The sequence below is a fragment of the Oryza glaberrima genome, chromosome 5 (genome assembly GCF_000147395.1).
Source record: "Oryza glaberrima chromosome 5, OglaRS2, whole genome shotgun sequence".
In the NCBI taxonomy this organism is placed as follows: domain Eukaryota; kingdom Viridiplantae; phylum Streptophyta; class Magnoliopsida; order Poales; family Poaceae; genus Oryza; species Oryza glaberrima.
The window spans coordinates 4,392,766-4,451,135 of NC_068330.1; the positions used below are offsets into that span (position 1 = coordinate 4,392,766).

At 40.7% G+C, this 58,370-nt stretch overlaps 6 protein-coding genes across 15 annotated transcripts; 1 reads left to right on the forward strand and 5 right to left on the reverse strand.

Annotated features, from left to right (window-relative positions):
• Window positions 1–3,165: 3,165 nt before the first annotated feature.
• Window positions 3,166–10,992, reverse strand: LOC127773856 (pseudouridine kinase). 5 transcript variants are annotated; one of them, XM_052300061.1, is made up of 11 exons: window positions 10,837–10,992; window positions 8,536–8,678; window positions 7,814–7,990; window positions 7,563–7,679; window positions 6,872–6,974; window positions 6,695–6,742; window positions 5,935–6,032; window positions 5,724–5,838; window positions 4,262–4,344; window positions 3,621–4,179; window positions 3,166–3,495 (listed from the first exon to the last, which is right to left on the reverse strand). In XM_052300061.1, exons 3-11 carry the CDS (start codon window positions 7,904–7,906, stop codon window positions 3,446–3,448), a joined length of 1,266 nt encoding a protein of 421 aa, XP_052156021.1. In that variant the 5' UTR covers window positions 7,907–7,990; window positions 8,536–8,678; window positions 10,837–10,992; the 3' UTR covers window positions 3,166–3,445. The 5 variants fall into 5 exon arrangements, with proteins under 5 accessions (XP_052156021.1, XP_052156023.1, XP_052156024.1 ...); XM_052300063.1 differs by lacking the exon at window positions 8,536–8,678 and having other exon boundaries at window positions 7,814–7,957; XM_052300064.1 differs by lacking the exon at window positions 8,536–8,678 and having other exon boundaries at window positions 4,262–4,341.
• Window positions 9,775–10,597, reverse strand: LOC127773408 (uncharacterized). Its single transcript, XM_052299470.1, has 4 exons — window positions 10,304–10,597; window positions 10,053–10,165; window positions 9,865–9,976; window positions 9,775–9,783 (listed from the first exon to the last, which is right to left on the reverse strand). Exons 1-4 carry the CDS (start codon window positions 10,595–10,597, stop codon window positions 9,775–9,777), a joined length of 528 nt encoding a protein of 175 aa, XP_052155430.1.
• Window positions 10,993–15,345: 4,353 nt separating the features above from the next.
• LOC127773652 (30S ribosomal protein S31, chloroplastic) lies at window positions 15,346–26,164 on the reverse strand. Of its 4 annotated transcripts, XR_008017607.1 has the most exons (5): window positions 25,938–26,164; window positions 25,655–25,719; window positions 25,405–25,536; window positions 23,214–23,309; window positions 22,714–22,992 (listed from the first exon to the last, which is right to left on the reverse strand). XR_008017607.1 is itself a non-coding variant. In XM_052299789.1 (4 exons), the coding sequence occupies exons 1-3, from the start codon at window positions 26,122–26,124 to the stop codon at window positions 25,405–25,407; spliced, it is 384 nt and encodes a 127-aa protein (XP_052155749.1). In that variant the 5' UTR covers window positions 26,125–26,164; the 3' UTR covers window positions 15,346–15,703. The 4 variants fall into 4 exon arrangements, 3 of the variants coding, with proteins under 3 accessions (XP_052155749.1, XP_052155748.1, XP_052155747.1); XM_052299789.1 differs by lacking the exons at window positions 22,714–22,992; window positions 23,214–23,309 and adding an exon at window positions 15,346–15,703; XM_052299788.1 differs by lacking the exon at window positions 23,214–23,309 and having other exon boundaries at window positions 22,716–22,992.
• On the forward strand, window positions 15,813–19,590 carry LOC127773650 (protein CHUP1, chloroplastic). Its single transcript, XM_052299786.1, has 5 exons — window positions 15,813–16,348; window positions 16,452–16,726; window positions 17,022–17,080; window positions 17,439–18,224; window positions 18,454–19,590. The coding sequence occupies exons 2-5, from the start codon at window positions 16,558–16,560 to the stop codon at window positions 19,291–19,293; spliced, it is 1,854 nt and encodes a 617-aa protein (XP_052155746.1). The 5' UTR covers window positions 15,813–16,348; window positions 16,452–16,557; the 3' UTR covers window positions 19,294–19,590.
• A 279-nt stretch (window positions 26,165–26,443) lies between the features above and the next one.
• Window positions 26,444–36,298, reverse strand: LOC127774745 (pseudo histidine-containing phosphotransfer protein 2). 3 transcript variants are annotated; one of them, XM_052301034.1, is made up of 9 exons: window positions 36,128–36,298; window positions 35,048–35,223; window positions 33,538–33,599; window positions 28,930–33,420; window positions 27,810–27,940; window positions 27,627–27,695; window positions 27,312–27,383; window positions 27,141–27,213; window positions 26,444–27,033 (listed from the first exon to the last, which is right to left on the reverse strand). In XM_052301034.1, the coding sequence occupies exons 4-9, from the start codon at window positions 28,987–28,989 to the stop codon at window positions 26,983–26,985; spliced, it is 456 nt and encodes a 151-aa protein (XP_052156994.1). In that variant the 5' UTR covers window positions 28,990–33,420; window positions 33,538–33,599; window positions 35,048–35,223; window positions 36,128–36,298; the 3' UTR covers window positions 26,444–26,982. The 3 variants fall into 3 exon arrangements, with proteins under 3 accessions (XP_052156994.1, XP_052156993.1, XP_052156992.1); XM_052301033.1 differs by having other exon boundaries at window positions 33,534–33,599; XM_052301032.1 differs by having other exon boundaries at window positions 28,930–33,599.
• Window positions 36,299–41,710: 5,412 nt separating this feature from the next.
• On the reverse strand, window positions 41,711–45,493 carry LOC127774987 (NADP-dependent malic enzyme, chloroplastic-like). Its single transcript, XM_052301285.1, has 12 exons — window positions 45,241–45,493; window positions 44,695–44,890; window positions 44,214–44,365; window positions 44,002–44,107; window positions 43,810–43,875; window positions 43,618–43,713; window positions 43,434–43,505; window positions 43,245–43,328; window positions 42,980–43,126; window positions 42,628–42,870; window positions 42,461–42,538; window positions 41,711–42,396 (listed from the first exon to the last, which is right to left on the reverse strand). Exons 1-12 carry the CDS (start codon window positions 45,327–45,329, stop codon window positions 42,013–42,015), a joined length of 1,713 nt encoding a protein of 570 aa, XP_052157245.1. The 5' UTR covers window positions 45,330–45,493; the 3' UTR covers window positions 41,711–42,012.
• Window positions 45,494–58,370: the final 12,877 nt, after the last annotated feature.

Here is a 58,370-nt window from a genome sequence, read left to right on the forward strand (position 1 = left end):
ACGACCGTCATAACTCCCTAGGCACAATCTGGATTAGGCACATTATAGAAGTTTTTCTATGGGATAGTCGATCAGAAGATCGAAGTCAGGGACTTTGAACACGTGGAAGTCTAGGGTGGCTTCGACATTCTCGTTCCTCATAGGCACTCCACGTAGAATCCCATAAACTTCTATGATAGGACTTGAGGAACTCCGAAAGGTTTTGTCGGTTCGTACTAACGGCTCGTGATGGCAACACGAGCTGACTTCGTTGATCTGAACTCTGCAATCGTAGCACCACATCTCCTCTAGTATCAATCATGTCGAAACCCGATAGACCTTGCTAACAAGACTAATCCCTGCGTGCGTATTGAAGAACACCGAACTCTGCAATCGCAGCACCACTTCTCCTCTAGTATCAACCATGTCGAAACCCGATAGATCTTGCCAAGAAGACTAATCCCTACGTGCGTATTGAAGAACACAAGCAAGAACACGAAAGATAGCAACTCAATTGTAGATAAATGATTAATCAAGAACTTGAATTTGGGGCTTGTCACCTAAGCAAGTTAATACAAAGGTTGTGGACATGATGTTAGCACCGGCAGTGGGATTATCGAGAACATCCACTGTAACCTCCATCACGAGACATTGGATAGTTAGGGACGATAGGGAGCTAGTCCGAATTACTTCGGAAGAAACCTCTACATCTCTTAACCATTCATCGCTCATGATGATAGTTAATTCCCTCGCAATTTCCTTGAGAAAATTATCTTCTAGAGGTTCATAGGGAGTACCCAGAGCAGGAGATGTTTCGTTGCAGATGAACAAGATGTTCCATGGACAAGATCCAAGAGTTTCCTTCCATTTGTTGTGGTTTTGTGTGCAAACGGAGGATATGAGGCAGAGTCCTTGTTTAGACCCAAACCGAAATATTGTAACAACATGGTCGAGTATAGACAAATCTGGGTCAAATTGAGTTAACAATGAAATCCTAGCCTAAGCTACTTCAATAGATTCCTTCTTGCACTATTGAAAACCGAGGACTTCCATCCGTAGGGAGACAACATAGGTTAACAAGACAAAAGCAAGATAGAACCTACTTTTGAGTTCTTCCCATTCACCGTTTGTTTTCCTAATGGTATGAGAGTATCATTGTTCCGCCCTCTCCATGAGAGAGAACGGAAACAACTTCCACTTCAAAGTTTCTTGCGTCATGCCTGAGATTGTCAGGCATGAACACAATTGCTAACTCTCGTAGATGATGGTAGGGGTTTTCACTATCGCACCCCAAGAAGGATTTTGCCCCTGAACCATGGTTATAAAGCCAGTCAAATGTGAGAATGAGTTTTGAATAGATAGCTACTCCATGGCAGGAAAGAAAAGAAAAGAAGAAATAAAAAGAAAAGATACCAGGGAGAACTAGGTTCAAAGTTAATATAACAACTATTCCCAAGCAACGACACCAGAAATGCTTATTGGTATTTGTTACGATCACAAATAAATCCGCAAGCGCACGGATAACGCTGTAACACTTCACCTCAGAGTATTCCAAGGGTATCGAATCACAAGGAACATGTGTATAACATCAAGAAATCAAGTTCATCCAACAACAACAAAATGGTAGGCGGAGAGTAGGGAGGGTTTCTATGGGTTAAAATTCTTCAATTAAGTTAAGGTAAAACTCTATCACTTGCTTCAGGCACCGACTTTCCCCTGGTCTGCCAAGCGAATCCAGCCTACAGCCCAATGACGTACCTGAATGTGGAGGACTACAAAAGACGATCAAGGCTGTTACCATTTGTCGCCTACCTCTATAGCCCATGAAACACACAACAAATAAATGTAACCTATAACCTAAACACTACGTTTGCATTATCAATTACTACTCTAGCCTTGGCCAAGAACTTCATTTTTTATCCAAAGTATTAGTACTAGAGTACTTAACATAAATATTAAACGATGAACCCGCAATGATAAGCATATATTTTACTTATACAAGAAGAGTAAATACCAAAAGAAAGCATGAACACTTGCTTTTATAAAAGAAACATCCATCGAGGTACAAGAGTAGAAAGAGTGTCGGCAACTCCAGCACTCCTCTAGAGCTTCCCCTTATTCTCTCTCACAAGAGCGAGGTGATGGACTCTGCTCTACATTGAGAGGGACACCTCGCTAGCTGGGCTTTGGAGATGAGGCCTTTTGGCGAAGTCAATTTAAAGCCATCAAACCCTTCCGCTAAGGAAAATGTCGTATAGAGTAAAGGGATACCCACAACTTCGTGGATGATGGCCACCTTCCCGCAGGCGGTGCTGATACGCGGTCATCCATGTGCCGCGCATGACGCACGAGCTACACGACAACCCTCCTCCCTCTAGTCTTTCCTCTCTTTATACGTATATATACATACATATAAAAATATATATTTTAATGTGTATACGTTTTTTTTATGTATAAAAATTTATACATAAAGTGTGTATACATACGTATACAAACTTTATATACGTACGTATTAAAAAATATGGAAAAACCTAGAAATAATATCACGTATACAAACTTTGTATACATATATACAAACTTTGTATCCCGTATGTATAAAAAAAAGAAAAACCAAAAAAAAAGAAGGAAAAAACCAAAGAAAAAAAGATATCAGAAACCGGGGGGACACATGTCCACTCCCACGCGCGCGTCCCCCCGCCCCTCCCCTCTGCACGTGCCAACGTGCCACGCAGGGGAGCGGGCACGCGGATGACCGCTTATTAGCATTTTCGCCTTCCCGCTCCTAACTCCTTGAAACTCATCTATCTCAACATAGCTCAAGGATAAGATTAAAAAGGTAGTATGATGTTCCATTTTAAATCAAATTTGGGAAATGCTTATGCTTAAAGTGCTAAGGGTGTCTTGCTATGAGCACACACATACATGCGAGTCCTCTGGCACCAATCCTTTATTTTCCTCATATTTAGCTTTTTCGTATCAAATGACTTCCCAAGCTACTTTACCAACTTGATGAACTAATCATCACAAGCAAAGAAAAGAAAATAATGCATCTTTTCCCTACTCCCTAAGAGAATTGTCTTTTTAGTTTTAAGATTTGTCTCACAGAGATTGTTTTTATATAGTGATATCCACCAGAACTCCTAGTACCACAAAATATATCATTCTGGTTCAAGATTGCCACGACCATTTTCGAGATCCTACGTGACGCTGATGTGGCATTATCATACAGATGCAAACGTGGCATCATCACTAGCCTACAGAAACTGACGAAGTATAAAGGCATAGGTACATGCAAACAAATTTAGAAACCTGCCGTGCTCCTTAATCTACTACATTAAACTTGCTAAGTTGTCACCAGCCCACGACCTGAATCCACACTCAGCCTTATATATATATATAGCCTAATCAACAAACGGTATTAGGAAATTACATGCCCACCAAGACTTTCACGAGATAACACCAATGGTTATTTGCACCACATCATTTTAGCTGATAGCAATGTTCTTCTTGCATCATCTGCATGAGAAATGGAAATGCAAGGAGTTATACCTGTGCAATAAAATAAATTTGACAGCACTAAGATCTAATCTGAAATTTCAGAAGTACACTATACAAGATGAAAACAAATTACTATAGCAGACCTGCGATAGTTGCAGCAGAAAACTTATCAGGTATATTAGCTTCAGATTCCACTGATGATTTTGCTATAGCAATCCCAACCGCAACAGATTGCATCATACCCAAACCTCCACATAGAGCTGAAATGACTCCACCAACAAAACAATCACCAGCACCTGTGAGGCTAACCACTGAGGCAGATACTGCAGGAAAATGAAAAACACATGTTCTGGAAGAGCCTTCTCTAGGCAAATCTACAAGCATGTTAGATGGAAAACATCGCTCCAATTTTTGAAGTAGTGGAGTTGAGAAAGACATCATTTCAGACTTTCGCTGGTCCATCAAACTTGTGCTCTCTTTGCAACAAACAAAAACACCATTTGAGCCAAGCGTCACCAGAAGAAACTTTATGCCCTTTTCGAGGAGGAAAAACATTGCTGGGCTGAGCATTTCAAACAAATACTCTACAGCTTTGGCTTTGTTCTTGGACTGCTCCATTTTGACAAAAGTATATTTCTCAGGAGGAGATAATGAATTTGCCATTGCCACAAGCTCAATCTCATTTGGGGAAGTGTAAGTAATCTGAATCACCAGGAAATTATTAAGTGACAAGACCTTAACATGATACATAGTAATAAGTACCAATTCAATCCTTTGCACTCACATATTTTGCAATTGGTGCAATCCTTGAACCCTTCGCAAGTGAGACAGGCTCAAAAAACACAGGCACTCCTGATTCATGTGCTACTGGGGAAAAAAAAGAAGAAAATAGCATGCATGTCATCAACTTTTTGATGCAATGTAGAGATTAGGACAAAAACATAATGGTGTAATAATTGACAGGACTGTCTTTCTCATTTTTGTCAAGGAAGCTCCTCAAAACGATGGTCAGGAGGGACATGAGTAGTGCACCAGTATACTCAGAGTCAGAGATAATGCAGTTCAATAATAATACAATTCTATAAAATTAGGGAGTGTTTACAATTAGAATTGCATACATTAGTACCCCGTCCAGTTAAATTTATGTGGTACTGGGAACCGCAAATATTTTTGAGTTTTGACTAGAGGAAGTATAATAGGGTAGATGTTAAGAATATTGACACCTAATCAGATAAGAAACTCAAAACTGCTGTATTCCAAGCTTGTTGCGAGGCACTCATTCGTACCCTGCTGATCAGCCACACTGATGTCGAGCGCTGCGGGGCAGTTGTTCCATTGACAGGTTCAACATAAAGGCACCTATTTTTCAAATCTCTTTAGGAACACCAATAGTGCATGACAAGAACATTCTTCTCACTCATTTCGCCTTTTGATAGAATTACAGATTTCTGCTATTATCAGGTTCGAAAGTTATAAAATTAAATTAGTTAAGGTGAAAGTTTGAAAGTTTATTTCCAGGTAAAAGTTTCAGAGTTAAGGTGAAAGTTTGAAATTTTTAGGTTTCACGTTTCCACAGTGTTGCAGAGATTGTCCTGATTTTCTTACTTCAAAATTTTCATTCTAGCCTTCAAAGATGCTTAGAATTCCTGATATTGAGTTAAAACCTCCAAATTACTCAAATTGAGTTGAAAGTTTCCAAATGGATATAGAAAGCTGCTGGTTTCTCGAGTTGAAAGTTTTTCAAGGTGAAGTCGAAAGCTCATGTTTTCTTGAGCTAAAAGGTTTTGGAATCAAGCTGAAAGCTCATGATTTTCTTGAGATGAAAAATTTCAAATCGTAAGGTCGTGATTTCTTGTTTTTTTTGTAAGATTATATCATAGAGCTAAAAATAAAAAGCCTGCAAACAGCATATCTCTAAAAATGTTTCTTGTATACATTATTACTTTTTCATTTCTTCTGGCAGAAGACTTTCTCATCGGTTGGCACAAGACAACAAAAGATCCTTGTTTGCAGGCAAGGGAAGGTTAGGTGCAGCCACACAGATGCTATTATATTGAAAAAGTGGTGTCGGCTGCAATCCTTGTTGGAAAGGTAACACAAAGATCCAGCACCGCATGCATGCAAATTAGGTAACCCCTTTATTTATTCTACCTGGTTCAAATGCATACTAGTATCAGCTATATCAGCCTATCACATAAGCTTAGGAGCTCACTGCCTAAGTAAAGAAATAAGGTGGAATAACCTACTTTTGCAGGCGGCATCAAGTGAATCAGGAGATAAATTTGCATCAAGCATTAGTAGAGGTGCAGTGGAGATATGAAGACGGAACTGACATATCCAGCTAGGAGAGAGAAATTTTTCCTGCCCAAAAAGAAATGGAGATAAGTACAGTGATTACTTGTCAACATTAGCGTTGATACAGATCGAACACTACACAATGTGCTGCAAAATTCTTACAACTGCCCCAACACTTGCGACGCCAGCAATTAATTCACCGCTCCCATCAAACACATTTGATACTATTGGGGTTGTTACGTCATCAATCTGCAGTATTCCTATGTAATTATTAGCAACAGTGTTAGCTAACAGAAGGAAAACTATGTACTCCCTCCGGTCATAATATTTGATATTTAGGAAAAGATTTGGCCAAACTTCTAAAATTTTGACCATCAATCTTATATGAAAATATTATAAAATCTAAAAAGTTTTTGACATTATGATAGTAATTTTCAAGGACAAGCTGTGCTTACCATTTTCCATTTTTGCCATTTGAGAAATTATTGATGGTCAAAGTTTCAAAAGTTTGACTGAATCTTAACCTAAACATAAAAATTTATGACCAAAGTGAGTATATATTTATAAGAAATAAGTTCATTTTATCTGAACCCCTAGAATACCAAACAGAACTACAAAAGCAATAGTGGGGTGGCAGATTCACTGCCACCACCACTAGAGGCTTTTAAAGGAGTACATATTTTGTAGAGAACAAAAAAATACCCTTTAAATATGTTGCTGTTGTAATTTCAGCATTGGTTGTTGCATCAAAAGTAGGCCCATATCTATAGATATTCAACCAGTAACGCAATGCAAATAAAATAAATAATGAGCCTATTATCTCACTACACATGAAAAACTACAGCCTTTCCTAACAAACATAACAAGGATTAGACTGTAATTTCAAGGATGTATACAACAATATGAATATCTTCACACTTACCATCTGTACATAGTCCAGCCGACCTCCAGTATTTCAAAAGGAAATCCCCTGCAGTAGAAAAAATGGAAAGTATTGAAGCAAATATCTACCCAGAGAGCAGAAAAGGACAGAGTAATTCAAAATGAGTAAACCAATTTAGAAAAAAACTATATCTTCACAAATAGATAAAAGAAATACCTGCCATATCATTTCCAACAACACTAATCATGAATGGTCGAGTCTCAAGCTTACAAATGCACTCGGCAATATTTCTTGCTACTCCCCCACTGACGTACTTAACCTAGGAAATTCAAATGCATTATTACTTGATTTTTTAATTTTTTTTAACTTTTTGAATTTTTAATTTTAAAAGTAGACCCTCCCAAAACATTTTTCCATCTGAAGCTTTTGGCCACGCCAGCCCGCCTGGCATGACAAAACAACACTAACACACCACCCGTAGCAGGCGTGACAGTATTGTTTTGCCACGCCAGCCTGGTTGGCATGGCCAAAAGGTTCAGATCTTGAAAATAAGTTTTGGAAGGGTTTATTTTTAAAATTAAAAATTAAAAAGGTTTAAAAAAAACATCCTACTTCAACTTCTCATAAATGATTGAAATGGAAGAAGTTAAAGCTCACAAGATTTATGGCCTAAACCTCTGTATGAATAAGATGCATACAGTACCAAGCTTATGGATATCACAACCCAAACATCATCCTGCAGAACCTTCTTCCTCATATAATGAATTCAACACTAGTTTACATTGAATAGTATTATTGGTCATGCTGATCCATTCAATCACACGCATATGCCATCCTTCTTGCATACCAGCAAATAAGCAGTTTGCTCAAGCTAAGAAGTTAATAAAGAGCTGGATGGGTGGTTTACCATCCCAGGCACAGTCGTTCCAGGATGCGGCTGCATGGATGGCTTGGCATGGATGTCCAGCACCATCCCCCCAATAATCACTGGAGATGACTCCAGCCTGATGGCACCTAACGGATTCTGTGCAGAAAACAACATAAAAATTAGAACACAAGAAAACTGAAGCCCAAGAAACACTAGTTAGAAAGGTACTCGATGGGACTGCAGGCTATAGAGAGGATAAGTTGCAGTAGTTCCTCTTAAGGTAGCCGTACCTGGTAAAGGATAGGCGGTGATGCTGGGAGGAGGTGGCGGCAGACAGACTCCATCCTCCGCAGGGGAGAGGAGGTGGTGGTGGCCCCAGCCATGGAGAAGGACAGGTTCAGGGGGCCAAAGATTGCAAAGCCACCTATCAAGATCTGCTAGTTTGGGCAGTGGCACACGAGTGAGGCCTACGAGAAAGAGGATTTCATTTAGTTTATGCCACAGATGCAGCATCCATACCCAGAACATCAGCAATTGAAAGATGGAAATAAGCTAAAAATCTAAGTGTTTGTTTCTTCTCAACCATTGCTAGCCTTGCCAATTTTTTGCTATAGCAAGATTTGGTAAGCCAAAAATTTTGGTAGAGTTGGTTGTTTGGATTGCTACCAAACTTAACCAATCCAAAATAATTGGCATTGCCAAATTTGTGGCTACAAACCAAATAAGGGACATAATTTTTGGCAACGCACCAAACAGCCCCTAAATGCTTAACATCATCCTGACATATTCCTGATACGACATTAACACCACCTCCTTATCACGCGTAATAGTTAATTTCATGCCACTAAAACATGATACCAACTTTCGCATTCTTCAGTTGCAATAACTGAATACCAATGATAGAAAACCATGTGATAGTATTATTCTAGTTTTAGCTTTGTCACATGGAGTATTTTTTTCTCTATTTCTAGTGAGGCAGTATAGTACTTAGCAGTAGCAGTAGCAACATTACCAATGGATTAGCACAAGAGGGCAGGCAATGCCCTTTTTGCTAAGTTCTTGCTATTGGTTTGTTCTCAGAATTTAGAGGCAGAGCAGCTCATCGCAGCGCAATTGCCTCTCTCAATGAAGTTAATAATATTTACAGGCTTGAACCTATCATCAATTCACATGTTATCAGTGAAGTTATTAAGATGAAATTGGAAGTCTCATAATGCTCATACTTGAGACTTATTGAGAAAAGCATGGCAAGAATAAAGCTGGTTGGGCTCAAAGCTGACATACAAACAAGCAACTACATATTTACTTTGCTAAAGACAGACAGAATGCCTATGTTCCCCTTCATATTTGATTGATTCAAGTTAATCTAAATCATAAAACCAGGCCATCTTTGAACTCATTGATTTCATATTTCACATTTCAATCAAATACCAATCATCCAGGAAAAGAAAAAACAGAGATCAGAGAAAGAAAAATATTGTAAAAAGATGAAAAACTACCTGTTCAGTTACTAGCTGACCTGCACTAGACTTTTGTTTCTGGTCCTGGTTGGCGTTGATCCAATGCCCATATGTGCCTGAGTGCTGAGCGCTAACTCACTTTCAATTTATGATAGTTCAAAATGGTGTTCCTAGTATATCAACATTTCCACCAACAGAGTCATGGTAGGCATTGCATAATGCCAAAGACCTAGGAACGATGCACAAGGCATGGTGGCCAGTGGCAGCGGCTGAGTGGCATAATGCTGAGGAGCTGGGACACTCGCTCTTTCTAGTTATTTTGTTGCTCTTTGCATGATGCAAAAGTTCAATAACCAGGTTGACATGTTATAGTTAAAACCCATATGACTTGAACAATATGTCAAGAACTTTTCTTGTGTGTTGAGCAGGCGCTCACGAGTGCAGATTTTACATCATCTTCTACTAAAGTGAGCAACACAAACCAAACAAATTGCTCTGCAAGCTCAGTTTTGAAGATGCTGTCTGACTAAATCATGAGACATTATAAATGTTTTAACAACAAAGGACCCAAACCATGGGACTTCTATTTAGAGTAATGGAGTGCACTGAGAGTTACTAGCCAGTGCTACCATCAGTGATGTACCCTTTTTTTTTTATAACGGGATTTACCCCAGGTTCTATTGGAAACGGAATAAAGGTTTGATGAAGTACAAAAGGCTGGGAATTCCAGCTTAACAAGGGAGCCAGCTACTACCGAGAACAGCAAAACAACATATAGCCTTCCTATCTTGTCAAAGCATCTACAGACCCAAAAGAACATAAATCACATATTATCCCACTCCTGACGATGCTTCCAGTCTTTAATCAACGATGGGAGGCACTTGGTTCAGTTGTTGTCTGAGGTAAAGCGAGGGGAGCACAGCCATAGCTTCACCATCGACAGCTAGGAGGTCATCACTGTCACTCGTGAAGCACTTGGTTCCGAATTTGACACTGTCAGAAAGAAGATGATTCACTCCAAACAATCTAGTCTTGATGACTAGGAAATGAAAAGATGAATTGAGCATACATGTGTTTTGTGGAGGCCCTGATGTGCAGCGCCTGAACCTGCACAAGAACCTTGTCGCCGACATACACCGGTGCCGCAAACTTGAGCGACTGCCTCGCATACACGGCTCCAGGCTGCATTAGCATCAGCATCAGATACTAGAAGGGCCAGGCCAGCATGTCATGCCGATGCAGTGCTCGACGAAATGCCGGTGCACCATCTGGCAGGCATGATAGCGAGCGAGAGAGAGAGAGACGAGAGGGGCGGCGTACGAAGTGGGCGGCGATGAGGGCGGGGAAGAGTGAGGCGACAAGCATGCCGTGCACGACGCGGCCGCGGCCGAACCCTCCCACCTGGCGGGCAAAGGCGTCGTCGAGGTGCACCGGGTTGCGGTCGCCGCTCACCGCGGCGTACGCTTCCACCTCCCCATCCGTGAAGCGCCGCCGCTCGCGCAGCGTGTCGCCGACCTTGAGGACGAGGGAGGACGGCGCCGCCGCGGTCGTCGCCGTCGCATTGCAGCGCGCGAGAGGGATGATGGCCGCCAGATTTCGCGCGAACGCTCGCATCGATCCACCCACCGATTCCTTTCCCTTCCTTCCCCCACTAAAAAATGTTGTGCTAGCCAAGCCCAGGGGCGGATCTAAAATGGGGGGAATCCGCAAACTTTTACTATATTTTTTAACAAACAAACTGTTGTTTGAGGCAAATTTCTAGAACAGAAGCTAGGGTTTACGCAAATTCGAGAAGAATAAGAAGTAAAGTGCGTGGTTCTAGAGATGAGAAAGAGGATGGGCTGGGCGCTCACCAGGATGCCTGCGCCCTTGCTTGCTCGCGGGATGGATGGGGATCGGCGGCGGCGGCGGCGGCGGTGGCGGCGGCCGAACTCGCGAGTCGACGACGAGCGGACGCCGCACGACGATTTCCTCTTTAGTCTTCTTTTATTTATTTTTTTTCTTCTTTCTTGAGAGGATCCACTTTCTTCTGGGACTGTAGTACCTACGTACTCTAAAAAAAAAGACAAACCCTGGTTTCCGTGTCCGACCGTCCGTTTTATTTAAAATAAATTAAAAAGAAAAGTCACACATAAAATGTTAATCATGTTTTATCATCTAACAATAATGAAAATATGAATTATAAAAAAATTTCATATAAAACGGACAGTCAAAGTTGGACACGGAAACCCATGGTTTATCTTTTTTTTGGGACGGAAGGAGTAGGCGGCAGCGTGAGTGATGATGCTCCAAGATGCAAACCAATTTCACAATCCACAACGGCTTTTTTTTAGCCCCTTTGAAATGGAGGATTAGCAAATGAATTTTGGAGAATTTATTTTCTATAAAGCCCTTTGATTCATAAGAAGAGGTTTTCCATAGGATTGCATTTCTACCGTCAATTTCATAGGAAAATAAATAAGCAGTTAGACCTCTTGTGAAACTTTTCTTTGTTGAGTGTCTCTTGTGGTGTAATCAAAGAATTTTTCTCTCTGTTTACCATATTTTCAATTTCTATAATCTACTTTAATTCCTACGTTTTTCCTGTTCCTTTTTATAGAGGATCTAAAAGAGAGAGTTGGTGAAGGAATTGGTTATGGGAGTTTCATTTTTATCTTTTGTTCGGTAATAAAGATGAGTATCATGTAAAGAATGGATGGGAATTGAATTTTAAGTCATGATATAGGACTCAGATTTATCTCATCGTACTTATGAGAAAATTCTCTCCCAATTACTTGTCCCTACCCAGTTATTGAAAAGGTAAGGGTTTGCTCTTAAACCCCTCTTCCCAATCTATCCTAAAACTTCCATGCCCTCCAACCAAACAATAGATTTAATAATTCTCATTCCCCCTAACAATTCCCCCAACCAAACGCGTTGCAAGTGCTCTAGACCCTGTTTGATTCCGCTTAAGATTATTAGGAGTAAGCTGAAACAAATAATAGCTTATTATGATATATTATTACAATCTACAAGCCAGATTTCTATAATCTAATAATCCACTCTAAAGGTGCTTTTTAGATTATTGGGTGGCTAACAACTAACAAACATCTAATAATACTGAGAAACAAGCAGCTTATAGCTTATTCTATGCCGGCTTATTATAATCCAGTTTATAGTAATCTAACTTAATATTTTAATATTTTAGATTACAATAATCTTAAGCTGAGCTGAAAGAAACATGGCCTTGGTTAGTGGGTTGATGTGAAGCAAACTACAAAGAAACTTCCAACAGTTCTTATGTAAAGCGCGATTTTGGTCGGTTAAAGAATATGAGAACATTATATGTAAGTCCAATCGCTTTGACTACAACTGATAAGTCGTAATGCCAACTCAAAATAATTTGTTATTTATGAGTAAAAATTTTATACGTGTGCCATAGAGCTTAAAAACTGGTGTTGAAAAATTATTTATGACGAAATAACAATCAAAATTAACTCTAAAATAAGTTTTAAAATTTAAGCTTTGGTTGTGGCTAAAAAGCAAAGGATGGAGCTGCCACAAAATCAAGGGAAAATTGCAGAAAACAAAAGGACAACAAAAAAAACACACATCAGAAGTCACTTGAAATTTAACATTTCACCGCATAAATCATTTTGTTGCAAATATCAACCTCCCTACCAGTTTTGTTGTAAAAAAACACTTTAATGCACTCATGCTTAATTGAATCGATCCCTTATAGCTGAATAGCGAATCTCAACATGATAACATTTAAGCTCTCATCACCATTTCTATTTGTGGAATCTCCGAAAAAGTATCTAGATTATACTTTAAAAGTATTTAATTTGGTAAACACCACATTGATGGCTCATAATTTATGAAAACATATTGATTCAGTTAAACACATACGCACTAAGGTGGATTTTGCAACGGAACTGAGTAGAGGTGGGTAATTACAACAAAATAACTTATGGGATGGAATATCAACTTTAAGTGACTTATGGATGGTTTTTAAAAAATTTTCCTCCAAATCAATATTGCTAAGCCATCCGCAACATACAATAATATAATATAGTAAAGGCAAACTGATTCTACAGCATCGTAATTTTGCGATTTTAGTTTTGTACCACAAACAAAATCCAGTTTACTTTACTGGCACCAGAAGTTCCCATCACTCGATCGGTGATCTGTACCACCTAACAGTCAAACTTAGATGATCTCTCAAGGTCAGTGTTCACAATTCCAGTTTCACGAAATCCGTGTTTGGAAACGATAGGAAAATAAATGATAAAAAATAATAGATCAATCACAGAAGACACTGGATTTTGGAAAACCCTCCTAAAACAGAAGAAAAAACTACGGTGCCAGCCAGCAAAATATCTTCACTATATCGAGGTGAGATTACAACGTCGAACGGCGTCTTACAAGAGATATATATGAAGGTGAAACCCTAAAAGGATAATGATCCGGCCCAAGCCTCCGCTTCGTTTTGGCATAAGCTAGTCTTTATTATGTGCAAATGAATTTAAATCACAACTCAACAATCCGGACTTTCTAGATCAGTCAAAAATGTAAAATCAAAGGTGTTTTTAATTGTTATTCTGTGATGAATAATTGGCATTGGAGATTATTGGTTTTGTTATTTGGAATTTATTTGCGAAGTGGTTTTGGAGATGATTGGATTTCACATGTGAGTACTGCTGTTTGTTGGACCGGTCAGACCGGGCATGTGCTGCCGATCAGACCGGTGCAGCCCACGGTCTGACCGGCCGACTCTATGTCGGTTTCGGTTTCGGGTTATTTGTTTGAATATCCGTGATTGTTTCATGATTATGGCTTCTAGATGGATACTATACATATGTAATACTGTCATTAGCTACTAATGAGTCAAGTTGGGGATAGTTTGGTCTCGAAATATGGTTTCTTTGTTTGTTCTATGTGTAGGTGACTCGGGATGCTGGGAGAGTATTTACGGTGATGGACCGGGAGTCGGCTTGGGGATAAGACGACGTCCGTGGTGGTCAGAGATCATGCGGGATACTAAGACTAGAGTTCAATACACGTGGTTGGTGAAGATTCCATATGGTATGATGGAGGTATTGTGTGCGTATGGGATGCGGAGTCGAATTTGGAAGGAGTCCAAATTTGGTATGATTGGTTATGTAAAGTTTATTTTTTGTACTAGAGGGTTTCCTAGGGTGATTAGGATTTCTAGTATGATTTTGGTTCGTGGCTTTAGGCTGCTTGCCTCGGGTATAAATAGAGGGGGAGCGTAAGGCTTCCCGGTATCGCTTTTGAAAGCAATTGAAAGCAGTTGAGTTGATAGTTGAGTTAGGGTTTCGAGTTTAGTCGAGATTTTTGTAAGGAGTGCTGTTGGTGCACTTTGTAAACACAGAGAGAATCAATAAAGTCGTCATCCACTTTAAGAGTTCTTCGATCTGTGTTTTACCGAGTTTCGGTGGCATACCGGCGGTCAGACCAGCGGCAAGCACCGGTCAGACCTGCGGGCGCAAGGCGGTCAGACCGGCGACGTCGACAAGCATGGCAGGCGATCTCAGGGCGGTCGGACCGATCGATCTACACCGGTCAGACAGACGGCACAGGCGCGGTCAAACCAGCAGGACAACTTCGGTCAGACTGATCTCCGTCGAATTTGAGGGTAACTTTTATTTCCGCTAAAAGTTTTGGTTTTTGAGCATACCAACCATTCACCTCCTCTCTGATTGGCTTAGTTCTTGTAATTCGATCCTAAAAAAAACACAATTCACTTGGTTTTTTGGTCAAACAAAAAGTATTCAAACTGAATTTTAAATTTTGACACAATTTATTCGGATTACATCGGTTTTTCAGCTTTTCGATGGATTTCACAGTATCTGATGATACTGCTCGTGAGCGGATTTCGATTCAGGGTCGTGATTGTGAACCCTGCTGGAGGGAGTCTTTTACCCCTATGCCATTAAGAAAGTTGGAGGTTACGCGTGTGCCACAAAAAAGTTTTGAGTCACCTGTATGCCATGACACAAACTTTCGTTTACCTGTGTGCCATTCCATCTACTTTATGTTAGCGAATGAGCTCTGACATGTGGAACCCACGTATGAAAATGACTAAATTGCCCCTGAAGCATTTTCATCTCTACTAATCCTCTCCCGTGCAATTTCTCCAGTGTGCCTCGGACCCTAGCCTAGCCGCCGCCGCCTCGCCTCGCCTATCCGGCGACGCGCCTCGTCTATCCACCGCCGCTGGGCGTTGCCGCCGCCGCTGATTTCTCTTCTAAATGTTCCATCCAAAATGGCTGAAATAGAGCAAGGGCAAAATAGATCTTTCAAACCTCCGTTAGTCTCCGTTAGTGCTGATTCCATCCAAAGTGACGCACAGGTAAATGAAAGTTTATGTCATGGCATACAGGTCACTCAAAACTTTTTTATGGCATACACGTAACCTTCAACTTTTTTAATGGCATAGGGGTAAAAGACTCTACTGGAGGCACGACTTACATGCAAAATGCGCAATTATTCTCTGAAAGAGGATGAACCACGTGATTAACACAACCAGCCACTAATAACAAAACACGCCTTCATCAATTCGTAGGCCGTAGCCAGCTCGAGCATGCTGGCAAATTCTCGCACGGTCTGACGAAATCACATGAAAGATACGTCAAACGCCCACAGCAACAATCCACGTCTCATCCACCCATCAATTCCACCCTCCTCCCAACGGCAGCAATTCCTCAAAAAACTGAGCTGAAATGGACATGGCCAAGTAAACAACAACACTGGTCAGAGTTAATAACCTATAATCAATTGTCGAAGCAGCAAGAAAGGGATGGAAGAGAGAGAGAGAGAGAGAGAGAGAGAGAGAGAGAGAGAGAGAGAGGAGTCCATGTCCAACACTCCAATTGTCCATCCAGTTAAGAAAAGCAGCAGCACAAGCTGCACGAGTAGAGAGCACTATCTTGGCTAGAGAACAAAGCCAGATTCCTTGGAGTTGTCCTGCCTTCTTAACAAGAACAGGCCAAGACAGAAAGGAAACAAGCTCAAACAGAAATAGGAGAGAGAGATTGAGAGAGATTGGAGGGTTCTTGCTAGCTTTGGGGTGCTTTCTTTCTTGCTTTTTTGCTTTTCTTGGCGTTTTCGATGGCCGTGAGCTGAATCCGGAGCCTTGCCTGACACCCCCAATTTTAGCTGCTGCTTAGGCAGCCTAATTTGGGGATTTTGTCTCAGGCAGTACAAATCCCAAAACCAAATTCAGAGACTTTGTTGGCTAGGCTGGGTTAATCTCCTCCCCGGTCTGGTCGATTCGAAGCCATGGAGATATAGCCTGCAAGCTTCATGGGGCTGGAGCGAGCTCGTATTTCTTGATGCAAGTTTCAGCCCCTCCAAGAACAGGTTCAGGTTCTTGGCCATAATCTTCTTGCAGTCAAAAAGAAAGTCTCAATTTCTTGCTCAAATGTTTGGATTTTTTTTATTATCTTTTTTTTTTGGTGATCAGGGTAGGAGAGATTATTTGTGTTCCTTCCATTGCTGGTTGGTTGCTGCAGTCTGCATGTGGTGGATTCTTGGGAAGAAGGTGGTGGTGAGGTGAGGTGAAGAGGGAGATGCCCAAGGTGGCCGGAGATGGCGGCGGCGGTGGCCGGAGGAGCGAGGACTTGCGCGTTGTTTTCCTCAGGGTCGGCGCCGCCGTCGCGCTCTCCGTCGCCGGGCTGCTCGTCTCGCGGCGGCGGCCACGGCAGCAACTCCGGTTACCTCCTCCTCCTCCTCGCTCAGGTATCAACAGCAGAGGCGTCTTGTTCAACGTTTTTTTTTCATTTCGGGAAGAAATTCCAGATTTTCAGATGGAAAACAAAATGAAATTTCAACGAAAAATTGGAATATGAACAATATTTTGGCTCAATTTCAAATAAATTTGATTCGTTTTGGGCCGGAGGAACATTCGGACCCACCGGTCAATCTGAATTTTTGGGAATTTCGTTCCGGAATTGCGAACCCGTTGTTTGTTGCTGATTGCTACTCCTAGTTAGAAAATTTTGGTGATGAATCGTTTCTTGATGTTTTTTTGCAGATTCGGATGGTATGAAGGGTGGTGGAGGGCTCAAGGATGAGCTGAGGATCCTCAAGAATGTAAGAATCTTGTTTGCACATAATTATTATAAATTGTATATATTAATGTACTTTTCATATTTCCATTTATATTTAGAATGGTTCAGTTTTGGATGTATGGTCTTGAACTGTTCATAATCCAGCTATATTTTCCTCATTATATTATAAATTCTCTAAGTCTGTCCATATCACATGCATTTGGGGTGTGGACTTTGCTTTTGTTTTTTAATTTCAACCTTTTTTCTTCTCTATTTTTTTAGTCTCATACTGCTTGTTTCTATTCCAGCAGTTTGACAAAATACAACTTGTCCTCAAATGTTACCATTGTATTCCATTTTTCTTCTCCTTATGTTGACCCTCTTTTGTTTTGATTGTGAAGGAGGATACCAAGGCCAAAATCATCAATGGAAACTCTGTCCACACTACCACTACCACTACAACGATGACCACCACCGCGTTAGTACCACTGCCCCCAAAATGTAGAACTCTTGATGATGATGAAGAATTCCTCCTCCCAGAATTCAACGAAATAGTTCTCAAAGAATTCGGCCGAGACATGGGCAACATTGCAACCTCACCTGCACCAAGGGTAAGCGAAGAAGATGCAACGAAGAACCGGGAAATTTTTGAGCTTAGAGAAATGGTCAGATCACTTCAAGAAAGGGAGAAGACCCTGGAGCTACAGCTTCTAGAGAGCTATGGTTTGCAGGAGCAAGATGTCGCGGTGCGGGAGCTCGAGAATCAGCTGAAGATCAACACCGTCGAATCGAAGCTATACACGCTGAAGATCGAATCCTTGCAGTCTGAAAATGAGAGGCTGCAGGCTCAGTTAACTGAAAGCTCAAAGCTGGCTTCAGAGCTTGAGGCAGCTAGAATGAAATGCAAGCTGTTGAAGAAGAAGCTGAGACAGGATGCAGAACAAGCAAAGGAGAGAATTGCCTCACTTCAGGAAATGGCCGATTCTTGGCAGTGTAAGGAGATTATTACTGAGGGGAAATTCAGTGCTGAGGTTGAGGAAAAATTGAGTAAGCTAGAGGAGTTGGAAAATGAGGCAAGAGAGCTTAGGGTTGTCAATTCAAGGCTGCGGCAGGAGAATGCACATCTTGCCAGGCGATTGGAGCTCACACGCCTGCCCCCTGTACCCAAGCCCATCAATAACATGGAGGTGAATATTTACTGTTCTTGAACTGTATTGTAGCTGGCACTTACTAATCAATCTTAATCTTCAGATAGAGGTTGTTACTCGTCAGAAGGAAACGCTGTTCTTGATATTTGGTTTGAAAGAGCAATCAATTGTTTCTCATAAGCGCTACTGATTTTTCAAACTCATTTTTCAGTGTTTACTTCAGCTTGTGTTGCTCTGTCAGGAACTGAACAAGTAAAATTGGTTGCAGGTAAAAGCATTGCAGGAAGCTGATCATTTGAGGCAAGAAAATGACAAGCTGGCAAAAGAGGTTGAACAGCTCAAGACTGACAGGTTTTCAGATGTTGAGGAATTGGTATATCTGAAATGGATCAACGCTTGCCTGCGTTACGAGCTCAGGAACCAGGATGCTCCATCAGGGAAAAATGTTGCAAGGGATCTTAGCAAGACACTAAGCCCCCAATCTGAAGAGAAGGCCAAGCAACTGATAATGGAGTACGCAAATGCTGGTCCGGATGAGAAAAACTTTGATCATATAGAGTTCTGTTCAGAGTACTCTTCCTCAAGAGCATCATCATTAGGCGAACCCGATGACGCGTCGATCGATGTCTCACTGATGAACAAGCACAAGAACCCTAAGAAGAAAAAGTTCTTTTCGAAGCTTCGGAAATTGGTACTGGGAAAAGAAAAGGAGAACAAAACCATTCCTACTCTGGAGAGGAGGATATCGATTTCGAGCTGTTCATTCGACGAGTTCAATGGAAGAGAGTCAATTGATAGCTATTCTTCATTCATGACAGAACCTGGTAATTCTGGCAATCAACAGCATGATAATCACGGCTCCCGTTGGCATTCTATGGACAGCCAAAGTGCTCGACATCTCAGCAAGGAAATCGCAGATGCAAGAAACCTCCATCTTGGGGTCAAGAGTGTGTCTTTTGGGGAGGGGAGAGTGAGTAATTTTGGGCATAGTTCTCACCTTGGCAATGGTGAAGCCACGGTTCCTGAAGATGCCAAGAAGATTCACAAATTTGCAGAGGCACTGAAGACATCTAGACCAGGTTCTAGGTCATCAAGGAAGGACCACTGATAAACAAATAGCATAGGAACAATCTGCTGCAGAGTGCAGTAGGCCCATCTTCCTGGATGTATATATTTCTCCAGTTCTTGATGGGAGATTACTTATAGAAGATGCTACTGGAATAAAGCACACATGCTTTATTCTGTGTAAAATGTACAATACAGTACATAGTAGTGTAGTGTACTAACCTTTAATCCCAGCCCTCAAACTATTCATTTGGGGTTGGCTTGTACTTATTCAGTGTATTGTTCATGTATTGCTCTATGCATACTTCACTCCAGCTACAAACATACAGCTCTTTGACAAGTTATTTATGTGTGCAAAGTTATGTATTTTACAATCTTTATAGCCTAGATTAGTTAAGACCATTTGTATATTTGAGTATCCACCTTACTAGTATGTCCTGCTCTTCCCCTGTACAGTGATAGCTTTCCAGGGGGAGGGAGAAGAGCTAGCGATAGAGGCCCTCGTGGTTTGCCTAAAATTTGGATTTTAAAAGTTAATTTTGAAAAAAAAAATCATCTAAGTTTATTTTCAACATCTATTATATACTAAAAGTCCATTAAACATCCTACAAACGCTTTCAAGCCGTCACAAAAAAATTCCTACAAACGCTCCTAAGCTGCCACATGGCACTCTAATAAATTAGATTTTTTTTTCTTTAAATATGGTGGACCTATTATTTTTTACCATAAAAAATAAAAAAATTGAAAGGCCCACGTTCCTCTCCTTCCGACCTGTACGTGTAGTACGCACGCCATGCTACCGTACGTACGTACGTAGATGTATTGGCCCCTCCTTCCTTTCTGTTCCTCTCTCTCTCTTATTTTTGATGACCCTTCTGTTCCTATCTCTCCTATTTTGATGATGTGGTAGATTGAAAACATATTATATGACTATACGATCTAAAATCATATAACTATTCTTTTATGCACTGCACGTACGTTTGTTGCATAATTCAAGACCCAAATTAACTATATTTAACAAGTCAAAGAAATATGTTACTTTGGACTAGCTATTGGACACTCGAGACATTTTTTAGGGAAATCATATAGAGTTTAAAACACTTGATTAATAGCACGTAGCTTATATTAGAACAACATGAAACACAGAGAATTAATTAATAAGATTTAAATAATAAGTAGTAGAACAAATATATCATTTTGGTTCACGAAGATTATATTTATGTTTAAATATAGATAACTCAAAACGGTAAATCCATTAATTGGACCTATCTCAATCTATCCGTAGCCTTATATCCCATATAATTTATCTGTTAATAAACAATGATAGTCTACATCAATCTTACTGCTTGAAGATAAAAGATTATTGGATTTATTTCTAAAAAATGACACATAAGGTGTAACACTATCACTATTTATCACATGTCTATATAAGTTTTTATATTGTGTTACATTTGTACAAAATAAAATAGAAAATAGAAAAATCTCCATAAAGTATGAATTGAACCAATCTATCTATTATATAGTAAAAGCCCATTAAATATACTACAAACATTCTCAAACCACCACGTGACATTCTACAAACGCTCTAAACTCGCCATGTGTCATGTCCTAAAAATCAGAAATAATCTTATAAATTCTGAACAACATGAAACCTATCATCATCAGTTTTAAGTTCCATTATTTATAAAAGTTAGAAAAATAAATCGCATGCACCTCCTCTCCTACTCATATGCACATACCACTACCTGTCCCCTCCCTATTTTTAGCTATTAAACAATAAATATATAATCAATAATTTATATAATAGAAAAACCATAATATTTAAGATGCACGTCTGATTTTTGCTCTATTTATAATTAAACCAAGAATTTAAGATCCGTATGCTTATATTTTCTTATATACAAAGTATGCCATTCGCCCATATTCAACCCACATGCCTTGTACATCATACAAATAGAATTGAAATACCTTAAACAAATTGGTTGCATATATTACGTCATTATACACCAGTCTGCAAACAAGCTAAATTAAATCAATAGTATAACTATAAAACTACTTTTTTAGGGTGAACACCCTTGCCCTTTTACATGTCATTGGAATTGCCGTAAAAGAATTATGAAATAATCCAACACCACATGTTGCATCATCATATGTTGTTTTTGCAAACTTGCATAGCTAAATTAGATAGACACTATATAAGTAAATAGAACTAACTAAAATATGAATAGTCCGAGCTACCAATGCATAGCAAATCCAATGCCCATAGTTAGAGAAAACAAACTCCAATTATTTCGTGAATTTTTTTAAATGTGCTGAAATAATGCGAGCAAGCTAAATGATCTTTCGTGTATTTGCTCTAAACTATGTTACCATCAAATTAACATTAGATGGTTCTTAATGCAAATTTAGTATATCATAGATATATATATATATATATATATATATATATATATATATATATATATATATATATATATATATATATATATATATATATATACACTCATATGGGGCACCATGGTGCCCGGGCACCATGGTATCTAATGCACAAAATCACTCAAATTTTTCAAAATTTTCAAATTGTGAGTATATACCTAGTTATAATAATTCGATTCATACCTATACCTATCAACAAAACAACTCAAATTTAACTTTATTTCACAATCCATGATTACATACCTAACTAATTATATGTATAGATGCTATATACCTAGAATCAAAATCTAACAAAAACAAGTTCAAATTCAGTTCAAACTTGCTTTGAACTAGTTAGTAAAGTAGTTAATATTAATACCTAAGTAATTGAAAAAGATTCATACACATTTGAATTGGGTATATACTCAATTTCAACAATGGAGCCCGGGCACCATGGAACACCAAACAAATTTACTATATATATATATATATATTTATATTCAAGCGTGTGGTTGTGGCTTTCTACACCTTCCCGGTAACTCTATTTATTTTCTTTGTGCATAGACCATTCAAAAGGTGAATCAACTATATGAGCATTAATCGTCTATGAATATACACTTGAAGCATTAACTTTGGAGTCCATTTAGATTTTAGGCTATACCAAAAACATGGAAAGTGGACTAACTAAGTTTGACAAAAATGAGATCACCACTACGATGAATCACGAGGAAACCTCCATAGGTGCAACGACCACATCTCAGTTGTAGGACACAATGACTAGGAGCTGTGAGAAAACCGTATGGTAGGGGAAAAGGAACAATGAGTTTAGCTAGGTCTTACTTTTTCACCAACCCCCAAAAACTAATGAAAATAAAAACCACCTTGATTTTAATATGCACTTAATTTGTTAAACATGTTCTAAACAAACTAAGTCTACTATTTTTTATATAATGATAAAGATTATAGATATTTGGTTATACTGATGAATTAAATATTATATAGTATATAACTTAGAGAAATTATCAAAGTGATGTTGATGTTGATGAAGAATATTTGTCGAGGAAACGTACTTCCGAAAGATGGCAGAGGCTATCTGATTAATATGATCCGTTCTCAACGCAGCCCACGATACATGCCCACGTGAATGCGCGGGCTACCTTTCTAGTTGGCTTTAAAATCGCTACCCACAAATTATCATTGTTCTGCTAATACACCATACGGCTTATTAGTCCTTGATTCAACCGTGCAGGGTCGGCACCACTTAAGTCTAGGGCAGCTGCCATCTGATAACTGTTGTTGACCACCTTCCTTAGCTCAATTAGATGATCTGAAAGATAGTTCAAACCGAAATTGACCACATCAAGGTTTAATAGTTTCTCCCTCCTTAACAATAATAACTCATATGTCTGCTCAAGTTGATTCCACCAAAGCATAAGCTCAGATTTACATGGCAATTGATGAAGTTCTATCTAAATCCCATCCATCAATGATTGAATTCCTAAAAAAACCTGAGCATCTTTTGTCCATGAGAAAACACCATTGACTAACCTTATCATCCATCAGTCCTAATATCATGCATGTATTGCACCCATTATATATTGAGATCTCAAGTATTGCCGTGGGCCAAAAATCCCCAATTTGTAACTGAAAAATATAGCATTAATAAATCCTCCTCGGTATCATGCTCATCAATTAAAATTATTCCACTAACTCTAGCAAATAGATAGCAATGTGAAAACCAAATCACACTGAATTCCTTTTCTCCACTACACGATGCCTTGCTGCACTTGCGATAACCCATGGTCTCATGATTTTGTTGGAATGAGCACAACAAAGAGCAGTTAAGTGAATCTATACTGTTGGATGCTCCAGCAACTTAGCAAAAGGCAGTGTAGCAGAGCACCTTTTTACACCAAAATGTACGCTGTACGCAATCTGAACAATTCAGCAACTGACCATAATACAATTTCTTGGTTGGGTTTTATAACTTATGCTTTGAGCGGAACTCATAGTAGGAATTGCAACTCGGAACCCCAAGCTTTTGGAGCTTTGGGCTCATGAGGTGGTCTAAAGATGAGATTTTTAGGGCTCAACTTTTGTGTAGTGCAGATGTGCATCTGGCATATCCAAAAAACTTCATGTTCTTTTTCCTTAAGTTCTCTGAGTATTGATTTGAGGAGACATTTTTTGGTGGCTAGATTGATGAAATTTTAACTGCTGTCTCAAAAAAGATACCGCATTGCCAAAATGTATATGGAGGATCAGAATTATTCAGAACCACCTCTGCATTGCGAAAATAGCTGAGATCTGTTTTCCTTTAATATGCAATGTTTGCTTAAGGTACATATAAGTAGTACTAGAAACTTGCACGGCAACATCGAGTATGTATTGTTACTATTTTTCCTTTTTCAAGAATATATGTTTTGTGCATTGTTTGTCTCATCTTGTCAAGTTACCACTATGGATGTTGTCCTGTTGATTGAAAAAAATGAGAATGAACCCTAGTATTTCTTAATATAAAAATCTAGTGCATTGGTTGCAAACTCTGTAATCCAAATGATGGTTTCATTAACAGAATCAGGGTAAAACCTTATTCTTCAAATCAAAATGCATCAAATGAAAAGCAAAATGTCTTGTTTCATGAGGTTCAGTTGTTGTAATAGGTTGCAGCCTTGCAGCAGGTTGGCATCACACTGGACCCTGGTTTCAGTCCAGTGGAAGACAAGTGATGTTGCCTCTAGGTTCGGAGAGATAACAGTAACAGAAGTTGAGTAAAAGTGACAACTGACAACTGCTCTATTTATCCCCCTCTATTTTTTATATGCTGTAGATGTGTGAACTTATCAAATGTTAGGACTATGGGAAAATGTTTGGTTTGTTACTTCACCAAATTTTTGAACAGATGGCGGGTTTGTTTTGTACGTTACTAAATTTTGGTAAGGTAGGGATACTCGAACATATTTGGTTCGTTATCTTACCAAAATTTGTGATGGCTTGAAATGGTAGCAAACAAAACATGCTTCAGGGTTTAGGGTTCTTAAAGCCATTGCGTAGCAGGGTTTACACTTCCAGTTTGGGCCAAAATTTCAGTATATTTCGGGCGAGATAGTTGCTTACCCTTGTGGGCGGGGGGAGCAGCTCACAACAAACTTGCAGACGAAACAACAAAAAATGACAGAATTTTAACCTACAATTACCACCAAGCTGACCAGTTGAACTGGTTTGTTGTCCAGCTTTAAAGGAATATGTTTTGCAGATCATCAAAACAATTTCTTGTGTCAAAACTCAAGCGCATAACAGAGTCAACAGACAAAACAACAAAAAAGGGGGCAGATTTCTGACCCGATCTGATGGACTGGTTTATTAGTCGATTCTTAAGAACTGCTTCCCAGATCATCACAACAAATTCGAAGCATGTCAAAAGGTGCTTGAATTCAGGGACACAGCTAGAAAAGAAAAAAAAAAGAGATACTGCATCTTCCCTGGTTTCTAGCAAGAACATGAAAGTTTGGTGATTGTATCTGCACTTATGTTCTGCTTCAGCTGGTAATGCATAAAAAATGACTCTAAGCAGCACCATTCGTATATATTACAAGGAAAGAAATCATAGGCATCTACATTATGTAGAATGAGACCATGTAATGTACTGTAATTAATTTCAAGAAACAGTGTTTGGTACAGACTAGACAAAAGGTAAGCTCAAGGTAAACCATAATTCAAGGGGGGAAATTCAGACAACCTATTCCAGGATGTCATCGTCGATGTCGATCGGGGTGACCTCGCCGTCGTCGAACTGGTCCTTCCTCGGAGGCGCAGGCGGCGCGAACAGCCGTGCAGGGCCAGTTCCCTTCTTCTTGTTGCGCGGCCTCGCCTGAGATGAGCAAACAGCAGTCAGCAGATGGCAAGTCTGAAGAATTGCAGCAAACAGCAGCACAGGAAGCAATAAGCATATGATTTTTTATTAATTTATTTTTGTGCTAGAGACTCACATTTCCGTACGAGTGGTTGAACCTTTTTCCCCTCTTGGTCTTCTTGTCCCCTCTCCCGCAGTAAACTAGTCACACCAAATGGAGTAATTTGAGTTGGAATCGTAATTGGTTCAAACTACGAGGTTTTTGTTTCAATCTATGTTTTGGTGCTGTATCAATTGAATTCGTGCAATACGATTTGAAAAGCAGTTTCATATAAGATCATCGAGCCAATTTCACACCAGACTAATCCAAATTGACGAACAAAACAGAGACAGGGAGGTTAGGTAGGCATGTCAGTTACCTTCAAGAACTGGAGTGAGCGGGGCCGAGAGGGTGGCGGCGGCGGCGGCGGCGACGCGAGAGCGGGAGCGGGAGAATGCGGCGGCGGCGACGCGAGAGCGGGAGCGGGAGAATGCGGCGGCGTGGTGTTGGGAGGAGGGGAAGGTGGCCGGGGACGCGGCCATGGCGTGGACGGCGAGGAGCGCCATGGAAGCGAGAGAGGAGTGAGAGCTTGAGGAATGGATGGAATCGGATAAGCTGTGCGTGCATCGGAGTAGATAAAACGGAGGGAAAGGGAAGCCCAGGCCCATGGATTGGGCTTTGTCTCTTGGGCCTATGGACCAAGCCCATGATTGGCTTGGCCCTCTGCAATTCTGATGTTTCTCTTTCTTTTTTTTTTTTTGTCCTCTCATTTCTTTTTCTATAGATAATCATCTTTTTATGATTAAATTATTACTACTAGTATAAAACTTATGAAGAATATAGCAAAGTTATGATATTTTTAGGACTTCTGAAGACAAATCTAGCCATAACGTTTTTAAGATTTTAGAAATCGAAACGTTCAAAATGATATTGATGGTTAAAGCTCAAACACTGTTATGAATATTAGTGGAAGAGATGAAAAACCAGTGTTTTTTAAGTGTCGTTGGTTCTGGGAATGTGACTATAGCGTTTGTTGAGTATACAAAGTACAAACAAATAGTTTTCCATGATGGCACCTGGGCAATTAATTAACCCAAAAAACTAGTTTACATATTACTAGTTTCAAACATTAAAAGCTCATATTAGTACCATGACACTTTCTGCTACAATTACTGACTAATAACACAAGTTCATGGCACTTTGTAGACAGGCAAGGAGAGTGTGCATAAGCAGGGCTTTACATAACTTCATACAGTATATATGGATCATGGAGCTACAGATGCAATCCAAACACAACAAAAAGGCACCATTAAGCATTATGAGTATCTGATTGGCACAAAAACTTTTCAGCGACAGAATTTTCAAGAGACTGATAGCTGCTATGTATATGTTCTTTATTTTCCTTGGAACTCATACTGTTCTTCTTACTTCCTTGAGCTCACTGCATAATCACGGGGACCAACTTGCCTCAGTAACTGCATCAGCAGAAGGAACAGGAGATAACCAAGTTGTTTAGCCATGTAGCAATGCTGAAAATAAGGTAAACAGAAAGAGAGAGAGACAAGGATGTAGTACAACATACCTGAAAATATGATTCCAGCTTCTGCTTCAGAGTGGCATGCTCCCTCTTCATCTTCTGAAGAGACCTGCGGCATCTGAAAGAGAACATGGCCTCATCACATCATGTGAGGAAATTGCATGATGATTGGATAGTATGTGAAGAACAAGTTGGACGAGTCAATGAAATGCATACCCTTCCAGATTCCTGTCATTGCAGTTTGCTTTGAACACAGAGCACTCATTCTTCATCCTCAGTGCACCAATGCTGCGCCAAACACAGGCCAACTTTAGCGAATTTTGAACACATAAAGCAGGCAAAGATGACAAGCTTTCGGTGAGAACATTCATATTAACAAATAATATTTGTTCATTTCACATCAATAAGCATTCTTAAGTTTGAATGTTTTTATATTGGTTATTTAAGACCTAAGACATGATTTTACACTGATGAGACCTGTAAAAGAATATTGTTCACTCTGTGTTCTGGGCATATGCCCCAGTTTTATACCTGGATCCGCTGCCTTTGAGTTGTTGCACAAGAGAATCTAATCTGTAGAAATCCTGAGGGTATTTATCACTGCATCAAAAGAAATGGAAGTAAATGTAATTGTCATGTCTTTCAAATCATGGGTAATCATTGTACAAAAAATCAATTATCTATTCATATCGTGGATGCAGACATATTACTTACATTGCTTGTTCTATATTTGTCAACAGTCTTGATGAATCTTTGAAGAACAGAGCCGCAACTTCCTCAACAAAATTGGGGCTTGATTCATCCTGCAGTTCTTCCAGCTGATTAAACTGTTCATCAAGGTAACCCTGCAGGAAAACCACGAGGTAGATTATAGGCAAAAGAAAGAAGCATGAAATACACAACCAAAAAAAAAACTTTTGTGCAGTCCATATAATACAAAGTGTACTAATTTACAAGGGTAAATCTATATAATTAGTCAAAGATTAAAAAAAAAGTCAGGTTCCAGCAAGTGACTTACTCCCTTCGTCCCATAAAAAACGAATCTAGAACCGGATGTGATATTTTCTAGTACTATGAATCTGGACGTATATACGTCCAGATTCATAGTACTAGGATGTGTCGCATCCGGTACTAGGTTGGTTTTTTATGGGATGGAGGGAGTAGGCTTCACCCTAGTTAAGTATAAAGGAAATCTAGTATTTGCCTAGGAGATACTAATGTATCATCAAATTGATGCTACTCTATGATTACTCTCTAAAGGTTGAAAGACCTGACTTTTTGTATATTCTCAATGGAATAGTACAAAGGAAATTAAGAAAGTGGTTTGCTATTGTCTATGGCATATTACATCCTTGACGATCTGCTTAAACTCATTATCATAATGCATGCATATGTGATGTAAAAGAAAGTTGTATAACTTTTAGATAAGATAAGATGGGTGCCAACTGCTAAGTGAGCATTATTGCATCATCCCAGACTAGTAGACTACACTACAAAACTGAGTTATGCTGTTGCAAATGAAATTCACAATTGAAACAGAGTGCATGAATGATATAAGCTCCACATGACCACATATCTGACCATTGATTGATAATGCTTTTCTCCAGGGATTCAGTGTGCCCTCAGGGGATGTCCAAGGGTGCAATCAAACTTTGTTATATACTTACATGTAAGACAAAAACTGAAGAAACTAACTCTCTCTCCTAGTGAACTATCTCATCTAATATTGCAGCTCAGGAACTGAGAAGCAATAAAACATCAACTAGTGTCTAGTGCAATACACTAATTAATTACGATCTCATTTCTCAAAGGAACAAAAGTGAAGGCATGAAACCTGATCAAAAAGATTTTTCTTCATAAAGATGATTTGGCGACGCAAATTTGAATACTCCATATATGGCTAAGCTTTAGAGATCAGTTCAAGCAGGTGGAGAGAGCTGAGACACAATGAGCCATGCACAAGAGGGGGGGTGTATATATAGAGGAAAAAAGGATTTTTCTTATAACATGCAAAACCTTTATTCTACATTGATAATGCCCTCCTGTGAATAAAGCATAACAAAAGGACAGAGTACTTTTCTTTCATGAAACTGTTGAACAATAACTCGAGTACCAATGCTGCAAGTTGCTGAGCTCTGTATTTCATTTGGTTTCTGTGGTTTATATCCTAGACAGCAAGAGATATTTAAGAATATTTGTGACACTGCACAGCAGAGGTTTGTAGAACAGTAGCACCTAGAACAAGGTTTGTTCCCGAAGAAGCAACTGTATAGATGTAATAAATAAATATTTTAACAATATTATATTGCTAATATATATTTTATGAAATTACATTATTTATAGACAAAGAAGTTATTTCTACAATTCAAATACTCCAGAGTGTGTGCAAGTAACTGTAACAGAGTTGGGAAACAGCCTATCTGAATGTCACACAACGCAAGCCGACAAAGTTCGTTAGTGACTGATGACCACTTAATGTTTTAAGGAGGACAGATTCACTAAATCTAGCAAATTTAAACTTTACAAGATATCTTATACTAAACATGAGTTTCTGGAGAGATTTTCATGCCTCCCTAGAATGACATCAACCGTTGAAATTCTGCATTGAGTATTTAACAGAAAGTAATTATCCTATTTCCTGAATTATATAGATAATCAGAGTACAAACCATTGGCAACCTTCCACCAAACTCTGCCTCCATACAACTCAGTTGATTTCATTGAACAAAATTGAGGTTGCATGCTATGCAGATGACAAAATTAGCATATTTCAATTAGGATTTATACAATCAACCATGAAAAAAAATCAAAGATGATAGGACTAACATCCTGTAAAATAAATAATGAAAATTACCATGGACATGAAATATGAACAAGCACCCAAAAATTGATCGCCCAACAATGATATTTGTTTTTCATAGGATAACACTGCGCCAGGACAGAGTAATCCCAAATACAAATGAACCTTTTTTTTCTTCCTTACAATGGGTACCCCGGAATTCCATTTCTCAGGGGAACAAAAAATTATACAATCAGCCAGTACTTGTCCACTCAGGGTCACCAACTATAACAACTAACATAGTTGAACTTCCTTGCAGTATAATAATTTTCCATTTTCAATGAGTTTACAGCTATGTCATTCCGGTGTTATGCTTGGACTTGCACTGGTTGAACAGAAACGGATACTTGACAAAACAAAAACAAGGGTGTAGCAGCCCTTGGCCACAACCTTGTGCACAAAACACATAACAGAATCAGATAACGACAGGAGAATCATTTATTTTCTATGTATTTGAGAATGAAAGTGAGTTGGCTAGTGATTTCGTAAGTCACTTTCATTCTCCTTTTTTTTGAATGTATGAATTAGCACTCTGCTGGTTCGTTCAAAGAAAAGAGAGAGGTAATGAAAGTGACTTACAAAGTCACTAGCCAATAAGCCAACTGTTAAAAAGCCACTTCACAAAAATATAGGAACAACAGGAAGTTACGAACTCAGAACAATGGTAAGTAAATTAAATAAAAGTACATCTACCAACAACAATGTATGTATTTTCAATAATCAAATTCATATGTGTAATATCTATTATTAGCAACACCACTGTTCAATCAGTTAGAGCTGTGCCCTTCCTCTAGCTAAATCAGACCAATAAATTTCTCAAAGACAATCAGATGGATAAAAACATCTAGGGGTATCTAACATGCAAGACCACAAGGCCTGGACCGCTCAGGCAGATCTATCATCTGATGAACCAAAGGAGCTCTACTATCTGCTCCTTTTCGCCACATCTCACATATCCTGAAAGATTGTCAGAAAAAAAGCTAACAGCAAAGATTGGAAATAAGACATAACCATCAAATGGCCGAAGGAGGCATCCTACTAAAAAGAAAGAAGAGAAACAGTGGCATCCCTATGCTTTCACACTGAAACCAAATGAAAACTGGATGATAAAAAGGAAGATGCATGGTGGGCAGGAAATTCTACCTTTATTCCACTTCATGCAGAAAAGGATGGATAAATCTTTCTAGTAGCTACTTCCCGTGGTTTTTCAGTTATAGTTGTATATTTTATTAGCTGGTCCCATCCACTACTTTCAGTAGATGCTGAAAAGAGGAATAAAATGTATAATTGGAGCAAAGATAATGACTTATTGGTATCTCAGCTGGATAGTGATAAGAGAATCCTAACCTGGAACAGTATATTAAAATGACATACTGGAAGCTTGCATATGGCTAAATGGCTAGGTGGTGAAGCTGTGCACCTAGGCCACCAAGGTTCAAATCCTAAATTTGACGTTGGTACCCACTAATGTCAGAAGTACACACACGCTTGTGCTTTTAGTGAGCATGCGTGGGCCTGCGCTCTAGGTGGCGTGTGAAGCGTGTGCAGAGGACATGCACACGTCTGGTGGTGTTAGTGTGGCGTGTGTGGGTGTGTGCATCCAATTGTACTTTCTCAAAAAAAAATGATAGATACTTGTTTAAATGGTTAGTGTCAGTAAAGTTCTTATCTTGGCGAATCATGACAACAAGATGCAAAACAAATAATAGCCACAGAGCACAAATCTGATAACAAAGTGAGGTGGCAAAATCATCACCTCACTATTCTCATAGTTGCAAGAATGGTTGCACTGTTTCAGCTTTTTTGCATGTTCCTTGTTATGCATATTCCTAAATGCATATTGCTAGTAACATAAATAATGAAACAAATAAGGAGAAACAACAGCTATCAGAAACTACAGACTAAGCAAAGTGTTTCCATGGAAAGTAAGAATTTGTGTGGGATGATATTTCATGTTTATATTTACAGGACTGGATCCTGCACCATACAATTCAGTTAAGAAGAACAGCATAAAAAAAAGTGACCAAAGAGCATTTATAAAGATGGGATTTTTTGCAGCACATCTGCTTATGGCAGTGGAGCAAGCTAAGAGAGACAGATTCTTCCTTGAAAATTTTGGAGATTTTGGATCTCGCAAATCCATTACTCAGTGATTTAGAGCCACTAGACCATTATTAGAATGAATTTGGATGAAGGAATTTCAACAGGAAAGTAGTACTTACTCCATATACATTCAACAGGGCAACCAACTTACACACTGATCAGAATACAGATATACTACACATTGGGATTTCTTACCACTATTTTCCATCGTTACGTAGTGAAGTACATGTGTGCTTCACATTACTAAGATTTTACAGCAAGTAAACATGCAACATGAACTCTTGCTAGTTTGTAATTATATTGTAATTACTGTATTTGAAACACAGGAAAGAGATAATATGCTCATCTACAGAACTTAAGCATTTGACCTTCAATAAATCAAATCACTTCACGCTAATATCAATTATGCACTATGCTCATTGTAACACTTTGTAATGATCTCGGTTATAGTCATATTATTGTTCATATTTGTTAGGAAAATAGAAGGGAAACTGTATGTCATGCATCGTGCCCTAGTTTTAGCCATATTCATATAATCATATCAACACCTTAGGAAATTATCTATGAGAAAAAAATTTGCCCTAGATCAAAATCGCTTATATCACCTAATAGACCAACCAATTATGTCCATATCCTTCTATGCATCATTTGATGTTTTGAGGAAATGAAGAACTATACATCTGCAAGTGTTTTTACACAGTAAAATTAGGTTTAATTTGGCATTGCGATAGTGTTTAATCTGCAATTTTACTAGTTATAAAAATGTTAAATAATTAATAACCACTTATCTGGAGCCACCAAAAAAAATACTACTAGAACTGGTAAAGATTCTCTTAGATAATTATATTCCAGAGCACAGCAACACTAAAATTGGCACTTTGTGAGCTCATTTTACTTGTACCTTTGTAGTTAGCAAAAGATAGGATAACAACACATAATTTCCAAATATCAAAGATAATTTTGGAATTTATTTGCCATAGTCTAAAATCATTTATTTTGCTACATAGGAGATATGAAATAATATAGGAAGATCAAGGTCCAATGCATATTCTACAGAAACGCATATTCCTAGACTGTTGACAGGTAAAATAATAAAATATATTGTAGTTGACAGTTCACGTACATGCCTTTTTGGACAAAGAACATAAACAAGGCACATGATCATCTTTAGTGTTTAGAGCAAGAGGATGCCCAGAAGCTGATGACAAAATGCTGGAGCACACCAATCTATATAATTATATACATCCATAAAGTTTGAGCTGGAAATATGGCTATTGCATGCTTGTCTATATTGAATTACTTGCAGTACTGCTGCTATTCCTCAAGACAAGCCTCATCATTGCAAGGTTGGTTCATACAACATGCTAATTGTTTTACCAATAACCTGAAGAAATTGGAGAGAGAGAGAGAGAGAGAGAGCAGATGTGTCAATTTCAAGCCAGCACTGTTTTATGAATAGACTATTGGAGACCAGATAGCACTGTTTCACCAAGATACCTACTGTGAAGACCGCTGCCATCAAATCATTGGGATTTAAGCTACAAGGCTGAGGCTGTTTCCTTCCTGTTTGCAGCATTTGAAGGATAGAATGTTAGCACTGTCGAGCAGTGGTGCTCTTGAAGAATATATGTGTATTTATCCCTAATGTCGAACATATGTTACTAAGGCTTCCTGAAATCGGATTCCTCATGCTGCACTATATGTAAAGTTGATGCCTCTTTAGTGAAGTTAGATCCTGGTATTCTCAAATAAGTAATCTTAGGGGTTGATTTGAAGTTGTGCATGCACTAGGAGAACTGTTCAAACATAGGCTGCTTCTTGATAACTAGCAGCAGGTATCCACCTTACATGCTATAGAAACAAGCTGCAGAACACCACTAATGCAGAGCAGTTGAAGTAGGAATACCACAATATTTTTGAACTTTGAAGCCACGTTAAACAAAATTAACTGACTCTTCTGTCTTACTTTGTCTTAATGTTTCTCTGACTGATATATTCTTCTGAGCATGGATAACCACAAGAAATGCATATGGGTCCTTGGCTCCATAAAGTCATGACATATGCACCTGTTCACATTTCAAGAGTCTGGGTTTTGGATCCCCAAATTCTGAATTTTCAATTCCTTTGGTGATATAAATCTACAAAGTAGACCAAAATCGTTGCTACTGTGCTTGGGTGACATTAGAAAAACTAGCACAGTCCACTAATTTGATAAGCAAATAGTACTATGTTGAATTGCTTACAGTTTAACAGAGACTTAAATATAGTCACTATACGATGCCTACATGAACCTTGTTTTCCTTTCCAACAGCATAGAAAATTAGCAGTAACAATTGGTACGTGACATTGGTAAGATCATCCTTGTAGTTAAATAGAATCAATCCAGACAGTCTAATATTGCTATAGCAAAGTGCCTTTTATTGATGTACTAAATGTCTTCCATCCTAAGTCAAAAAAGCATGTTTCCACGTCAGGGTGGGTGCTGTGTTCTTCACTCCTGTTTTCATGTGCGTATAGCATGAGATACTAGTTTATGAGCACAAACAGGTCTCCCTTTTGCAATGTTTATCCATTTCTGTTGTTGTGTTGTTTCACCATGGTCCTCCATTCAGGAAATCAAAGTGTGTAGCTATAACATATTTCTTCTCTACCCTATTCCCTACTTTAGTGTTGTGAAAAAGGGTTTTGAAGTTGTAGTATGCCATACGATATGGTTATCTATGGGCCAATGGTAGAACATGTGCAATATGTCATATCTTATGTTATCTCTGAAAAGGTAGAGACCTCACCTAGTGAATTATTAAAGGAGACAAGATGCACACAAGATCTTAATTACAATGATCAATTGCAGCCTTTATCTTTTATGAATTTAATCAATTCAACTCGTTGCTGCAGATTCACACACCCGACAATCAGCAATTAAGCACTTCACTTAGTTAGTCTAAGTGCCCAACAACTTTCAATTCTTCAATAAAATGAATAGTGCGATGGTCAAAATTCAGTTTGCTGACCTGCGTGGAAAATGCTTCAAATCCATTTGCTGCAGAGGTTAATCATGAATATCATACGGTTCCCAGAGTAGTGATAACGCAGCAGTTTCCAGAGTGCTTGTGAACTTGTTAAGTGCCCCTCCCATTTCTCGGTATCTCCAGTTGCTGCCTTTGCAGGTGGACGCAAATCCTTTCACCTGGGAAGAAAAATGACAGCCATTCAGCCAATGATGCCCTTGTACTAACCATGGACAGCATCACGCACAAATGACATAAGAAGAATCAACTCATCCTTCTCCACGAAAACAAAAATGGAAACCAATTGTGCTTTTATAGTAACCATACAAACTTGATACAAAAATGACATAAGAAGAATCAACTCATCCTTCACGAAAACAAAAAAGGCAACCAGTTATGCTATTGCACTAACCATAGACAGCTTCACACAGAAAAATGCAACCCATGCTGCTTTTATACTAACGAACAGATTACTCCAGATAGCTTCTTTCAGAAATGGGCATAGGCAGAATCAGCTCAACTACAGTCTCAGGTCCAAACAAAACTAGAATATTTACAAATTTGAAACAAAGACACACCATCTGTAATCAAGAACACGGTACTACTATATTTCTCTGCATAGTAAGATCAAGTAACCTTCAAGAACATTCTTCGAAAAGAAAAAAAAAAGTTACTACCTTCAAGAACATCATACCATTCTAGATTTTGCTTACTGGCTGACAGGGATAACACAATAGCATTAACACTAATCTTACTAATTTTCCTGAAGCGGCATTCCAAATTTCATTAACAACAAAATGAAAACAGGCCACATATATGACATAAAGGAGACGCGATTTATCATGGCAAGAAGGCATCCATCCAATCAACAGTAAAGGACCTAACACGGGGAATGGGGATCATTCAGCGGCCGAACCCCACAAAATAATTTATTCTATTTTATTTTATTTTGCGGGGAGAAAGAACACGAGCTGCTATTCTATATTTCTATTCGATTCGAAACGTGAGGGATGCAGGCGGGCAAAAGGGAAGGGAAAGGAAGGAGGTCGTCCGGCCGCGTGGCACCCTCCAGAACCTGCTCACCTGCCGCCGTTCGCGCGAGGAGGGTAAGGCCAGGCCGCCGCGGCCGCACAGGGGAGAAGGCTAGGGCGCGGGGAGGCCGTCCACGCGCTCGTCGGCGGAACGCGCGAGGTGGGCGGCGCCTCGCATTCTCGCCGCCACGCCGTCGCACAGCTTGTGGAAGAGAGAAAGAGAGGAATTTATATTTCTGAGCAATTTTGCGCTGAGCTTAGTTTCTAAAAGAGCAGGGGTGCTTTACTAAATTTTCTTCGAAAATTCTTGCAAACAAGATTTTAACCGTTTGGTTTAAAAAAACGTAAGACGTAGGATCATTTTAACCATAATTTTTTTTGTAAAATTAATAAATATATAGATGTATTTACTAGTAGGTTGTTACCAAACATTGGTAATGCCCACACCTCTTCCTTTAGCTATATCCATTAAAAAACAAATTGAAGTATCTATAATATCTACTACCCCGTTTCAGGTTATAAGACTTTCTAGCATTTCTCATATTAATATAGATATTAATGAATCTAGGCACACATATATGTCTAGATTCATTAACATATATATAAATGTTGGTAATGTTAGAAAGTTTTATAATATTAAACGGAGGAAGTACAAATTACCCCTACATCTCCCCTACAATATGTTTAGATAATAGAAAAATGAGAGATAGGATTGGAATTGGAAAATGAATGAGATGGGACTTGGGGTCATATTCCACCCGCTCGGCCTATCTTGTCCTCTTCTGAGGAAGGATTCCATTCCGGCATCTACCTATCTGGTGTTCTTTCGCCCCTCCTCGATATCGCTACTTTCTATGGTTGGTTGCTCATCGCCACTGCTAGATGGCTGACCGCTTGGAGAAGCGTGGCTTGCCGCATCCTACCTGTTGTGTCTTCTGTGACCAACAGGATGAGCCAATTGATCACATTCTAATTAGGTGCCCCAAGTCCCTACAGCTGTGGTGGACCGTCCTCTCGAGCCTCGGGCTCCCACATTGCTTCCTCTCTAGCGATGTTTTCTTCACGAGTGGCACTGCTCCCGCCGACTCAAAGTTCCGAGGGAGCATCGTTGTGGATTCGACACGGTCGTGACCCTTGGGGCGTGGTCCATTTGGAAGGAAGAGAACAACCGCGTGTTCAACAACTGTTCTCGGCCCTGGTCCGAGGTGGTAGTAGGCATGGCGCAAGAGGCTGGCCTTTGGCATCTCGCCCATCCCCTGTCACCAACGCTACCTTCTTAGCGTGCTAGGTCGTTTGATCGTCCCATTGTAATCGCGAGAATAGGCTTAAGTCCTCTTTTTCCTCCCTTTCCTCCTTTTCTTCCCAAATCCCTCTTCATTTCTTTGTTTTGCCGTTTGTGTAAATTTTATTTCTCTTAAAGTCTTAATACAAAGGTGCGCAATCCTTTTGCGTATTCCTGAAAAGAAAAATCAAGGATTAATATTAAATAGAAGAGAGAGAGCGAATGGTTAGAATTTTAAAGATGTCTTTGAACATGTGGAAAATAATTTCTGTGGCTCATTAACCAAACAAGGCCTTTAAGTAGCCACATCTCTCGCCATCTATCTCCTGTTGGTTATCTGGACTAGGTGAGCGATCGACAAGCACATACAGGCAGCGACGCTACATGTGCATGCAGCAACACGAGCAGAGTAGTGCCATATGTGGCAGTTCAGCGTATGGGAAGGAAGGCGTTGGCCACCAGTTTGACCACATGGTTTGATGGATGGCTGAAGATTCGGATTCACTCTCATCCTTCTTCATCACACTACTCTTTTCATCCATAAATATAAGAGATAATCCATGAAATGCCATTGACAAGCGTCTAAGTCCCAGAAATACCATCGACAAGTGTGAGTTCCAAGAAATGCCATCGTACAGATGATTTTGTCCCAAAAATACCATCGTCGTTAGGGTTCCGTCCATTCCGCGCCGTTAATATTTCACACACACCAGCCATATTTCAGTTTCACAAGAATCAATTCAAGCAAAGAAAGCAAACAAAATCACATGTAAAATCATTCCTAAAATCACTTTATACATATAGCTCATCCATCTTCATCAGCAAAAACTCCCACATCGCCGGGAGGGAGGGAGAGGCCGGGAGCCATCGTCCGCCGCCGCCGCCTCACGGCCGCGCCCCGCCGTCGTCCGCCCCCGCCGGGAGGGAAGGAGGGGCCGGAAGATGTCGTCCGCCGCCGCCGCCACCGCACGGCCACACCCTGCTGTCATCCGCGCCGCCGGCCACCGCCCTCCCCCCACCCCCTCCAGCCAGATCTGGGAGGGAGGGGCCGGGAGCCGTGCCGCCTCAACCCTTCTCACCGGCCGCCGCCGCCACCACCCATCGCCGCTGCCGCCAGGAGCACACGCCGCCACCGCCGCCTTCGGCCGGCGGCCAGGAGAGGTGAGGGGAGGAGAGGGGCCGGTGAGAGAGGAGAGGTGTGGAGGGGAGGCCGGGAGGAGAAGTGTTGAGGGAGAGAGAGAAATGAGTGGTGGGGAGGGGTGGGAGGAGGAGATAAGGAGTTAATATTGTTTTTTTAGGTACGATTTTTGCAGGCGGACCACATAAGGGTCGCCTGCGAAAATCCGCTTAAGTGGTCCGCCTGCGAAAATAAAGCGGACAACAAATTTCACCCCGATTTATATTTTTGTAGGCGGTCATTTGGTTCCAAAGGTCATGTCCGCCTGCGAAAAAAGACCTCGCGTCGGGAAAAATGCCTTTTCTAGTAATGTTTATACTTATGAAGAGAGATAGTATTTTATTAACTTTTAATTTATAGCCTATGTAGCTAATAAATTGTTAATATTAGCGTGATCTTTTATTAACCGAGCAATAGAACATAGAAAGAAAGAAACGTTGTAGTCATAACTTGGGAAACAACTTCAGTGACATGGCCACTTGATGAGTTTTGAGAGCGGTTTTCACTGACGTGGCTCATTGACTTAGTCAACCATGTAAGAACGTGGTAGTCCAATCACAAAATAAAAGTGGATCCATATGTAAGTGACTAGAAAAAAATAAAAAAGATAAATGAGGCCCACTTGTCATACTCATTATCTCTCTTTTTCCTCCTTCCTCCCTCTCCCTATCCCTCTCTCCCTTCACTATTCCCCTGTCGGAAGTGGCGAGGGAGGGAGTGGTGGCAGGGGCTCAGGGCGATGGTAATAGTAACCGGCACCAGAGAGGGGCTGTGTGATGGCTTGCCGTTGGTGCCAGAGAGGGGGCTGGGGGAATGTCGTGCCACTGGTGTTGGAGAGGGGGTTCGGGGACTATGGGAATGGCGTGCCACCAGTGTCAAGGAGGGGGCTGGGGGACTAGCGGCTCTTCGCCTGCCTCCATAGCTTCACCAAGTTCGACTCCACCCTCGCCTCCTACCTTGATGGCTTCTCCAAGCTCGAGCTTCCATTGCTGAGTGCGGCGCCACCACTCCCCTTTTCACTTAGTCCTTCCTGTTGCTGTCCCATCCCGCCTCCTCGCTGCCCACCCCTCCTTCACCTCCCCGCAGGGATCTTGTTCTTCATATCTCTCCCAGGTTTCGCCAACCGCCGCCGCCGCCAACGAGGTTGTTGCCACCTCCAGTTCCTCTTCCACCGGACACCAAACCCCTCCCCCTCCTCCGTCGACGGTGATGCCAAGCTAAGTGGCAAGGCCGCTGGTTCTAGACTTTGAGTGGTTCCAAGCATGAAGAAGTTAGGGGAAAGGAAGAGGGCTGATAAGTGGGCTCCATATTCTTTTATATTTTTTCCTAGTCACTTATATATGGGCCATTTTCTATTTTGTGATTAGATTGCCATGTCAACGAAAAACACTATGAAAACCGTTAAGGGAGTTAAATTACATCGGTTTAATAGTTAGGGTGAAGACATCCGATATTATGGTTTAGAGATACAAATCAAATTGGACATATATTTGAGGGGGGTTATAATGGACTTACTCTATGGGAAAGGCAATTTTGAAGAGGAAGGATGCGGCCAACTTTAGGCCTTGTCCAGCAGGCCTCAATTCCGGCCCATTCCCTGTTGATGGACCTGAATTAAAGCAGGGCCTTGAGAGAAAAATAATAATTTGCCCAAGAAATAATTTTGCTCTGATCCTTAGTGCAATTCACGAGGGGAAAGAAGAATAGCATTGCAACTAAGAAAGGAATAAGTTCACTTTGTGTCCCTAAAAGTGATCGAAATCTAATCCGTGACCCTAAACCGCAAAACCAGATATCTCGACCCCCAACTCTTAAAACCGGTGCAATTTGACTCCCTCGCGGTTTTGGAGGGCGGTTTTGCTGACGTGGCGCCTAAGTGCCGGTGTTGACAGGGTCTTCCTTACACGTGACGTTGACGTGGCGCTTGCGTGGCATCAGAATTAAAAATATATATATATGGCCCATTTATCATTCACATAAAGGATGACATGTGGGACCCACTGACATGTGGGGCCCACATGTCATCCTCTCACCTCCCCTTCTTCCTCATTCCCCTCCCTCTCTCCCTTCTCTTTTTCTCTCCCCAAAATTCTCTTCAGCGGAGCGGCAGTGGGGACGGCAACGGCGTAGAGGGGAAGTGGCGGTCGGGAGTGGCGGTGGCGTCCGGCTCAGTTGTCGTCACCCGTCACCATGACCGATGAATCTGGATGACGACTGTTGTAGTGTTGGGCGTAGCGCGCGGGGCCGTGGCGGGAGGAAGTGAGCTCATCGAAGTCGTTGCCGTCTGTGTCCATGGCGGCATGAAGGTGTGGATCTCGTCCTCGGCAGCCGGGCGAAGAACGAGCGAGCGAAGGAGCGCAACTGCGGCGGCGACTGCTGCTGCGATGACGACGTAGACAATGGGGGTGAGGCGGCGCCAGTGGTAGTGGTGGTGGGTGTAGCTCCTGGGGCCGCGCGGGAGGAGGCAAGCTCGTCGAAGCCATTGTCATCGGCGTCCATGGCGGCATGAGGGCGTGGGTCTCGTCCTCGGTGGCCAGCAGGACTGCAAGAGGACGAGCGGCAGGAGGACTGCAGGAGGAGAGACGGCGGAATGGGGGCGGCGTGCCCATTCCGCCTCCTCTCCAGCCCCACGCCCGCTGCCCACACGCTCCCCCTCGGGGCACGCTGCTCCCATGGCCAGCCTCTCTCTTCCCCCACCCATGGCCGCTGCCAACTCCCACCGCTGCAGCCGCCGCTCCTCACCGCCCAACCGCCGCTGTCCCCACTGCCGCTCTGGTGGTGAAGAGAGTTTGGGGAGAGAAAGAGAGAAGGGAGAGAGGGAGGGGGATGAGAAAGGGGAGGAGAGAGGATGACATGTGGACCCCACATGTCAGTGGGTCCCACATGTGATCTTTTATGTGAATGATAAATGGGCCCTATATATTTTATAATTCTAATGCCACACAAGCGCCACATGTAAGGAAGACCCTGTCAACACCACCACGTAGGTGCCACGTCAGCAAAACCGCCGGGGGAGACAAATTGCACCGGTTTTAAGAGTTAGAGGGTTAAAATATCTGGTTTTGCGGTTTAGGGTCACGGATTAGATTTCGAGAATCACAAAGTGAACTTATTCCACTAAGTAAGCATCTCTGCTTTTATTGGGTAAAAATGACACGACGCATTGCATCAGAAACTGATCATGAACAACCATCATAAGAAACTCAAATTTGACTCCTATTACACCGAATCAACTCAATGTGGAAAACTCAAAAGTGCTATTACACCCTACCAAACTTCAAATCGGTCAAAAGAATCGACGACGACAAGCACCATCAGGTGCTCTAGTATGTATGCAGTACACGTATACGTATGGGTACACAAAAAAAATTAAAAATGAAAACTCCTAATGGCAGCTAACGCTCGCGCCAAGATTTGAATAAAAATTTTATTGCTTAATTCGATCGATCGTCTTCCTCCTCGGTGGGCTCGCGCTCGATCAGCGGTAGCAGCGGTAGGCCGGGGTGTACATGCAGCTCTCGGCGTACTTGACGAGGTCGTCGGGGCGCGGGAGGCGGCTGGCGAGGCCGAGCTCGTACGCCTTGGCGGCGACCTTGGCGGCGATGTGCGCGGAGATCTTGCGGATGTTGGTGAAGGGCGGGAAGATGAGCCCCCTGGCGAAGTTGTCCTCGCTCACCTGCTCCGCCAGCGCCTCCGACGCCGCCAGCAGCATGTCGTCGTGGACGCGGATGGCGCCCGAGATCACCACGCCCAGCCCGAACCCCGGGAAGATGTAGGCGTTGTTCGATTGCCCCGGCACGTACGTCTTCCCCTCGTACTCCACCGCGTCGAACGGGCTCCCGCTCGCGAACACCGCACTTCCCTGCACAAACATTTCGATTCAGATCGCCATTGACGATTTCGATTCAGCTCTATTGATCTCTCACCTTGGTCCAGGTGTATGCCTCCTCCGCGGTGCATTCCGAGTGCGACGTCGGGTTGGAGAGCGCGAAGATGACAGGTTTCTGCATTTGATTTCATGTTAGTGCACTTGATCATCATCATCAAGAAGAGGAGCACATATGCAGCCACCATGATGTGTGCATTGGTTTACCTCGTTGAAGGTGGCCATGGCCTCGACGACCTCCTGGGTGAAGGTCTTGCCGACGCCGGAGGTGCCGATGAGCACGGTCGGCTTGATGGACTGCACGGCCTCCAGCAGCGTCTTCACCGGCTCGTGCTCGTGCGCGAAAGGCTGCTTGAAGTGCTGCAGCGACTCCTTCCTCGACTCCACGATCAGCCCCCTCGAGTCCACCAGCCACACCTTCTTCCGGCAATCATTGATCGGAATCTCCGTCTACACGAATAACGCACAATCAAATCACACTCCATATTGTTGTTGATCATATTCAGTGAAAGTGAGTGAGGCAATATTCAGAGTTTGCAGTGTGTTTTCATTCAGTTACCTGCTTTGACATCTCGAGGGCAATGAGCTCTGCGATGCCAGTTCCAGCCTCACCGGCGCCAAGGAACAGGTAAGTGTGATCTGCAAGAGTTCCACCGACCACCTTGAGCGCCGCAATCAGACCTGCGAGGACCACTGATGCTGTTCCCTGCCATCCATCGTTGTAGACCAAATTCATCACATTAGTATTTTTGTGGCTACTGATTCGGACAAATTATATGGGCGTGAAACCAGAAGAGGTTCACAAAAGTTTCGCTTTCTTGTACCTGAATGTCGTCGTTGAAGACAAGGTGGCTCTTGCTGTACTTTGCAAGCAAGTCAAAAGCATTGTGGTTGGCAAAGTCTTCAAACTGTGGAAAGGAAATTTGATGTTATTCAGTCATCTCCTGAATCCTGATAAAGGTAAAAACAGAGTGTGCACATGTAACTTAATTAATTCTTCTATGCAGACTGACCTGAACGAGCACTTTCTCGCCGTAGTTTTGCTTAACTGCGGTCATAAACTCCTCAAGAAGCTCGTGGTATTCCTGATAACCATGATAACAGAGATAAGATAAAAAAGAAATTCTATGGTAAAAAGAGTTTTCTGTTTCACCAATTAATTGCAGGTGAACTACGTGTGCAGAAACTGTGGCTTACCTCTCCGGTAGCACGGCGTTGCTTGAGTCCAATGTAGAATTCGTCGTTGAGCAGTGACTCATTGTTGGTACCAACATCAATTGTGATTGGAAGGCACTGCATCATACATATATTCACATTTATAGTCAGCAAAGCAAATCCATCAACAGACTAAAAATACTTTGATCATTTCATGAAGATAAGAACACTCACAGCTGATGGGCGAACTCCTCCAAGGGCAGTGTACAGAGACAGTTTGCCGACAGGAATACCCATTCCCTGACATAGTAACAGCAGCACATATCAGCAAATGCTTCCAGGTAAACATACATCATCACATCTAAATTCTTTCGACACATTCATGACAGCAAAATCAGGGCAGGAAATGGGGGAAAAATGCACTACCTGACAACCAAGATCTCCAAGGCCAAGAATGCGCTCGCCGTCGGTGACGACGATCACCTGGATGCTCCTCTCCGGCCAGTTCTTGAGCACCTCAAGGATCTTCCCCCTGAATCCACCAAACAAACAAACACAGATTCCTGTCAGGCTGCAAATTCCTAATCAACCTCACCATCATCAGAAGGAAAGCAGAATCCTAGCAACAAAAACCGCACTTGTCCTTGAGGCTGATGTACAGGCCCTGTGGCCGCCTGTAGATGCTGCCGTACTTCTGGCAGGCCTCCCCGACCGTCGGCGTGTACACCACCGGCAGCAGCTCCTCCACGTTGTCGATCAGGAGCTTGTAGAACAGCCTCTCATTCCTCTCCTGAAAAAGAAAAGCACAAAAAACCAAGAAACATGACAGAGTGTTCAGTAATCCACAGTTCTAGTGAAATGGCATGTAGGTCTTGAGTTCAAATCTCCATAGGAATAAATTTCATGTTGGGTTATGTAAGGGCTAAGTTCTCTGTTTGGTAAGCTAAGTTTGTAATTTAAAAAGACTGCATATATCCGATTGAATGTAGAGCTCGAGTAAAAATACCCTTCTCAAAAAAAGAAGTAATCCACAGTTCTTGCTGCATGAACATTATCAATGCATTTGATTTGAGTGGGTGATCAAACTTTTGGTGGTGGTGGTGGTGTTTGTGATTGTACCTGGAGGTCCATCATGGCGATGTAGCGCTGGAGGGGGACGGTGTAGTTGCGGAGGTTGTGCATGAGCTTCTTCTCCTGGAGCTCCTGCGAGACGATGGATGGCGGGAGGAGGCCGCGGAGGTAGTGCGCGTCGCGCTCCGCCTCCGAGAAGGCCAAACCCTTGTTGTGCCGCGGGTCTCTCAGCAGCGTGTACCCGCTGCATCACATCACATCACAGCGCAAGAAATTCGAATTCAAATTTTTTGTTATGGCCACCGAACGATCGGTTGCGATTCGGAAAGACTCAATTCTCAAATTAATGTAGATTTTCATGGATTTGATGCAATGAACGACACGAATCAGTTTTTTTTAGGCCGGACAAGCTTGTAACTGAAGCGAGTCAGGAAACCGGCGGAGTAAAACAAACGGAAACTTTATGATGGGTGTAGAGAAAGTTGGGAACAAAAACGGAAGGAAATAAAAAGCAGAGGCTTGAGATAGAACAAGGGATTGATGGATGCCGAATTCGAAGAAGAAGACGAACTCGAAGGAGATGATGTCTCTAACCTGGCGACGGAGAAGGACCATGGGGTGATGAGCTGATCCTCGGTGGCCCTGTCCTCGCCGTACGTGTCCTCCACGCCGCCGCCGGCCATCTCTTCCGATCCTCTTCTCTTCTCTTCTCCTCAAAATTCAAAACCAAACGATCGAACGAAACGATCGATCCTCTTCTCCTCAGAAATCAAAAGGAAACGATCGATCTGCTCTTCTCCTGTTATAGGAAGAAATATTTGCGTGGATGGGATGCGGCGAGGAGGAGAGGAGACGGGGTATTTATAGAGAGAAGGTGGGGGCCCGCGTGTGAAAGGGAGGAAACGTCGGGTCGGAGGAGTCGCGCGGGTGGTGGCATTTAATTCGTAGGACGGGTGGTTTTCCCATGGAGCGAGAGGGGGGAAGGTGGTGGGAAACGGGAGGGGATTGAATAGTGGGAAAGCGGAGGTAGGTGACGGAAGACGAGTCGTCGTCGTGGCGGCCGTCGCCGGCGAGCGGCGAACCGGCGGCGGGGGTATGTGCGTCTGTTGTTTTTGCGATGGGCGGGCAAGTGCACGGGTGGGTACCGGTGATTGGTTTTGCACCTGGTTTTCGGGCTTACCCGTTTGCCTGTGGCTCCGTACCTGGAACGGTGCGACCCCACCATTTCCCTTTTCTATTTTTTATTGCTTATTACAAAAATGAAATAAAATTGTATGTGTAGTAGCAGCATTGGTAGAAAAACAATTAAAAGAGTGTAGCTGGTTTAGGTTTTCATTTAGTGGAAGCGTGGAACTAACCCATCCGATTATAAGGCTGTGTTTGAGGGATAGGGGATTGAAAAGAGTGGAAAGATACGTAAAACGAGGTGAGCCATTAGCACATGATTAATTGAGTATTAACTATTTTAAACTTCAAAAATGAATTAATATGATTTTTTAAAGCAACTTTTATATAGAAAATTTTTGCAAAAAACGTACCATTAAGTAGTTTAGGAAGCGTGCGCGTGGAAAACGAAACAAACAAACTCCCTTTGTTCTCCAAACGAACGCAGCCTAAGTTAGATTTGACGGCGTATTTTTCTTATGGATGTAGTACTTATCAATGTTGATAACCCGTGATAATTTCGTCAATTTTAAAATATGCTTATCTAATCATATCTACTCATAAAAATTAAATGTGTGTTTATAGAGATAATTATACACGTGTTGTGGACATCTATCCTTTATATAGTGTTTCTATCCATCATAAACAATTAAAGATATAAGTATATTTGAAACTTTAAATAAACTGCACAGGGTCCTTCGCAGCTGGCTTTTACGTGCCTGCATTTTGAGTACAACGGCCTCTTTAGATTACACCCTAAATTTTTTCATCATTGAACGTTTGAACACCTGTATAAAGCATTAAATATATGCTTAAAAAATAACTAGTTGTACAGATTGCGACTAATTTGCGAGACAAATCTTTTAATCCTAATTGCTCCATAATTTGATAATGTGGTGCTACAGTAAACATTTACTAATGATAGATTAATTATGCTTAATAAATTTGTTTCACGGCTTACTGACGGATGCTGTAATTAGTTTTTTTACTAATACCCGAACACCCTATGCTACACCTTATATAATATCCGATGTGACACGCTAAAACTTTACGTCCTGCATCTAAACAACCCCTTTTTCGCACGTAGGTTCGGTTCAGGTGGTGTTTGGATCCAGAGACTTAACTTTAGTCCCTACGTTTAGACACTAATTTAGAGTATTAAATATAGACTACTTACAAAATTAATTACATAAATGAAAACTAATTCGCGAGACAAATTTTTTAAGCCTAATTAATCCATAATTAGAGAATATTTACTGTAGCATCACATAGGCTAATCATGGATTAATTAGGCTCAATAGATTCGTCTCGCAAATTAGTCCAAGATTATGGATGGGTTTTATTAATAGTCTACGTTTAATATTTATAATTAGTATCCAAACATTCGATATGACAGGGGCTTAAAAAATTTTAGTCTCATCTAAAGTCGGTCTGTTTTCGCGGGAGCACATGGGCCGACCAGCCAGGTCAGCATACCCTGCCTGCATACGAGGAATGTCGTCAAAGGATCGGCGATGTACGGACAGTTCATCATCAAAAAAAAAACGAAATTCAAAGGAAGAGGAAGAGAAGTCCCTCCAAACAAGTTTTAAAAATAAATTATAAGCACGGGATCTCGAAATTAAAACAAACATACCACTTGTCAATGTATCTCGACCGTATAACATGCCATTGATTCTTCGCCCATTCGCGGGACGCCGGCTAAGACCTGTTTAGTTCTCTATTTTTTTTTTCAAAAACATCACATCGAATTTTTGAATACACAAATGGAGCATTAAATATATATTAAAAAAAACTAATTGCATAATTAGAGGGGAAATTGTGAAACAAATCTTTTGAGCTTAATTAGTCCATAATTAGCCATAAGTACTACAGTAACCCACATGTGCTAATGACGGATTAATTAGGCTCAAAAATTCGTCTCGCGGTTTTCAGACGAGTTATGAAATTAGTAATTTCATTCGTATCTAAAAATTCCTTCCAATATCCGGTCAAATATATGATGTGACGCTTAAAAAATTTCTTTTCACGAACTAACCACGCCCTAGCTCACCGTCCTGGCAACCAGTCAAGTTTCAGAGTTTTTACTATTTTAGGGCATATTCAGGTTTCACACTAGAATTCAACTTCAACGTTGACTTTTCAATGGTCCACAGGGTACCTGGCAGCTACTATTAGCCCCAGGCATGGTCAAACTACAAACCCAATTCGATCAGACTTGTTTACTCGTATCTTTTCCCCAAAAGTGCAAGGCTTTGAGACCAAAATGCCTTTGTTCGTTCGCCGCATCTCCGGAGTCGTTGCTTACTTTTAATTGTCTGTTATACATGGTGGTCACTGAAAACGTGTATGGTACACCAACCAACAGATTATTACGGACTCTTGGTCAGTGTATGCTAGGGTTGAAAACGGTATAGAAACTTTCCAGATTTCGGATCTATTTTCGAAAATAGAATTTGTCGGTCGAAATTTTTTTGGAAATTTTTGGAAACAGAAACAGATTCGAAAATATTTTCTCGGAAACACAATCGAAAATGATAATGGCAGTTTCCGTCGGAACTCGGAATCGGTCGGAAACTTTACGGAAATTTTCTCGGAATTTCCAGAAATCACAAAATACCTTGGATTCTTTTTTTTAAGCACTGAATAGTTAATACCATGGTGTTTGGCTGTTATTTTTTTAAAAAATATTTATTTTGCAAATCTAAAATTACATAAGAATATTTTTTTCTGTATTGGGATTTATCAATAGCATTACTAATTTATTCCATAGATTGTGTTTTATGATGTACTATTGATACTTAACAATTGAACTTATATGATTGTGTTTTATGATAAATTGTTGACCATTGAGACTTGAGAATTGGGTTTATCAGTTTAAGGGGTTTTTTTTTATTCCGATAAATTTTCGTTACCGTATTCGCGCCGGTTCGTTTTTGCTCCGTTTTCGGTTTCGATAATATTCGATTCCGTTTTCGTATCCGGGGTTTCCGATTCTGATTTCGATTCCGAAATAAATATGAAAACGAAAACGATAAAAATGATTTCCGTCCGTTTCCGTACCGTTTTCACTCCTAGTGTATACAAGGACTGAACACTGCAAACGTGGAAGGAAGAACCGAAGAAGTGGTAGCCAGCATATCTATGGCTGTGTTGGATTGTTGGAGGTGGAAACTAATCCCTCGTGCATGTAAAACTAAATGGTTCATTAGTTCATATTAATTATTTCTTAAAAAAGATTAATATGATGTTTTAAACAATTATTCTATAAAAAGAATTTGCAAAAAATATACTGTTAGCAGTTTGGAAAATGTGGGCGTGAAAAAGTAGGTGGATTAGGTGTGTTCATAATATGGGGTTGGGAACCCATCTCCCCGCACGGAAAACAGAGCAGTCCATTAGCACGTGATTAATTAATTAATACCTTTTTTTTCAAAAAATGGATCAATTTGATTTTTTAAACAACTTTCGTATATAAATATTTTACAAAAAATACACCGTTTAGTAGTTTGAAAAACGTGCGCGCGGAATACGAGAACCCCTCATCCGCACACAGGGGTACAACTAGCAGTATAGTAATGCTCAATCTGAAAACAGATGTTTATTGGATGGATAGTGGCATTATAGAGGTAAATTAAATATTTTAATAAATAAAGTTAACATATCACTTAAAACAAAAAAAAGTAGTCTAAATAATGTAGTTGACAAATGTTTTTTTATAAAATGTATTTTTTCAAACATAAAGTAAGAGTAATCTGTTTTAATAACCATGGTAAACATTATTTACCTAAGCACAATATAGACTCTAATTTATGATTTAGTTACATATGAACTCATTCTTACTACGAGTTGTGTAAACGGTCACGACAAAATTCAATATGCCCTACTACGTCAACTTCACAAACCTGTAATGCTATAAAATCAATCTACATGTCCCACAATGTTGTTTCTTTGTTATAGATCGAATTTGCACTTTAAATTGGTGGATGCATGGCTACTCCCTCTGCTTCATATTTATTAGAAGGAAAAAGTACGAATTACCCCCCGAACTATCGCGGTCGTCCGAATTACCCCCGAACGGTCATGATGATGGCTATGTCTCGGTCATGATGATGGCTTGGTCAGGATGGCGACAAGGACTGGTTCATTTTCTCTCTTTTTCATTTTATTTTTCTCCAGGAGAGCCAACCCGTGGACCATTTGTGTTGAAATAACATGTGGATCACCTGTTGATAGTTGCATTGGAGCCACATCGAGGATCCCAGATTAATCTTCCATTCTCTCTCTTAAGCAATATGCATGCTTAGTTCATTGTGATGTCTAATTTTATGGATCTCTGAAATCCCAATTTGCATGTCCATTGTCCAAGATACATGAACAAAGCTAGAGTTTTTCATGAATGATTTATGCAACATATATCATGTAGGTAGGTTGTGTTTAGTTTTTCTTTTCTTGGCTCATATGGTTATGTCTAGGTATCCTTATTGATTCTCTGGTTGGTAATTTATATAAGATCATTTTACCTGTGTACACATGAGTGTGCTTTCAGTACTAATATGAATTGTTGCCATGGGTTCATATTGAGCCTATTGCGCCACCCAATTTGGTAAGAAGACAGAAGGTGGAGGTCAACAGGGCTGAGCGTCCCTTGCTTTAGGTCTTGCTGTCCATTTAAGCGAGTTGCAGCCCATCATACTTTTCTTTTGCATGTGTTATATATGCTAAATTGCTAATTTCTACGTTGTATTATTTATTCTTAATTGCAGATGTCTCCACTACTCAGGATGCATATGGCTACGGTATGAAATTCCCAGTTCCTTCGTTGTCTACAGTATGAAGTTCAAGTTGATTAATGCATATGCTTGTGTTTCTCCAAACAATGTCGTTTAGTGTCATATATTATTTCCCCCTCTGTTGTTTTAGTTTGACATGAAATGCATTTGTGATATATTTCTTCTTATTCTTTGTATATGTAATAGTATGCAGACAAATTGAGCAGGTCTTCTTTTCATGCTCTTCTGAAGAGGTTAAGTGTTTCGATGTGATCTCTGCAAATTATTGATTCTATGATGAGGTTACGTAAATATGAAGTATAATACTATCTAGATTCCAATTACACTGTGGAGTATAGTAAATGTTCTGATTGCTTTTGTAGGCCATAGTATATATATTATATTACATGCTTTTTGCCCCTTATTTGGTTCCCTTCCTTCCCGGAAGGCTCCTGTGAGTTGCTTCTTTCTAGAGTTCAATTACCATGTTGGCACTTTATCTTCAACACCATGGACGAATTTACTATGCCATGTCCTAAGAAGGTTATGCATGACAAGAAGGTATCTTCAAGTTTATGAAGATAACACTTTTAAGGTAATGCCAATTGTTAAACATAGACAACGTAAGTAATCTATTTTGTTTCCATTTCCTTCAGGTGCCACTCACAAATTGTTCAATTATAATGGGGGAATTAGGTTTTCTTATTGTTATTGGGATCAATCAGATATGTGTTTTCTATAGTTTGCTCATGGCTGTGTACACTAGCAAATTTAGATTGTAAAATTAATGGACCCATATTTCCAGCTACACTTCTAGCCTACATCCTTTTAGTATTATGTGTCACTCTAGGTTTGGTAAGTGTTCAAACCTACCTATAATATCAATGTGAATAAAAAATGGAATATTTCAACAGGAAGCATGCACTTGCTGACCATGGGTCCAAATCCAACATTTCATCCTTGAACTGTTCATTTGAAAGTTAATGCAACTTTCTATTCTGGATTAGCCTTTTGCCTGAACCAATGGTTTTAAACAATCTGGTGGGATTCAGTTGGTCTATGAGTTACTTCTATAGTATTGTTGAGGCTAAAAATTGACTCTGAGTTCTGGTGAGTTCCAGGTTAATCTATGTTGTAAAGATTCAAAGTTGGCATCCCATATCACGTATCACTGAGATATTATATTTAGTTTGGCGAAACTATTTCAATGATTATTATATGTTGTCACATATTGATTGCACTTTTGTGCAAATGGCTGAAATGATTCTATTTTTTTTAATTTCTTCGTGATTCATGCTATATCATTGCTTCAGAATTTATGTTGCACTTCTTGCGAGATATCTGAAGTTTATCTCAAAGTTGATAAGTTTTGTACTAATTCCAATATTATGTTTGTTTCTCTTAGGGCTAGAGAATATATGCATTTTGTACTTAAAAGAAACCTGGGTAGAGTGGCCCATTTATTTATTGTCTTTCCAAATTGCCATTGTGTCAGGAAAGAGAAACGGACAGTGATTTGGACATCTCTATATGGTTTAGATATCTCAGCAGTGTTGTATCAAAGTATTGTGTTTCTTATATCTTGGGTTATTTGTTTACTTACATGTTGTAAATGTTACCTTACGGTACCAATAGTTTCGATAGAATCTCTGTATGTTATTTGATTATCTTTTAATGTCCACATGCAACGTAGCGCGTGCCTATTGCTAGTTTATTTAATCGTAGGCAAACGTGGGTGGGTGCATGCAACTCCGTCGTAAAAAAATAACATAAAATCCAATTTCCGCTGGTGGTGTGGGTGTTAGGGCAAGTGATATGGTAGATGTGACTACCCCATCTAAATTTATCCACATCATTCACTCATAAATTAAGAGGTAACCTATACAATATGTCACCTCTAGTAAACAAATATCAATGTCTCTTATACTCTCACACCCCTCTTGAAGTATGGAGTATTATAGCACTTGCCCTTAGAGCAGGTTTAATAGATCCTAATCAGCCGGCGCTAGCACGCTATGCGTCAGCCAAATCTGATGTGGAGGAGTGAGAAGGGAAGAAAAAGGATGGAGCGGGCATTCCATCTATCGCCCGGCTGAAGTGCAACACAAGAGAAAAGGCTGCTTTCTTCCAACCAGAAGCGAGGAGATGAGGTGTACATGTGAATATTAAATATCTAAATCTTTAATAGAGATAAACAAACAGCTAACCTAACAGCTAGCCTATTATATTAGTGATGGCTATAAGTAATATGATATTAGAGCCGGCAGCTGGCTATATTATTATAGGTTGGTGTCGGTTTCCTCCTCGAGCGCCGCGTCGGGTTAGCACCTGACCTGACCTGACTCCGGTAGCGGCTGCCACCACACCACACCACACCCACCCCCACGCCTTTGACCGCGATGCTGACTGGCTCGGCCCAGTCGCGCGCATGCCGCACCCTCACTGCGCGTGGGCCAGATTGGTCGGTGGGTGGCCCACGTTGCAGTGAAGGTAAGAGACTCTGGTTGGTGGTCTGGTTGGTGGGTGGGTGGGTGCGGTGCGGTGCGGGAGATAGTTTAAGCCGGTCAGGTCATGACCTGCCCCGGGTCGCACCTGGGCGGTCAAAGCGCACGCGTTTTTCTATTTCTTGGACATGCGGCGTGCGGGTGCCACTGCTCCCTTTTCCATAGACACAAGTCAGACGATACGATAGCTGTTCATCGCCATCAAAATTAATTAAGTGCTGTGAGCAAGTTTTATGCTGTGTTTTACACTATAATTTTTTAACGTACAGTCCCTTGCTTATTTTATGTGCATGTTTTCTGCACTACTAATTAAATGGTATTTGTTTTTTAAATAAATTATAAAAAATTATTTGGAAAATTATATTAATTTAAATTTTTAAATATTTTTAAACTAATATTTAATTAATCATACGGTAATCCACTGTTCCGTTTCAGGTGTAAGGAGAAAAGTTTTCGAACACATCCTAACTGTAATTAACACAGCCTTAACCTTTGTTAAATCAAAAGTTACTACTTCTATTTTTCGGTTACTTAATTATATTGATTAATTAACAATGCATAACAAACAACTCCAACGATAGTTGTTACTGCTATTGTTGTGCCACCAAAATTTTCACAAAATATTATCGTATACAATAAGGGCTCTTCATATTATGAGCAATGTTTTTCTGATGGGATAGTGCTTACATTGCACCCAATTGTTGGTATCTAGATTCCAGAACCTGATAGTTCGAACTGATAGCAAACATTTGTTGATGCGTGGAAGCAAAAGGGACAATCAACACCAGAAGTTTGCTGCTAGTCGATCTCACATTCCCGTCGGGAGTGTTCTATTCGGTTCGGTTGAATGGTATATATGGAATACTAAGAGCAAGTTTAATAGTATAGCCCACTACTAGCTCCAATTCATCTATAGCCAATTCATACAATAGTTTCTTACTATACTATTAATATATGGTCCCACCTGTCATACACACATTGCATCTTGGAGTCCGTACTGTAACTGGCTACATATCTGTAGCCCACTGCTCTTCTCTCTCATATTTTATCTCATTAAAATATGTTTATAACTGGCTAATAGTCTGCTATTGTACCTGCTCTAGTAGATGATATAAATACAAATAAAAGCTAAAAATAGATTTAAAATACTTTACGAAGCTTAGCATAAATAAATGGGGGATTTAGGGACTCGTCGATTGCCCATGATTTATTGTAAGACGTATTGGTTTATTAACGACTTAAAAAGTAATTTATGTGTAAAATTTATCCGTACTTCTTTAAAAAGCATTACTGCCATCCCAATATGGTTTTTACAAAATAACCCTTAATATTTTTCTGATATAATGGAATAAAATCTATGACATATTATAATGCTAGCTCAATTCTACCCAGCATTCCAGCAAACAAAAATTCCAAACTTAAATTTTTTTGTGTAGTTTAACCATTGCCAAACAGTACCACTCACATAGTAGTTGTTAGGGTTGTATTTTGGGTGGTCCCTGTGGCAGTTTCTTTATTGACCTAACGGCAGTCGGTCACGCTTACCGACGGTCGGTCCGGTGTTAACTTTTTCTTAGGTCTGTGGTTTGGTGTTGTCGGTGTGTGTGGGTGGTGCCTATTCCTTTTGTTTTCCTAGTTACGATGTTCCATTGTTGTAATCTTATAATTTTTTCTGCTCATTTAATATAAACTTCACACTGTCTAGTGCGAGTCGGTAAAAAAAAATAGTAGTTGTAGGGTGATTAATTAAAGCTCCCAATCTCTTGGAGAGAAATGGTACATGTCCCTTTCAAGTATCTGAATTGCTGGTGACGGCAGAGTGACAGGTGCATCAGTGCATCAGTGATGTTAACTCGAGGCTGCTAATACTATCAATGCAAACCTAAATAATTAGGGACCAGTAATTAGTTAAGTTAGGTTTACGCTACCTACTACTCCAGTAGCTTCTGAAACGTACACCAGCATGCAATGAATTGAATGCATGCGTAGCCATCCGATCGATGTATCATGTATCCGACGCTTCACGGCCACACGAGCGTGTGTGGTTCCTGATGCTGCCGGTACGCTTGGGCTATGTTCCACAGGCGTCTCGCTGTCGATGGGTACGTCGTCTACCACTGAAAGAATAATTAGCCGTAAATACGAGCACCCGTGTCAAATCTAGGATTTGAACCTGGGTGGGCTGGTTCCACCACAAGGAACCTAACCAGTTGAGCTATGCTCACTTCGCATGCTTGGGCTATGTTAACTCCTGAAATTAAATTCATTCAATCCGACGTGAGAACGACGCGCAGCTGCTCGATCGATTGGCCTAATCCGATGTCGTGGACAATATGCTATCCAAACTAAAAAGACACGAATATTAGGGAAGATCTAATATTAAATAATTAAAAAAAGATGAGGCTTTAAACTTTAGAGCGTATAGCCCACCACCTTGTGAGGATCCCACCACCTTATGAAGTTAGCCAAAAGACCCATAGGCGTTTCTCATGTTATCCAAAATCTAGTGATCACCGGTTAATTATCGGCTTCTCTCTAATTATAACTGCGAAGGATTAAGAATATGTGGGACGATTTGAGAAGAAAAAAAATCCTTAAGCGCGATAATTAATTAGAGATCCTTAAGCGCCCGATATATAAAATTTTTTTATATATGGAGCGCCCGATTAACCGGTGATTTTTAAAGATCGCACCGTTGAAGAGCCTGGGAATTAAGCGCGCATATTTATTCAATTATTTTAGAAAAGAACATACTCTGGTATTCCCTCTGTTTTTTTTATGACGTTGGTTAGTTCAACCACATATATTTAGGGAAGTTGGTAGCATTCGTTTAGTTGATCTGCATGTAGTATAATACTGTTGGGTTAAAGCAAGTTTAATATAATATAGAAAAGAACTATTAGCTATTAACATATATACTATTAGATTAATATGTATAACAGATTAGCTACAAGACTGTCTTTAATTTTTTTTCACTCCTCTCTCTTTTAATCTCACCTATGTATTTAATGTATTTTATCGAGTATGTGAAGAACTAGCTCTCATATGAAAGGCGGCACTTATTTTTTTTAATTCTCTCATATTTATATATAAGCTTACAATTGAATAAGCTTATACTCCCTCCGTCTCTAAATATTTGACGTTGTTGACTTTTCTAAATATGTTTAATAGTTCGTCTTATTAAAAAACTTTTGTGAAATATATAAAACTATATATATACATAAAAGTATATTTAACAATAAATTAAATGATAGGAAAAGAATTAACAATTACTTAAATTTTTTAAATAAGACGAAAAGTAAAACATGTTTAAAAGGCCAACTACGTCAAATATTATTTAGGAATGGAGTGATTAGGCCTGGTTTAGTTCCCAACTTTTTCTTCAAACTTTTAACTTTTTCATCATATCAAAACTTTCATATACACATAAACTTCTAACTTTTCCATCACATCGTTCCAATTTCAACCAAACTTATAATTTTAGCGTGAACTAAATACACCCTTAGTTTATTTTATTGCTCATAGCAACTTTACGTGCATCTGGACCAACCGATCATGCGACGGGATTCTATCTATGTAAATGGACATATCACATGTCTTTGGTTGTACTTGCGTTGCTTTAGTATTAAATCGATCGATCTGTGTACCGCCGGCGGTGAGCGGCCTCGTTCCGGTGGACGCCGACAACTTTTCCGGTGAGCGCACGCAAAAAAGGCACGGCTTTTTCCGGCGGGCGGCACTGCTGGTTGTTGGTGTACGCTCGATATATACTTTGGATCCAACAGTTTTCAGCTGCCGATTGTATACTACTAGAAAGAAGCAGCAGGGTACGTACACTGCCGGTGCTGATGCTGAGGTATCTATGTGCGCTGCCGGGTTGTGTGTGTCTGTTATGTTTAGGTGGACAAGAAGGAATTAGTGCAGTATTTTGAAAGAATTTTACGGGAATTTGAGCTGATTTCTTACGAAAATCATGTGAAGTTCCGTAGTACGATCGGAAGGAGATTAGAACAAGGAACAAGTCCATGTTTCCAAAATTCCGATTTTGGTTTTAATTTTTTTTTCAAGATTGAAGAATGCATAGTTGGCGCTTTGGACCGTGGAGCAGGCAGGGCGGCCAAATTGTACGGTGTCCATTTCGTAATTTCATTTCCTTGCGGAATAAGTTCACATACCGTCCTTTAACTTTACATCGAGTCTGTCTAAGTTCCCTACTATCTAATACCAGAAATCTTCACCTCTAAACTATACAAAACCGTGTAATTTCGATCTCATGGCAGTATGATCCATGGTTTCATCGACATGGCATTCTAGTTAGTAAAATAAAAAATAAACAGTTATGGGACCCACATGTAAGTGAGAATGGAAAAATTATGGGGCCCGCATATCTTCTTTTTCTCTTTTCTTTTCCTCTTTTCTCTTCTCTTTATCGGCGGTAGAGAGGGAGGAGGTGGCTGCCACACCCGATGACGACGATGCACACGTGAGCGGCAGGCAAGCGCGGCAGCCACCGGCCGACCAACCGCGTGGTGAAGTTGGCAAAGCGAGCGGCCTCTCGAGCGAAAGGATCTGTTGGCGTACGAGAGCTGGTGGTGCATGTCATCGATGGCTGCGGCGGAGTGTGAGGACGAGTCGCCGGAGTCGGCTATGGTGGCTAGTTGTGACGTCGGCAGTGGTCCAACCGTTGGGCACAGTGGCGTGGAGCATGCACAAGAGCGGCTCATACTGGTTCAACAGCAACCGGCCAGCATCCTCTCTCCCCTCTCCTGCGGGACGGTCTAGGCTGGCGGCGGCGAGCGGAGAAGCTCGTTGGCGATGGCCTCCTCGAGCCAGCCCTCGGCAGCGCCAAGCAAGCTCGCCGGCCGAAAATGGTGTTCCCCCTCCTCCACCACCGCTCCGCCTACCGCACCCCCGCCGCTCCCCCCTCTCCCGCCGGCACGATGTGTGGAGTAGGCGGGAGATGGGGGAGGGGAAAGGTGGCCGGCTGCTGCTGCTGCCGCGCTCGATCACCCGCAACGGTGTTGAGGGCGTCGTGGAAGAAATCTAGAAAAGAGAAGAAAGAAAGGCTGACATGTGGGTCCCATATTTTTCTTTTAAAAAAAATGCTGACTAGGATACCACGTCAGCGAAACCATGTATCTATACTGTTGTAGTGCTGTGGAATCTAAATTGCACTGTTTTGTATAGTTTAGGGTGAAGATTTTTGGAATTGGGATTTAGGGATGTCAAACAAACTCGTCGTAAAGTTGAGGGACGGCAGGTGTGAACTTATTCCTTTCCTTGC

Bases quoted from the DNA above. Each gene is read 5' to 3' on its own strand.
- LOC127774987 (XM_052301285.1), bottom strand. From the start codon at position 45,329: ATGGCCGGCGGCGGCGTGGAGGACACGTACGGCGAGGACAGGGCCACC. The intron at 44,891-45,240 runs GTTAGAGACATC...GATGTGATGCAG, and splicing joins TGGTCCTTCTCCGTCGCCAG to CGGGTACACGCTGCTGAGAG. The intron at 43,714-43,809 runs GTGAGTGTTCTT...TGTATGATGCAG, and splicing joins GAGGAGTTCGCCCATCAGCT to TGCCTTCCAATCACAATTGA.
- LOC127773856 (XM_052300063.1), bottom strand. From the start codon at position 7,906: ATGGCTGGGGCCACCACCACCTCCTCTCCCCTGCGGAGGATGGAGTCT. The intron at 5,839-5,934 runs GTAAGAATTTTG...CTTTTTGGGCAG, and splicing joins TCGCAAGTGTTGGGGCAGTT to GAAAAATTTCTCTCTCCTAG. The intron at 4,345-5,723 runs GTAGGTTATTCC...TTTTTTCCCCAG, and splicing joins ACTTGATGCCGCCTGCAAAA to TAGCACATGAATCAGGAGTG.
- LOC127774745 (XM_052301034.1), bottom strand. From the start codon at position 28,989: ATGGAGTATTCAAATTTGCGTCGCCAAATCATCTTTATGAAGAAAAAT. The intron at 27,696-27,809 runs GTAAGTAATATG...CTTTTGATGCAG, and splicing joins ACAAATATAGAACAAGCAAT to TGATAAATACCCTCAGGATT. The intron at 27,034-27,140 runs GTATGTTGTACT...CTGCTGATGCAG, and splicing joins AGCTGGAATCATATTTTCAG to TTACTGAGGCAAGTTGGTCC.
- LOC127773650 (XM_052299786.1), top strand. From the start codon at position 16,558: ATGCCCAAGGTGGCCGGAGATGGCGGCGGCGGTGGCCGGAGGAGCGAG. The intron at 17,081-17,438 runs GTAAGAATCTTG...TTGATTGTGAAG, and splicing joins AGCTGAGGATCCTCAAGAAT to GAGGATACCAAGGCCAAAAT. The intron at 18,225-18,453 runs GTGAATATTTAC...AATTGGTTGCAG, and splicing joins AGCCCATCAATAACATGGAG to GTAAAAGCATTGCAGGAAGC.
- LOC127773652 (XM_052299789.1), bottom strand. From the start codon at position 26,124: ATGGCGCTCCTCGCCGTCCACGCCATGGCCGCGTCCCCGGCCACCTTC. The intron at 25,720-25,937 runs GTAACTGACATG...TGGTGTGACTAG, and splicing joins GCTCACTCCAGTTCTTGAAG to TTTACTGCGGGAGAGGGGAC. The intron at 25,537-25,654 runs GTGAGTCTCTAG...TGCTCATCTCAG, and splicing joins TCAACCACTCGTACGGAAAT to GCGAGGCCGCGCAACAAGAA.
- LOC127773408 (XM_052299470.1), bottom strand. From the start codon at position 10,597: ATGCGAGCGTTCGCGCGAAATCTGGCGGCCATCATCCCTCTCGCGCGC. The intron at 10,166-10,303 runs GTACGCCGCCCC...ATGCTAATGCAG, and splicing joins CCCTCATCGCCGCCCACTTC to CCTGGAGCCGTGTATGCGAG. The intron at 9,977-10,052 runs GTATGCTCAATT...TCTTTCTGACAG, and splicing joins AGGGCCTCCACAAAACACAT to TGTCAAATTCGGAACCAAGT.